Source organism: Chenopodium album, chromosome 15 (assembly GCF_948465745.1).
Source record: "Chenopodium album chromosome 15, dcCheAlbu1.1, whole genome shotgun sequence".
Lineage (NCBI taxonomy): Eukaryota > Viridiplantae > Streptophyta > Magnoliopsida > Caryophyllales > Amaranthaceae > Chenopodium > Chenopodium album.
In genome coordinates, this window is record NC_137848.1 from 39,313,419 (window position 1) to 39,385,507 (window position 72,089).

Below are 72,089 nucleotides of genomic sequence, written 5' to 3' on the forward strand. Positions count from 1 at the left end.
AACCAACTTACACAAACTAGTGTGTAAGATAACAACTTTACTAACAAACTTACACAAAATAATGTATAAACTATTAGGCTATCTAACAAACTCACACTACTATTGGTGTAAAATTCAACTTTGGTAATAAACTTACACATCCTAGTGTGTAAGACAATCAAACTAAATAACAAAATTAGTATAAAACTGACCGAAAAAGCACTTAATAAAATGCCAAAATTAAGGGAAAAGCGCGTAATTCTATCGCACTCTACCCCCCTTAAAGAAAACGAGTTACGCCCCCATGACTCCACTTATCTCAACTCTAGAATTATGTTTTTCTCTCTCTCATTCCATCCTTGGTAAAATCATGATACTTCTTTATACTCATTCCTTGTTGTGAGTACCAATAATATTGTCAATCCTTAACTCATCATACTAAAATAATTACATTATCTTTTACCAATCCTTTAGTAAAAGTATGAAGCACTTTGCTATTCAAAACCTTGATTTTGTCTAGCTTTTTCATGATCAATTTGGCTAGACTCAGTAGTTCCCTTTGCAACTCATCCCTTTAGTCAATGTTCTTTCACAATGACTTATGAAAAATGTCTTAACCCTTACCAAGGTCCAATAATATGCAAGTTATTCATCACTTTACCAATTCTATGCAAACTCATATATTTCCATACACTTTGGCTCTTCCTATCTTCTTACAAATTCATCCTTTGTTTCATTGATTACACTTTCAATAACAATTGTCCCTTGTTTAACTTGCACCACTCAAATCCATTCTTGGATACTTTTCACTTACATCACTTTATGTTTTAGTTCTTTAAACGGTCATCTCACTAATGTTCCTTGACATAGTGAACTTTCATGGTTCTTTCTATATCAGTCTTAAAATGTTGCCATGCCAAAGCTGGCTTGTATAGTGATCTTGTGTTTGTTTTCACTACAAGCTATATTTACATCTTTTCTGAAATCAAATACACATGTTCTCTGCATAACCTCCCATGTCATACATTCTTTTCTTCGTTTGTCCATTTACCAATTGGTGGATGTTGTAATTGCCTCAATGTATTACTAAAGTTCTCTTGTATACCTTCTAGGGTCTTGAAAGAAACATGGAATCTCTATCGGAAACGATATTCTTAGGAACTCCATGTAGTCTCACAACAAATTTGATGTAAGTCTTCGCAAGTTGCTCTATTCTCCAAGTCTCCTTCATTGGTGTTTAAACAATGCGGACTTAGTCAATCTATCCACCACAATCTAAATGAAACAATCACTCTAAACCATCAATACACCTTTATTAAAACCTTTTACAACTTGTCCTTTCCCATGTGTACTTCACTTTCCTTTCAACATATTTCTTTTCAACCTCTTACTCTCACAAAGTATATTCAAGCTTTTATCTTTATGAATATTAAAATCAATCATACTTTCACGATTTCAATCCAAATTTACATTCTCTTCTTGATTTTCCTTCATTTCCTCGAATATTGTTGGTCTCATACTCCAGATACCCCAACATTTTCTTTACTTTTCTTTTCCAACACTTTCGAGGAGGTTAATTTCCTTATTCTCCGGCCCATTAACTTTATCATTATTACCAATGTATCCATCCAATACATTGCTTCCCTTTCAATGATATTGAATGTCTCATCCATGGTCCTTTATCAACTCCAATCATTTCTTGTTACATATTTAAATCCCTTTATGTGAGAGTCTACCTCAAACTTTAAATTTCATTCCAATAATCATGTTTCCATACAAAATTATTTCACTCTTATTACCCCCCGTGAACTTTCAATTATTCTCCGCCAGGGCATTCATTTGTCAATAATCCTTTCAAATCCATCAAAAATCTTCTACACCATTATCCAACTTAAAAACCTCAACAACAATTAATTTATCACATAGTCCATAATTCGCCGCTTCCATCCTTGCTACCCACAATTACCTCTATACTTTATTACAAGGTCTCCCATAATGGTCCTTTCTTCAACACAACTTACTCTTAGGAAAACTTGTGTGCATTCACTTCTCTCTTAACATCAGCAAACTACATTACATGTGTTCTCATCGCCCTTCCTTTCCATACTTAGAATTCACCAAAACGCCTTCAATGAAAACACTGGATTCCATAAGTCCATAAAAGGTATAGGTGATTCATTGTCCCAAAAGGTAAAAAAAAATGAAAACTCGAATCATCCAAATCTTGTCATAAATGCCAATTTCGAAATCTCCTTTTTCGAATATTCTTTCTTCGTAGTTCCTATCTTCAAGTCTAACCTCGGAATTATATTTGCTCCTTTCATTTGATCAAACAAATCATCGCTTTAAATCAACAGATCATTATTCTTCATTGCCACGTTGATCAATCCCCCCATAAGCACTTTACATACACTTTCATCCTTCCTCTTTAACAATTACATGCGCTCTCCAAGTCGATGTAACCTTCTTTCAATGACTTACAGTAGTATCTTCCAAACCCTTTAAGCAATACAACCTTGATCCTTTCTCCACACACAAAGATGTCCTTATAATACTGCCAACTTCACTTAACCTTTATATCCTTTGCTTACATTTTCCTTGCTTACATTTCTCCTCCAATTCATCCATAATCTTTCTTCTAACATCCCTTAAATAAATCTCGTGACCCATAAATAATCTCAACTTCAAGCACCTCATAAACAATCCTCACTCAAATTATATCAACACATCTCAATCAAATTCACAAATCTTGTCATAAACTTTTCTCTTTATGACATTTTCATATCCATAGTTTGAAATTCTCGATGCCTTTAAGTATGTTATTTCTTCATAATTCAAACTTCCTTAACCTTCAAGAGTTACTTAAGCCACCTTCGTGCTTCTTCTTATTTCCAAAGTATTCCTTTAAAGCTTCTTTAGCCATTTTCTTGGCCTTTCACCTACCTTCTTTTTTTTGTTGTGATTCTTTAGCTTTATCCTTAGTCTCACTTTTTTTCAACAAATACATGAATCGATTATTCTTAATACAATTCAATCAAACTCCCAAAGACTTTAGATCTTGACAATTACCATTGGAACTCATAGTTCGTCATCCTTTAACTCATTCCCTTAAGCTTTAAGCAATGTCATTTCTTTTAATACCTAGAGCTTAACAACTTGGAGCATTACTCCAAAGCAGACAACTTTCCCAGTTTAACTACAAACTCCACTACCTTTTTCTTCTATCTGCATGAAAGACTCCTATCTCAAGTTTCTTGTCTCAAATCTCTCATATAAGAGTGTGTGTATTCACAACTTATTCATTCCCATTGACATGGTAAAATCAACTTTTTATATTTACTATAAACTTTTATGCACTCTTAAATTCTCAAGACACATTTTGCCTTTAAACAACTTACATAGTTCATTAACTCAACCCTCAAAACTTTGGGAATTGATCTCCCTTTGGTATATAGGCCGTTTTTCACAACTTTACACCATCTTGTTACACCTTTTTCCCACTACGGGATTATTGGTGGTTATATCATTCTTGGCAATCTATCAAGCTTGCCTTACTACCTTGCTCAAATCATTTCCATTACTGGAATTGTTTCTTGTCACCATACTTTCTTGATGATAAAACTGGTTGCTATATAGGTTGGGTTGAAACACTTAGCTTCATCTTATTCTAATCAATTAACACTAACCAATAAACTTAATCAAGAAACAATTATTGTTTAATTCGAATTAAGGTTTGAGGTAAAATATTTTTGTCCTCATTCCCAATAATTCAAATGCATAAAATCATGATTGATAAACAACCATAGTTCATATAATTAAACAAACAATCAAAAATAATAAAAAAAATATATCCCCATGAACTGCTACTCAAAAAGGAAAGAAATGAGTAGCACCTGGCAAAAAAATAGAAATCATAAAGGTTGTTGAACAACTCTAAGAGAGTAGGTGAATAAATTCAAGAACTCTCTCCAAAATGATAGCATTGCTACACATAATGACTCCTTGAAGTAACATAATTATCTTCATATCCCAAGGTGAAAGAATAAATACTCGTAACTCCTGAATAATATGTCAATATCCTCAAGGTTGAACATATGACAATGTTCTCAAGGTTCGACAAAACAAGAGTCCTCAATATTCCAACAAAATCGTGACTTCTCAAGACTCCAATCATATATTAAAATATATATACTCAATTATCCATCCCAAATTAAATAACTCTAATCATAAGAAATGATAAGTCACTAAGTTTACAATGTCAAACTTCAATTGGTTCGAATTGAGTATCCCTCAGCTCATATAATAACTTTCATCATTACTCATCTCTAATCAATTCCTATGCTCTTGGGCTCTTGTTCAATTTCGATTCCAATTCAAACTCGTTCTCAAAGACAAAACTTATTCCTCAAAATAGATAATATCCCAAACGATTTCATTTTTAAGCTCCTTGACCATATGCATTAAAATCAATCTTTTTAGGGTTCCGTGTGCTCCCTCTACTCATTTTCTCTATAAATACCCCCCTCCTTTCCACAGTTCGGGGCACCAAAAATCATTCTCTCTCCCTCTACACCAACAATCATTCTCTTCTCTCTTGCTTTAGCCTAAACCCTAGCCACCTTATTCTTCCATAATACTTCCCCTAAGAACTCCAAGGAGTCCATACTTAACCCGAGGTTCCGTCCTTAAATCAAGGCGTGAAAGGTATAATTAACTGAGGGTTTGGACCAAATCAACTCTACTTTTTAATTTAATTGTTTCAATTTAATTTATATTTTTATTGAAGTTACTAACAATTTATTCATGATGTAGCAATTTAAAGGAGCGCGCGAAATATGAGTAATTAATTAATTTAATTACTTTTTTTATTTTAATATTGCTAGTATCATGATTAGGTTTATTATTATTATTTGATTTGATTTGACTAACAATTTATTGTTGAATTGCTTCCAATATTAATGTTGATTTTATTATATTTTTTATGATCACCATATTGCATGTTAAAGGGAATATGTAGTTGAAAATCACGACTAATAAGATAATTTGGACGACCAATTTAGGTTCCTTTTTAATCTTGTTGTTTAATCAAGTGATCACGATATTTTAGAATTATGTGTTGCATTAATATTAAACCAATTTAGCCTAATAATAGTTTGGAGCGAATTGAATCTTTGTTTGCATGCCTTTGAGATCGCATGAATCATTTTTCACTATAAGAATCGAGTAGAGGCCAATACGGGCGAATGTGACTCCATGACTCACTTCGTACCATCATCCTCGATCCTCCTTTCGTGGTTCCAAACCATACGAAGTTAGTAATCTCATGGATTATGAATGGGGTGTAACCTTCACGGGTCAATCGTTGTTGCCTATCGTTGTCCCTTTATTCATGGTTGCCTTTTATGATCCGTGAACGGTTTACAAGTTCCTTAAAAACTTGTTGGCGGCTCCCTACTTTCCTTGTCCCTAATCGTATTATGTCAATTCCCACTTCCTATGAGTACCAAGCATATTCACCACATGCTTAACGTAGGCGCACTTCAAACGACGCCTACACTAAGGTTTCTATTTTGGTTGATTTAAGTGAACTTAATTAATCATCGCAACATTCGAAATCCTAAACATGCATCTAACATATAATTCATATATATATAATCATTAATATATATCGAAAACATAAATAAATGATGCATTTGGCAACTAGCATGACCCCTTGAGTCTTCAAGGGTCGTCATTTGCAACTTCATGGCTTCGTCTTCCAAGAACCTCCATCTTCAAGACATAACCAAAATAATGCAAATACTAGTATCTACGATTAGGACTAATCTAAATATTAAGGTACAAAAATACTTAACGGTTCACAGACCGTATTTAGATTTACAAAAATACAAGACGGAACGCAGTCCGTATTTTCTATCCTAATCGGGCCCCACTAGTTGCCATTTTTATAAAACCTCCAGGAGAATATACATTCCATTCATCCATTCACTATTTGTGAATTGTCTATGCATTTTACAACGATAAAAAAGTAACAATGCACAAACACGCGTAAAGTAGTAACTAATTTAGGTGATTAATCCGAGTAACGCGCCTAATTAAAACTAGTTAAAGTTATTTAACCGATTATGTAATTTAGCGTAATAAAAATTGAAGCTCCCACTAAATTATGCATCCATCTTAATTAATCCAATTAATTAAACCGGTAAACCAAAAATTTTGCCAAAATAAATTTTGCAAATGCCGCTCAAAACTGAGGCCTAACCTCCAAAATTTTAATTAAAATTAATAATCATAATTAAAATAATTAAAATAAATAAAATGGCCAAAACCGCAAAATTAAACATAGACTTAAAACCGGGGCTTACGTGCTTAGTGTAGGGTTGTGCACATCGTGCCGCAAGCACGCAACACCCCCACACGCATAGCCCGCAACTGCTGCACCAAGCAGGCACGCACACAGCCCGCACCAAGGCAGCAGCATGCGTGCACAGCCACAGCACGCTGCTGCCTGGCTTGTGTTGTTGCTCCTGTGGCGCGCACCAAGCGCACCAGCCCTTGGCAACCACATGTGGGCTGCTTAGCAACCCGGCTGGCCGAGGGTGGTGTGGCCTTGGTTTGCGTGCCACACTCTCGGGATTAAATCCGAATATTTGCGTAGCTTAATTAATTAATTCCAAATTAATTTTAGAATTAATTTAATGAGCAAAATGAAAATTGTAACAAATCCAACTTAAATATTCATCCAAGTGCACAAAACCAAAATTATTCCCAAGAACTATTCTTTAATGAAATTGGTTCAACTTGTTGCAATAAAATAAATAAGGCTATTCTCACTATTAATTTAATTAATTTAAATAAATAATGAGATTTGACAAAATTAAAGGGGAGTTAGAATTATGAACATAAAATTCAAATAAAGATTCAAACTTTAACTTGTAAATCCTTGAAAAATTATATCTTCCAATATGAAGATAAATGAAATTTCTATCACAAGATTGAAACTTTAAGATTCCAATCAACTTAATAAATGATTAAATCAAAAAGTTCAACAAAAAAATCATGGAATTTAGTAACTCAAAGTTCCAACCACTTAAAACAATTAAAGATTGGATCTTTAGTACTTAGAAGCCTCAAATAATAAATTTTTCACACTTAATGCAATGGATTTGCAGTTATGTGAAAATTTAACCAAACTTTTAAGCGCTAATTACTACAAAGTAACCATGCTTAAAGAGGTCAAAAAATGCAGAAATATTAAGGACAGAACCTGTTAGGTTTCGATGAGTCCGACTCACCGCGGAAGAAAACTCGAGCAAAGACCACACTCACAATAATTATAACCATAAAGCATAATTAACTTAAACAACAAGATTAAGAAAGAGATTAACACCTTTGGCGCTTGCTTCACTCACTAAAAGAGCTCTTACTTCGAAAGCTCTAAGCCTCGCTCGCACGAGGACCTCCAACAAAGTCCACCCGCAACCCGAGCCCCGAAAATGGTCCAATGCTTAGGGGTTAGCTAAGCCCGACCTAAACCCGAGTAATTAATTGTGTTCAAAGGTTTTCACAATGGTGATGCCTTTTTCAACACTTACTCAAGTGCTTTTCCCAATACCCCAACTTGGGTATTTATAGGGAAAAGTAAGAGTGAGATTTGTTCTTCCATCAACGTGGGAGAATTGATTTTTCCATTTTATTTTTAAATTAAAAATAAAATTAATTATCAAGCTACTAAAAAATCAACAAGTGGCATATTCATGAGAGAGGTTAGGTGAGGACCACTTGGAAAAAGGGGGGGACCAAACTTGTTCCCCAATCCTCTCCCATAGCCGGCCACCTCAAGCCTCAAGCATCCAATCCACGCACGCCACGGGGCACCCACACTTGGGCACCAAGGCACCCCAAGTGTGGGCTGCTTGTTGCTGCCGCACACTCGGCCTAGCAGGCCACGCACATATGTGCGGGCTGCTTGGCCGTGGCCTACTGCTAGCAAGGCGCAGCACAGCACGCCATGCTGCTGCGGGCTGACGCGCCATGCGTGCTGGCCCTTGTGGCTAGCTGCTGTGGCATGGCTGCTAGCAAGCATGCCCATGCGCGCTTGGTGCTAGCGAGCTGCGGCCAGCCTAGTTAGCCATGGTGCGCTAGCACGCACCAGCCAGCCTAGGCTCGGCTTGGTGCGCTTGCTAGCGACCTTGCTAGGCCATATGCCCCTAGCACTCAGTTTGCTCGGGGCATTTCGATGCTATAGATATTTTGGTAATTTTGTTAATTAATTAGTAATTTTCTCGTCTCGTCTTTTATTATTTTCGACTCGACTTCAGACGCTCGGTTTCGACACTCTAAGCTCGAATTTCCGACTTCTAAATATTAATTACTCGGGCGACTCATTAATTCCTTCCGAATTAATTCATCGCATCGGTTCATTAGTTGCTTGGGTGTGACTAGAGCTGTCAAAAGCTGACCCGACCCGAAATACCGACCCTAACCCGACCCTAACCCTAACCCGTCTGAACCCGAAAAAAATGGTGACCCGAACCCGACCTAACCCGACCTGAAGCCAACTCTAGACCGGAGTTTACCCGAGTATTTGAGACCCGAACCCGACCATGAACCGACCTAGAGAGGACCCGACCCGAATGTGACCCGTAAATTATTGACCTGAACCGAACCCGACTCGAACCCGAGAATGACCCAAACCCGATTTAACCCGTCAAAACCCGAATTCAACCCGACCTGTTACTAACCCGACCCGAGTTTAACCCGACCCGTTCCTAACCTGACTCGATTTTAAACCCGACCCGAAATAAACCCGACTTGTTATTGACCCGACCCAAATTCAACCCGACTTGTTATTGACCCGACCCGAATTTAAACTCGACCTATTACTAACCCGAATTTTAGGATTTAGGAATTTTTAGGATAAAAAGAGTACTCCGTATTGACTATTGAGTTTCAGGCTTTTTTTCAATTTATTAACATGGATTCCAATTATAAAACAAAAGTGGCCTTTCTCATCTTACTTGACTTATCTCTTACATAATCCTCGTCAAAGAAAAACTGAACTGGATAGCAACAAAAAAAAAAATTAAACAAAAAAATAAAAAATACACGGGACCCAGACAATAGCAAGTCTTTCTCATCTTACTTGACTTATCTTTTTTTTTTTATTATTATTTTTTTTAAGGGAATTCAAATTTTTGACTTGAACCACACCCGAGACCGACTTGGAAATGACCCGACGTGATTATACCTGCAAATTATTGACTTGCCAATTTGAACTCGAGAATGACCAGATAAGTTTAAATGACCCAACTTGATTGTAACCCGCAAATTATTAACTAAACCCGACTTGAACCAAAGAATGACCCGACTTGGAAATGACCCGATTATAACGCGCAAGTTTTTGACTTGAACCGAACCCGACCCGAACCCGAGAATGACCCGACTTGATTATGACCCGCAAATTATTGATTGAACCGACCCCGACTCAAACCCGATAATGACCCGACCTGATTATAACCCGAAAATAATTGACTTGAACCGAACCCGACTCGAACCCGAACATGACCCTAACTCATTTAAACCCGTAAAAACCCGAATTTAACCCGACTTGTTTTTCACCCGACCCGAATGTAACCCGACCTTTTATTGACCCGACCCGAACCCGAAAAGATGTATGACCCGACTCAAGCATGACCCAACCCAAACCCGACCCACATAGGTCTTGACATTAACCCATATTGACCCGACCCGAGATGACCCGACTCAAACCCGACCCATTTACCCGAATTGACAGCTCTAGGTGTGACCCGAAGAGTTCAGTCAAGATTAAGCTGTAATATTAATTATACATTAACATTACTGATCGAAAGAGGCTTCCACCCAGCCATTTCGATCACTTGACCTCACTGAATAATTAGCTTTCTAATAATTCCGAACCCTCTATCGGAATAATACACTTATTTGAAGGACACCATTCCTTTCAATCTCCCACTTGTCCTTCCGGACAAGTGCGCTTTTAGTGTATAACCTTTTTCCTATGTCACTTAATGTCTCTTCATGAACTATAAGGTAAGATTTATTCGTCATCCTTATTATGTCCAAAAGTGTTTCTCAATCCCGAGTCCGACTGTCAATAAACAGATGATTTCTAAAATCCATCCGAGCACGGCCATGCATTTCACAGTTTCACTCTTCGAGAGGCCTTGTAAACAACAAAGACATCTTCTTTATTTTAGTAGGGGGATATTCCCAGTCTTGTAAAGTAACTTCTCTTACTGAGAGGACCTAGCCGCCCGAGTATTGCCGTTATAATCCCCTTTTACGGCATAAGTTTGACAGCATCAAAGCGGACTAGTACTCAAACAAGAGAACTCACAGTACTCATGGTCGAGGAAAGAGGTTTCGATAGCCGTAATGAGAAGTATACTTATGACGATTTTTAATCTCTTAAATTATTCTCATAAGTCGATCCAGTATGGTTCTAAACCAATACCTGTGCAAATGATTTATGACAATCATCTCCTTGTAGCACAAGAAACGATTCTATAAATCAAACTACATAATAATCTCAAGTGGTCATTAATCGTCCATCGTTTAAATGACCTTGATTAGGGATAATTCGCGATTATAATATTCAATGTTCACTTAATAGGTGTTTTCTTACCAAGACTGGTCTTGATACCCTATTTTGAATATTCTCATAATCGAATGGACTCATTATTTAATCCTAAACCACAATTAAATAGCAAACGGAGTGATAAAATTGCATGATATTTAAATTACTCCAAAAACTTGAATGGTTTTTCTTAGTGCCTTACATTAATATGTTTAAAAATTAACTAAAACACTAAATAGGGAAATCAAAGCCAGTCTCCAACATGCCTGATTCCCATTGCCTCAACGTGCTTGTTGTGCTTCACTTGAGGCAAAGGTTTATTAAGTGGATCGGCTACATTGTCATCCGTTCCAACTTTACAAATTCTGATTTCACCTTCTGATTTCCATTCTCGAATCATGTGAAACAGCCCCTTGACATGTTTGACCTTCTGATGTTCCCTTGGCTCTCTAGCCTGAGCAATAGCTCCATTTTTATCACAATAGAGGACTATTGGACCCTTGATGGAGGGTACAACATCAAGTTCACCAACAAACTTACGAATCCAAACAGCCTCCTTAGCCGCTTCAACAGTTGCCAAGTATTCAGCTTCAGTTGTAGAATCTGCAGTTGTGCTCTGCTTGGCACTTTTCCAACTAAACACTCCTCCATTTAGACAGAACACATATCCAGATTGCAATTTGAAATTGTCTCTGTTTGTCTGGAAGCTTGCGTCGGTATAACCTTCAACAATTAATTCCTCTAAACCACCATACACCAGGAATTTATCCTTGTTCCTTTTCAGGTAGTTTAGGATATTCCTGGCCGCAGTCCAATGGGCCTCTCCTAGGTCTGATTAGTAACGGCTCGTAGCACTCAAGGCATGCGATACATCTGGCCTAGTACATATCATAGCATACATGATCAATCCAATTAGCGAAGCATATGGAATCTGATTCATCCTTTCCCGCTCATCAGGTGTCTGTGGACACTGCTTCTTGCTCAAGGTTATGCCATGTGACATGGGTAGGTGACCTCTCTTGGCCTCCTCCATACCGAATCGAGCCAGTACCTTATCAATATAAGTACTTTGGCTTAATCCAATCATCCTTTTCGATCTATCCCTATAGATCTTGATGCCTAATATGTACTAAGCTTCTCCTAAGTCTTTCATTGAAAAACACTTTCCAAGCCAGGCCTTTACAGACTCTAACAACGGAATGATGTTTCCAATGAGCAATATGTCATCGACATATATGACTAGGAAGGCGATGTCACTCCCACTGACCTTCTTGTAAACACAAGATTCATCTGGATTCTTGATAAAACCAAACTTACAGATGGCTTCATTGAATCGTAGATTCCAACTCCTGCTAGCTTGCTTCAGCCCATAAATGGACTTTTTAAGCTTACAAACTTTCCTAGCATTGTTTTGGTCGAAAAAACCTTCAGGCTGTGTCATATACGCAATTTCTTCCAAAATACCATTGAGGAAGGCGGTTTTCACGTCCATCTGCCATATTTCATAATTATAATATGCAGCAATCACTAGGCGAAAAAACTAATTGGCCACCGGTTCAAAACCCCCCTATGCCACCGGTTTTGAACCGGTGGTCAGTTGGGGGGTGGCAAATCCCAGAAGAAAGGCCACCGATTCAAAACCGGTGGCAAAAACAAGTATTGCCACCGGTTAACCGGTGGCAAAAATGCTTCCCGGGTTTTTTTTTTTTAGTATTTAAGATAAATGCCACCGGTTAACCGGTGGCAATAACATGTGATTTTATTTTTATTTTTATTTTTTTTTTTGCCTTTTGCTTTTTGCTGCAATTATAATAAAAATAATATAAAAACACCAAGTAAAATGCAAACCAAACATCACAGTATAGCATAAGCGCAAAAACAATGAAATGTAATCCCATTATATTCAACAAGTAAATTGTTATTGTACAATACAAAAAAAAAATTAAAAATTACAATGATTTATTATGAAATTCAACTCAGAAATTGTTGTTGTACAATATATATAAAAAAAATACATCAAAAAAATTATTCCAAAATCAAGTCTTGAATCCTTGTTTCCTTAATTAACACCTGCATCAATTAAAACACAGAAATTAATAAAACTTAAAAAAAAATGCGAAAAAAACCTTGAAAACTCATGCAGGACTAACACTTTCGAACCCAGAAAATCCCAACAAAATGTTTTTTTTTTCTCGTAAAAAAAAACACTTTCGAGACCCAGCAAATCTACAAACTCCAAAACTTTCGAAAACCAATCTAACCCAGCAAATCAATTAAAGTCAGCAAACCCAGAAAATCAATTAAACCCAGCAAATAATTAAACCCAGCAAATTAATTAACCCCAAAACTTTCGAGTTTAAGTGAAAAACCCAGAAAAAATTTCAGAAAAGCAAAGAAAAATGAGATTTTGAGTGAAAAACCCAGAAAAAATTCGATTTAAAAGCCCAAAAAAAAAACCCAGAACACTATGCATGTAAAAAAAAAACCCATAAAAAAGCAAATCCAGAACAAGATCGAATTAAAAATCGAATTAAAACCAATTTTAAAACTTAGAAAATTCGATTTAAAAACCCATAAAAATTCGATTGAAAAACTAGAAAAAAAACCCAGAAGAAATTGAATAACATCAATTAAAAACACATATAAAATCAGAAAATAAGCCCAAAAAAAAACCCAAAAGAAATCGAATAAAATCGAATTAAAATTGATTAAAATCAAACCCTAACCTCGAATAAAGTTGGTGTTGCTCATGCATGTGTTCGTGGTATTATAGTTGCGGTGGTGGTAAAATCGGTGGTGCTCATGCATGTCTTCGTGGTGGTTTTGATGCGGCGGTGGTCGATCTTGGTGGTGGTGGAAATGAAAAAGAAGATGGAGGCGAGAAGGAGATCGATGAGATCAAATGAGATGAGAAAGAGGAGGAGAACTGATGGAGGGGATATGATCGGAGTGCATGAGGTCAGAGAACGAGAAGGAAGGAGGAGGAGGAGAGAGAAAGGAGGAAGGAGGAGGAGAGAGAAAGGAGGAAGGAGGAAGGAGGAGGAGAGAGACGGCTGAGGGGCTAGGGTTTGGAAAAGGGGGTGGGTTTTATAAGAAAAGTTCGGTTTTTTTTTTTTTTTAAAATAGAAAAACCACCGGTTTGAACCGGTGGGTTAATATTTTCCCCACCGGTTTGAACCGGTGGGTTAATATTTTCCCCACCGGTTCGAACCGAACCGGTGGCAATACTAAACCCTCAAAATCCCGCCCATTTTTTCCCCTATTTTTGCCACCGGTTTTTGAAAACCGGTGGCCATTGAGCGATGCTTTTTTGCTTTTTTCTACTAGTGAATCGCTAGGAGGATCCGAACGGATTTAAGCATTGCAACAAGAGAAAAGGTTTCATCGTAATCAATACCATGAACTTGCCTGTAACCTTTTGCTAATCTAGCTTTGTAAATGAATACATTTCCAACTTTGTCGGTTTTCAACTTGAAAATCCACTTACATCCGATAGGTGTGTAACCCTCAGGTAAGTCAACTAAGTCCCAGACTTGATTTTCAAACATGGAATCCATTTCAGATCTCATGGCCTCTTGCCATTTAGCAGAGTCGGTGCTTGCCATCGCTTGCTTCTAGGTTGCCGGTTCATCTCCATCCATAATCAGGATGTCCTGATTCTCGATTAATATTATACCAAGATATCTATCAGGTTGAGATCTCGGCCTCTGAGACCTACGTAGGGTAACGGCTGAGCATTTGCATTGTCGGTTTGACTTTGCACATTTTGACCAGCGTCAACAGATGTTGTTTGAGCACTTTGACTGTCAATCTGATTTTGTTGCTCGTCCTCTTGAACTTCATCAAGTTCGATTTTCCTCCCACTTGTCATTTTGGAAAGGTGCTCCTTCTCCAAAAAGACACCATCACGAGCAACAAACACTTTGTTCTCGGATTTATTGTAAAAGTAATACCCTTTGGTTTCTTTTGGGTAGCCCACAAAGTAAACCTTGTCAGATTTGGGATGAAGTTTGTCAGAAATCAATTTCTTGACATATGCTTCGCATCCCCATATCTTTAGAAAAGATAACCTAGGAGGTTTCGTCATCCAAAATTCGTTTGGAGTCTTTTCTACAGCTTTTGATGGAGTACGATTCAGTGTTAGTGCCGCAGTTAGAAGTGCGTGTCCCCAGAAAATGATAGGAAGATCACTAAGACCCATTGTAGATCGTACCATGTCTAACAAGGTTTGATTTCTCCTTTCGGATACTCTGTTCCATTATGGAGTTCCTGGAGGTGTCAATTCTGAAAGTATACCCTTTTCCTTCAGATGGTCATCGAATTCTTAGCTCAAGTATTCACCACCTCGATCTAATCGAAGGGCTTTGATTTTCTTGCCAAGCTGATTTTCAACTTCATTTTGAAATTCTTTGAACTTTTTAAATGATTCGGATTTGTGCGACATGAGGTAGACATAGCCATATATACTATAGTCGTATGTGAAGGTGACAAAATATCGATGTTCGTTCCTTGTGGCGGAGCTTATTGGTCCACATACATCGGTGTGTATTAGACCCAACAAGTCTCCTGCCCTTTCTCCCAGCTTGGAGAATGGCTGTTTAATCATCTTGCCTAATAAACATCCTTCGCAATTCTCAAATGATTCTAAATCGAAAGAGTCAAGAACACCTTCCTGTAGAAGTTTCCTGATGCGTTTGATGTTAATGTGGCCAAGACGACAATGCCACAAGTACGTCTGATTTGACTCCATAGTCTTAGCCCTTTTGGCGGTATTATTCACATTATAAACTTGTTTGTCTAAAGAAAGCACATAAAGACCATTTTCAGAATGTGCAATACCATATAAAACATTATCGAGATAAAACGAACATTCATTGTCCTTTACTCAAAATTCAAAACCCTTGGCATCCAACGCCGAAATTGAAATGATGTTTTTGGTAATGTTCAGAACATAATAACAGTTTTCAAGTTCCAAAACAAGCCCAGAGGGCAAAGACAAACTGAGAGTTCCTACACATACAGCTGCAATCCTGGCTCCATTGCCGACCCGGAGTTCAACCTCTCCCTTCGCTAGCTTTCTAACGTTCCTTAGTCCCTGAGAATTGGAACAAAGGTGTGAGCCACGTACATCCGGTATCTAATACCCATGTTGAGCTAGTGAAGTTTTAAGTTTATAACGAATATACCTGATCCAAAAGCAATGGTTCCGTTCTTCTTATCTTCCTTGAACTTGAGGCAATCTCTCTTCCAATGTCCCTTCTTCTTACAATAGAAGCATTCGGAATCAGATTTAGAAGATGCTACCTTCTTTTTCTTGTTATCCTTGGTAGCTTTTGACTTAGGCGAAAAGGTCTTCTTCTTACCCTTCCCCTTAAAGCCTTTCTTCTTCTTGCCTGAGAATTTGAACGGCTTGCCATTTTTTATCATGAGCATATCATGCTTCCCCTCATCCTTGAGCGTTTGCTCGGCTTGCTTCAACATACCATGAAGCTAGGTGAGGGTTTTCTCCATGCTGTGCATATTATAGTTCATCTTGAACTGATCATAGCCTTTGTGCAGCGAGTGGAGAATGATGTCAATTGTCATCTCGGTTGAATACCCCGCATCAAGCCTTCCCATGTTCTCAAACAATCCTATCATTTTGAGTACATGTAGGCTGACTGGCTCTCCTTTCTTGAGCTTGCTCTCAAGGATCTGCTTGTGGATTTCAAACCTCTCAGTTCGAGCCTGCTCTTGGAACATATTCTGCAGCTCAGAAATGATCTCAAAAGCTGTCTCCTTTTCAAAGAAAGTCTTTTGAAGCTTGGGAGACATTGTGGCCAACATGATGCATTTGAAATCCCGATTGGCAATTTGCCATCGGTTTAGGGCAGCCTGAGTCACCTCCTCATTGGGAGTCTCGGGCATTTCCTCATCAAGGACATATTCCTTTTGCTCTTGCATGAGAACTATACACAAATTCCTTTGCCAATCAAGAAAATTTGGCCCACTCAACTTCTCCTTGTCGAGAATTGAGCGTAACGAGAATTGGTTGTTTGAGTTATTTGAAGACATGATTCTACAATTGAAAGAATTTGAAATGAAAAACCATTCATAATATTTAAATAAGATTGAAATCATGCATTTTAATCAAACTTATTTAAACGTCTTATTCACACATTAAAATTGTCCCCGTTTTGGTGAGAATAAGTTGATTCCAAGATCCAAAGAAACAAAGAGTAGTTAAGCATGCTTTGGCTTGGCTTAACACTCAATCTCCTAAGGTAAGCAACGCTTAGCTAATGGCTCCAAGCCACTCTTGGTTGGATAAATCGTCGCATCTAATGCTCTCTCAACAACTTATTTACTTTGCCACGACATGTTAGGACTCCATCACTCATATCGTTGAGTATAACCAAAACCAACATGTATACAATGTCTTGCTTTGGCAAACCCATCATCATACCTTATGTATCCTAGGGAGTAATAGTGATGCCTCGCTTTGGCGTAGCCAATCACTACTCTCAATAGGTCAATAAGTGTTGTTTTGGAATGGCAATTTCACTCAATATTTTAGGGACCTAGGGTTTCTATGTTGGTTGATTTAAGTGAACTTAATTAATCATCACAACATTTGAAATCCTAAACATGCATATAACATGTAATTCAGATATAAATACTCATGAATATATATATCAAAAACATAAATAAAGGTGCATTTGGCAACTAACATGACCCCTTGAGTCTTCAAGTCTTCAAGGGACGGCTTTTGCAACTTCATGGCTTCGTCTTCCAAGAACCTCCGTCTTCAAGACATGACCATAATTATGCAAATACTAGTATCTACGATTAGGACTAATCTAAATATTAAGGTACAAAAATACTCAACGGTATTCGCAGACCGTATTTAGATTTCAAAAATACATCACGGATCGCAGTCAGTATTTCTATCCTAATTGGGCCCCACTAGTTGCCATTTTATAAAACATGTGAGAGAGTATACATTCCATTCATCCATTCACTATTTGTGAATGGCCCATGCATTTTACAACGATAAAACAAGTAACAATGCATAGAACACGCGTAAACTAGTAACTACTTTAGGTCGTTAATCCAATTAACATACCTAATTAAAACTAGTCAAAGTTGTTTAATTGATTATGTAATTTAGCGCAATTAATAATTGAAGCTCCCACTAAATTCCGCATTCTTCTTAACTAATCCAATTAATTAAGCCAGTAAACCCAAATATTTGCCAAAATTAAATTTTGCCAATGCCGCTCATAACCGAGGCCTAGCCTCATAATTTAATTAAAATTAATTAAAACCAAAATAATTAATTAAAATAATTAAAACGGAAAAATAAGCAAACATGAAGCCAACCGCATTCAAGTGGTTCACGCACTAAGTACGTGCCATATGCAAGCTAAGGTCGTCTAGCAACCCTGGACTATACGGCTTGGTGCATGTGCCTCCACCACCCCACATAGCACTAGCTAGGCCGAGCCTAGTAGCGTTTGCTACGGGTTACCTAGTGTTAGGCATATGCACTAAGGCTGCTTGCCCCTTCGCACCAAGCACCAAGCAATGCACACACCCGCTCAATGTTGCACCAGCCACGGCTAGCCACACAACTGCATGCACGGTGCGCGCGCACAACACTATGCTGCTGCTCCTAGCTGGCTGGCGCGCCATGATGCCGGCAGCAAGCAGCATCCACGCACATGAGGTCGCACGCAAGCTCAGGGCAGCCTACTTGGTAGCCACATGCGGGCTGCTATGCAGCCCGGCTAGCCAAGTGAGGCTCTTGCCTCGATTTATGTGCCATAGCCTCGGGTTTCCAACCCGAATTTTGCGTGACATATAATTAATTCTAAATTAATTTTAGAACTAATTCAATGAGCAAAATGAAAAAATTAAACAAGTCGAACTTAATTTAAAAATTCATTAATGTGCATATAACCAAAATTATTTCCAAGAACCATTCTTTGATAAAATTGGTTTAACTTGGTGCAATAAAATAAATAAGGGCAATAACTCACTATTAATTTAATTAATTTAAATTAATCATGAGATTTTGACAAAATAAAAGGGTGTTGGAAATATGAACACAAAAGTTCAATTAAAAGATTCCAACTTTTACACTTGTGAATCCTTGAAAAATTATATCTTCCAATATGAAGATAAATGAAATTTCTATCACAAGATTCAAACTTTATGATTCCAATCAACTTAATACATGATTAAATCAAAAGTTCAACCAAAAAATCATGGAATTTAGTAACTCAAAGTTTCAATCACTTAAACAATTAAAGGTTGAATCTTTAGTACTTAGAAGCAACAAAGAACAAATTTTTCACACTTTAATGCAATGGATTTGCAATTATGTGAAAATAAAATCCAAACTTTCAAGCACCAATTACTACCAAGTAACCATGCTTAAAGAGGTTTAAAATTGCATATAAATTAAGGAAAGAACCAAATACATAACCACCATAAATATGCCATTAAGATTCAAGGTTAGAAAGATTTAAAATTTTTCGTCAAAACGAAAAATCCCTCGAAAAAGGCTTGAAATTATTCGTCAAAACGAAAAATCCCTCGAAAAGGCATTTCTGGTCGTTTTTTGGCTAAAAACACAGATCTGAAAGGGTAAAACCATTTCCAGAACACCTTTTCCACCCAAAATTCACTATTTTTGGGCGAAAATCTGGGTTCTGGGCTAAAGACCGCTATAATACGAGCTTAAAATTAATAAAATTGAGCTACTAATCTAATTAGCAACATAAAACTAGAAAAATTAAGCCATAAAAACACCTTGAAAAATATGATTATAAAAATAAATAAGTAAGGCTCCGATACCGCTGTTGGGTTTCGATGAGTCCAACTCACTGCGGAAGAAAACCCGAGCCAAGACCACACTTACAATAATTATAACCATAAAGCATAATTAACTTAAACAATAAGATTAAGAAAGTGTTTAATACCTTTGGCGCGTGCTTCGCTCACTAAAAGAGCTCTTACTTCGAAAGCTCTAAGCCTCGCTCGCACGAGGACCTCCAACGAGTCCACCTGCAACCCGAGCCCCGAAAATGGTCCAATGCTTAGGAGTTAGCTAAGCCCGACCTAAACCCGAGTAATTAATTGTGTTCAAAGGTTTTCACAATGGTGATGCCTTTTTCAACACTTACTCAAGTGCTTTTCCCAATGCCCCAACTTGGGTATTTATAAGGAAAAGTAAGAGTGAGATTTGCTCTTCCATCAATGTGGGAGAATTGATTTTTCCATTTTATTTTTAAATCAAAAATAAAATTAATTATCAAGCTACTAATAAATCAACAAGTGGCATATTCATGAGAGAGGTTAGGTGAGGACCACTTGGAAAATGGGGGGACCAAACTTGCTCCCCATTCCTCTCCCATAGCCGGCCACCTCAAGCCTCAAGTATCCAATCCACGCACGCCACGTGGCACCCACACTTGGGCACCAAGGCACCCCAAGTGTGGGCTGCTTGCTACTACCGCACGCTCGGCCCAGTAGGCCACGCACATATGTGCGGGCTGCTTGGCCGTAGCCTGCTGCTAGCAAGGCGCAGCACAGCACGCTATGTTGCTGCTAGCTGTTACGGGCTGGCGCGCCATGCGTGTTGGCCCTTGTGGCTAGCTGCTGCAGCATGGCTGCTAGCAAGCACGCCCATGCGCGCTTGGTGCTAGCGAGCTGCGGCCAGCCTAGCTAGCTATGGTGCGCTAGCACGCACCAGTTAGCCTGGCTCGGCTTGGTGTGCTTGCTAGCCACCTTGCTAGGCCATATGCCCCTAGCACTCGGTTTGCTCAGGGCATTCCGATGCTAGGGGTATTTTGGTAATTTTGTTGATTAATTAATAATTTTCTCGTCTCGTCTTTTATTATTTTTGACTCGACTTCCGACGCTCCAAGCTCGAATTTCCAACGTCTAAATATTAATTACTCGGGCGACTCATTAATTCCTTCCGAATTAATTCATCGCATCGGTTCGTTAGTTGCTTGGGTGTGACCCGAAGGATTCAGTCAAGATTAAGCTGTAATATTAATGTGTAATTAATATTACTGATCGAAAACGGCCTCCACCCAGCCATTCCGATCACTTAACCTCACTGAATAATTAGCTTTCTAATAATTTCGAACCCTCTATCGGAATAATACACTTGTTCGAAGGACACCATTCCTTTCAGAACCAAATGCATAATCCCCATAAATATGCCATTAAGATTCAAGGTTAAAAGATTTAAAAAATTTCGTCAAAAACGAAAAACCCTCGAAAAAGGAATTTCTGGTCGGATTTTGGCCTTTTTTACAGTCCTAAAAGGGTTTAAACATTTCCAAAACGTTGTTTCCACCCAAAATTCACTTTTTTTGGGCGAAAATTAGATTTGGGGCCAAAAATCAGATTTAAAACGGGTTTAAAATTTATAAAACCGAGCTACTAATCTAATTAGTAACATAAACCAGAAAAATAAATCATTAAAAAACACCTTGAAAATATGTGTTATAAAAATAAATGAGCAAGGCTCCGATACCGCTATTGCGTTTCGATGAGTCCGACTCACCGTGGAAAATAAAACCCGAGCCCAAGAACAAACTCACAATTAATATAACAAAATGCATAAATAACAAGAATAGAGAAAAGACTAAATTACCCTTGTAGCATGCTTCGTTTAACCGGATGGAGCTCTTACTTGAGAAAGCCGAGCCTCACAAAGGGCGAGGACCTCCGATGAAGTCCACCCACAATGCGACCCGACCGGTCTACTACTTGGAGGTTAGCCAAGTCCGACCAAAAAGACTGCCCGAGTAATTAATGAGCTTATAGGTTTTCTCTCAAGTGGAGATGCCTAATTAAGCTTTACTCAAGTGAGTTTTCCCAATTCCCAAGTGAGATATTTATAGGGAAACTCAATTGAGAAATCCACTCTCCCATCAATGTGGGAGAGTTGGTAAAATCAATTTTCTCCTTTTATTTTTAAATCAAAAACAAAAGAAAATAGCCAACAACTAATTAATCAACAAGTGGCATTCTAAGAGCAGGGGTTAGGTAAGGACCACAAGGGAAAGGGGGGGGGACCAAAACTTGATACCCAAGGCTTCCCAAAAACCGGCTAAACACTCCCACATGCCCCAATCAACATGCGCCAGCTGGCGCTGCCAGCCTTGGGCGCCAAGGCTGCCCAGCTGGCTACGTGGCCCCTTGGCTAGGCACGCCAGCTGCTCGCACAGCCCCAGCAACATGCGCCAACACGCCATGCATTGATGCGGGCTGTTGTGCGCTGTTGCCTGCCTTCCCCGCACCAGCCAGCAAGCACAGCTAGCAGTGCCAGCACGCTAGCGCGCTGCTTGCTCGCACATGCCAGCGATGGTGCGCTAGCATGCCGCACCACCTAGCCAACCATGCTAGGCTTGGCTTAGTGCGTATGCTAGCCACCTTGGCTATACCAAATGCCCCTAGCACTCGGTTTGCTTGGGGCATTCCGATGCTAGGGGTATTTTGGTAAATTGTTGATTAATTAGTGATTTTATCGTCTCGTCTTTAATTAATTCGACTCGACTTGCGATGCTCGGTTTCGACGCTCCTAGCTCGATTTCCGACGTCTAAATATTTATTACTCGAGCGACTCATTAATTCCTTCCGAATTAATTTGTCGTCTCGGATCGTTAGTTGCTTGGGTATGACCCGAAGGGTTTAGTCAAGATGAAGCTATAATATTAATTATGATTAATATTACTGATTGGAAGTGGCCTCCACCTAGGCATTCCGATCACTTGAACTTACTGAACAAATAGCTTTTTAATAGCTTCGAACCCTCTATCGGAATAATACACTTGTTCGAAGGACCCCATTCCTATCACTCTAACCTCTAACACTAACTAAGTAACATCTATCGATAATATTGATTGATTAACCACTATATAACACTTAGCAAGTAACCCTTATAGCACTAACAGACTTTGATTTTGTAATAGTTGGTGACACGGTTTGGCCAGCTAAGTATAAAAGTTTGTAATTAAATATATATTATAGATAAATCTTATTTTAAAAAAATTTTAAAACAAATTTGATGATGGAAATAAAACTAAGTTATAGGATATTTATAAAAAGTTAGGATTAATATTGTATATATAAAATAGTAAAGCTGTATCGATAATAAAACTCTATACAACAATTTTGTCTAATAAATATATCCAAAAATCGCTTACTTAGCATCATATGTGTCATAATAATACCTATTTTTTGTCTACCTGCATGACACGACACTTGGCGAAAAACTGGAATGCCAAGTGTCGCGTGGCCTGGTTGCGAGACCGACTTTTTATATTAGTGACTAGTTTTGTGCCCGGGCGATGCTCATATGGTTGATAAAATTTTGAGTTAACATTTTTACTTGAATGTTAAATACGGTCAAATACTTCATTATGATAATGTAGGATATTTAGACATACAATATCATATGGAGTGTACTTTATATAGTTTTGTTTGTTAATAGATATATATGTTATTATTGACTTGAAATTATTTTATTGAACTTAAATTATTTCACTGAACTGAAAGCATTTTTACCAAGCTAAAATTATTTTTACTGACTAAAACTTATTTTACTGACTTTTTAATATTTTTTTAAATGAATTAAATAATAATGCATTTTGTATGCGACCAACCACACCATTTGGCTGGACAAAGTAACCCCTATAAAGCTGATCAAGTAACCTCTGTAATACTAACTGAGTAATCTCTAACACAGACTAAATAACCCTTATGTATAACACTGATTGAGTAACCATATAACACTGACCATGTAACCCATATAGCACTAATAAAGCAAGTAACTCTGATCTTGTAATAGTTGATGACACGGTTTGGCTAGCTACATATAAAAGTTTGTGATTAAATATATTATAAGTGGATCTTATTTTAAAGAACTTTTTAATACATATTTGATATGGAAATAGAATTGAGTTATAGGATATTTATTAAAAGTTATTATTAATTTTATACATAAGAAATATTAGAATTTTATCAATAATGAAACTCTATGCAACAAAGACAACAATTTTATCTTCAGAAATCTATCCAAAAATCATTTATTTAGCATTATATGTGTCACAATAATACCTATTTATCTCCTACGTGGCGAAAAACTGAAATGACAAGTGTTGCTGTCTCATGGCCTGACTGCGAGACAAACTTTATTTATTAGTGATACTATTTGATATTAGATTTTCTTAACGCGTCATGGAGGATTATAAATTTTAGTGATAGCCAATCAAATAAGAAATTTGTAAATTTTTAAAATTAAATAATTCAAATGCTACATAAACAAAATTAAGAATGACATTTTAAAGTTGAAATTAATTAAATATCAAATATTATCTTTTGAGATTAAAAGTTTTATATAAATATATAACCAATGAGAGAAAATTCACAATTTATTTTAAAATAAAAATATTAAATAATATACAACGTACAACAAATAAAATAATAAATTTTGACACATAATAATATTATTAGGGGGGGCAAACTTAATAATATATGTCTTTATTTTTATTTTTTTGAATGGATTTAATAGTGAGGTATTTCTTTATAAAATGTAGAAATGTGAAAAAAACAATAAGATAAAGTATTATTAAAAATAATGAAAATATTAAAAAAAAAAATAATATCTAAAAAAATTTTAGGGGCAAGCTTTAAACCTAAGACCTCCAAAATCAATTCTTTACTCTATAACCAACTCAACCATTGTACATTTAACATAAATATTGCTACCAATTAGTTGTTGGTGTAATGGTGATTGAAACTACACTTGGTAAGGAGGACCCATATTCGATCCCCCGCAAAAACAATCGGGAGGGGACTGGAACCTAACTATCCAAAACTGATCCCCGAATCCGAATTAGCCCATAGGCCATGCTAGCCCCCTTAATTCTGCCGCTGGATTATTACTAAATAATCAGATTGAATTATTTGTACACATTCCGTGTATACAGACCAGTTTATGTAAAAAGATATTAAATGTAGTTAAAGGGGAGGGTATTAGATCTTTCCAACTCCTTCCGGGCACCGGATCCAAAACCGAGCCGAGCGGGCATGCTGGCAGCACCATCATCTCTCATTCTCCTCTCGGACATTCAACTTTTACACTTTTTGGCGCAAACACTCTCTTTCAAGTTTTTCTTAACTAAAGGAATAAAATAAACCTCACTCTTGTTTTTTGACCGTTACGCTAATCAATTTTGTGGCTCTCACTCTCTCACCTCCATTGTCAGCCATGACTGCTGCTTCCTTACACCTCCGTTTCCTTCACTATCCATTTTCTCTCTCCTTCAAACTCCAACGCAATCGATCGATCTCAGTTTCTAAACTTCCTCGATTTCAACTTCAGCCTCTTTTTCCTTCTACTAAAATTAGGGTTTTTGGTTCCGATTTTGGGAATTTTAGAGCGCGAAATTGCACTCTGTATTGTTCTTGCAAATCGAATTTGCACGTTGACAAGGTCGAGATTGTGGAGGAAATTGAGCGTCCTGCGTTTGATATTAATCTTGCGGTCATATTAGCCGGTTTCGCTTTCGAAGCTTATACTTCTCCTTCTGTAATTTTCTTCCATTTATATCATTATATTTGTTTGTTACATCATTTTTGATTAGGAATTTTGCAGTTATACGAAGTACAATATTTGTTAAGTTGAGTAAGTTTGATTAGGTAGTTTTGGATAAGATGCATTTGAAATTCCAATTTTGGAGAGGAATGTTTAATTTGATTGAACATTTTTATGTTGTGTAGGATAATGTTGGACGACGGGAAACAGATGGTGCTGGTTGTACGACGGTTTATCTTTCCGAGTGCGTGATCATTTTCTCGAGTTTATTATTGTGTGATTGTTTTATAAGAGATTAATTGCTTGAATGATTGCTCATATTAGGTTCCGTTCTCTTCACCTTATAAAAATAATATTAAGTAAAAATTAAGTAAAAATAATTTCAGTTCAATAAAAATAAGTTCACTTCAGTAAAATTAATTTCAGTTCAATAAAAATAATTTCAGTTCAATAAATTTCAGTTTTCTTAAAGAAGACTTATAATAGAAAATCAGTAAAAATAATTCAGTTCAGCAAAAATAATTTCACTTCAGTAAAATTAATTTAAGTTCAGTAAAATAATTTAAGTTCAGCAAATATAATTTTGTTTCAGTGAAAATAATCCCCTTTCATCAAAAATAAGGTGAAGAGAACGGGGCCTTAGTCAATTGTTAACTCTATCCTCAAGGAGATGATATTTCCTATTGTTTTAATGTTAATTTATGCCCAATTTTCTTCACCCTAATTTTTGCCTAAGTAAAATAATTTTTGTTGAAGTTAAATTATTTTTAGTGAATTGAAATTATTTTTACTGAATTGAAATTATTTTTACCGATTTCCTATTATATTTTCTCTTTAAAGTTACTTTATTGATTAAATATTATGACTTCGTATTATTATACTGAACTAAAAACTGAATATTATTATTATTTTTTTTTAAATTGAAGAGAACAGGGCCTTAGACTAGTCCGCTACTCTCTTTGTTTTTACTTATGGTCTTATTGTCGGTGTCATTTATATTGTTATTGTTACCATTCTCAATCTCTCTTGTGACTTTAGCGTCGGTTTCATTCATTTATTGTCTAGTATCTATCTCACTAATTCATGATTGTTGCACAGTGGTTTCATTCTCAACTTTTGTAGGATTTCTTGTTGTTTTAACAAGGTTTTGGTGTTAGAAAACTATTGTAGTAATGTTTTTTTTTTTTTTTTTTTTTGAAGCACCATTGCGTTGAGAATGGCTTAAATATTATGAATTGAAGGCACAAATAGACTTGTTGAGTGAGGAAGTATATTGGTGAATTAAAGTACTTTTCTGATTACTTAAAAGCAGTTTTCTCCATGTTACCATTTTATTTTGGTGTAGTACTGTATATGGGTTCAAACTGCATATGAAAGAGCCAATTATCTTCACTTTTTTTAGGATAATACCCTTGCAACAATTTATGCATTATAAATGAACAACTCACAAGAAATAGGAAAAAGATTTACTTTGGTTAAATAACTGAAATGTAAGAAATTTCATAATTGCAGATCATTTGTTCGGGAAATATATGATGGGCAGTTGTTCATAAAGTTGAAGAAAGGTTGTACTCTACCAGCCATGGATCCATGGGTTTGTAATCTTCTGATCACTTCTGCTTTAATTTGTGACTTTGGCTAATCTGTGAATTATTAATATGTATTACAAATTCCATGTTTAATTTTTTTTAATGTACTATGTGCCTTTTCCGTTAGCTTTATGTTTCTTTTTTGGTTTTTGGATAATATTTTCTTCATACTTCATTCCCCGCCTCTTTCAACACATTTGTTTTATGCCAGGGAACTAGCGATCCATATGTTGTCATGGAGTTTGACGGTCAAGTGCTCAAGAGCAAAACAAAATGGGGGTAGGTCAATTCCTTTCCAAATGATCTCTTTTATTCTGCAGCGCAAATTTCTAATAGCGTCATCTTTTCAGATATGGGAGTTGGTGAACTGTTGCTATTGATTTAATGCTTCTTTTAGAATGCAACACCTGGATTGATATGTATGAAAGAACATATACCACTAATACTACAAATATTAATGATTAATGGCCTTTATATATGACTACTTGTTTGAGAACTTTAATTTTATTCTGCTTTTTGATGTTTTCAGCACAAAAGATCCAACATGGAACGAGGAATTTGTTGTAAATATCAAGCTTTCACCCAATGCATTTCTCCAGGTAAAATTACACTGAAGATCAATTTACTGTGTTTGATACTTGAAGCTGCCTTAATAAAAATATGTAGGGATAATGTTGAACAACCTTGCTGGAATCATTGCAATCTGGCTAAATAATTGATATTAACTACTCTTTTAAGATGTTTGTAGATAAATATTATCTACTTGAGTGTCCAGCATCAGGTTTTCTCAAACTTATATAAAGTTATAATTTAGGTGACTTCTTTTGCTGCTTGCACCTCTTACTCCAGCAGAATGCATCAAACTTTTGATAGCCGTGTAAAGTATACAAATTTGTCTACTTTAACCCATGTGGGTCAACCCTTTAGCTTCTTCTCATATAGCATTACATCTTATCAACTTTATTCTCTTCTCATGGAAATGAATAAGTTCTATGATGATCAATGGATATCACCTGGTTGTTTGCCAGTGAAGTATCCGAGGAGTTGTATGAGGGACTAGTTTAGTTCATAAATTGGTAGATCGTTAAAGTGGCTGCATGCGTCTCTTAGAAACATATATCTATTATCTATAAATTCCCCAACACACCAAACAAGGGATTAACTATATTTTTATGAATCCCAAATTTAATCCCCATCCCACTCTCTAACCCCGAATTCCCATTCCCACATTCCAAACACTATGATTTTGCATTCTGAGCAGTGATCACCAAAAAGTGGATAAATAAAACAATAAGTAAGATTTAGAAAGCTGTGCAAGTTTGTGGAAAGCTTTAGTATAATTCACTTATTTGCCTGTAACATTTGTTGTGAACTCTCTAGGTGGCAGCTTGGGATGCAAATCTTGTCACTCCACACAAGCGTATGGGAAACGCAGGCGTTGATCTAGAAGCCTTATGTGATGGTAAGAATATAACTCTAATTTGTTGTTCTTCTTTCCACAAGTTGGCTTTTATAATGCATTCATTTAAACTGTAGCTTGTCTGGCTCCACTTAAACTCTACATTGATTAGCATCATAGATTTTGAATTTTTTTCGAAAAGAAAATGTTTTCTGGCCGTAATATGCTATGTTTTGTTTGTTTGGAATTGCTTTTGTTTAATTTATTTGAATATAATGTTTGGGATTAAGGCTTTGTTGTTGAAAAAATTTGTCCAATTAGATCTGTCCCCATTACTAATGAACATTTAAGCATTAAAGGAATAACTCTCTCTTCTTTTCAACTACCAGTATGAAGTATCTGAGTGATTTTAAAGTGGTGTTGGAGGCAAATCTTTTTAATAGAAGAACCAATTTGAGAGTAAAGGATTGAGATTTACTTCATTTAGTGATGAGATGATAATAGTATATTTTGATAGGAAATTCACATGAGTTGCTGTTGGAATTGGAAGGCATAGGAGGTGGTGGAAAGATACAATTAGAGGTAAGTTTTAATTTTAGGAAGCAATTAAACAATGTGGTTGTAGAAAAAAATATACAGTAACGACTAGTTTTTGGCCACTGATATGAAAAGATTTACACCTTTTATTCAGTGTCTTAGTCATCATATCTATGTTCAACAATTCCAATCTTTTTTATTACCATTGTTGCTGTTAAATTATATATCAGGTTTAAATAATTCTGTACTGATGTAGTGAAATTTTACTTTATTGAATAGGAAAATGTCATATAGAAAAAGCCATAAAAATTGGACCTGATATTAAGAGCTTCTTTATTGCACTTGTGTGTACTGTGTTTTGCGTCATTTGCAAATTCAATGGTGGCCATTGTAGATGCCCTCTTTTATGAGATATTTCATTGTATACGCTGGTGGTAGGATACCCGTGCCTTAGATTGGAAAGCAGTGAAGCTGGTGGCTTTGGTGAAAACAAATATGCTTTCTCTGTGTTTCTTAGTTGTAATCTTGTCGCATAGCTTTACTTGCTAATAAAATTTAAGACTTTCACACTGAAATCATTTCATGTCTAGGATTTCCTGATCTCTATTGCTTCGATTTTGATGTTCATTGTTGTATGGATCACTTTAGGATAATCTTAATATGCCTGGTTTCCATGAACTTTTTTGTCTGTTAGAGTAGCTCTTGTAGAGTTTTAGTAGTTAATCAATTTAGGAGAGTAAGTAGAAATGATATCTAAAGGGGGAAGAACAGACATACTATGGGAAGAAGAAATATAAATTTTAATACGTAGCATTGAAAATATTTTAGAATGAAAGATTATCATTTCTGAAGCTTTTGCTTTTGGGTGTAATTAATTTTATGAAGGAATAACCTTTGGCTACTGTTTTACATGACTCTATAAATTTTTTCACCAACACTTTCCATAAGAGTCATATATGGACAAGATTTGAGTAGGATCAGTCCATTCAAGAACTTATTTTCACATGTCATTCTTTTCAGGTCAAATATAGGAGTTTTGGTGAAGTTGATGAAGATAAAAAGTGGTGGCAGATACCTTTTGTTTCTGAATTTCTTAGTCAAAAAGGTGTTGATTCAGCTATAAAAATGCTTGCTGGATCTGAAAGTGTGCCAGTACGCCAGTTTGTGCAATTTGCTTTTGGTCAGTTAAAATCTTTGAATGATTCATACTTGCATAAAGATTGGTTTTCAAGTATTGTTAAGCATGAGGCAGCTGAAGGGTCAAGTGAATCTTCTGGTAAGTCTGATGCACCATCATCATCAAACAGCCTCTCTGAAGGATCTTTGGAAAGTCCAAATTTCAGTGATGCAAACTATGCAGAGGATTTCTCATCAAATGATACTAGTGACACTACACAATCAAACATAGATTTTTGGAGAAGCTTTGCTGATGTTATCAATCAAAATGTGATTCAGAAAGTAGGGATCCCTGTTCCTGATAAAATGAAATGGGATGCTTTTGACTTAATAAAAAGTATGGGCTTTCAGTCACAGCAAGTGGCAGAAGCGGGCTATATTGAATCAGGGCTTGCAATTCCAGAAAAGGACTCTAGTGATGATTCTGGTGCGGATTTGAGCCCACTTAACATTGGCAAGATCCAGTCTTCACTTCCTGATATTAGGAAGGCAACTGAGGACATATTGAAGCAAACTGATTCTATTTTCAGTGCACTCATGCTTTTGTCTGCTGCTAGCCCTCAATTAGAGAAGGAATCACTGAATGGGGAGCATTCTGAAGATAAAAAAGACAGTTTACCAAAACAGAATGATGATGTCTCAGCTTCTTTGAAGAATGAAGGGCTTGCAGGTTTGGATGAAAAGAGAGCTGAAGAGACAAGGGCCCTTTTTTCAACTGCTGAAACTGCCATGGAAGCTTGGGCTATGCTCGCCACTGCATTAGGAAAGCCAAGTTTAATTAAATCAGATTTTGAGAAGCTCTGTTTTTTGGATAATTCAACTACAGATACACAGGTAATTTTTTGGCTCAAGCTTGCCAAGTAAATAGATTAGCACTCAGTATTGTATGATTTCCTGTGGATTTATAATCTTGAGAGGCTGCAGGTAGCAATTTGGCGGGATTGTACCAGGAAAAGATTAGTTGTTGCATTCAGGGGTACTGAACAAGTAGGTTGTTTACTAATAATTGCTCATGTTGAAGTGCATTGTATTTCTTGATTGAAATAATCTAACTGCTGAACTTTTAGGCAAGATGGAAGGACTTGCGGACTGATCTAATGCTAGCTCCTGCTGGGTAAAGTTTTTGATTAACATATTAGTGCCATTCTTCGAAGCGGTGCAGTGAAGTGGGGTTTTGTGTGTGTCTCTGTTTGATATTTAGCTGTTCATGTCCTCTCATCTTGTGAATTGATGGTGTTTTTTCATGGAGGGTTTGTGACTGTCAGTATGAATGCATTTGAGATGATTAATTTCAAAATGCTGTTCTTACAGGTTAAATCCTGAAAGAATTGGTGGAGATTTTAAGGAAGAAGTTCAAGTATGACTCATTTTTAATTTCTTGCTGTTAGATGGTTGCCTGATCTTCTGATCATTCCATATTTTGCTATTGTTGAATGGTCAATTCAGGTTCATAGCGGATTTCTGAGTGCATATGATTCAGTTAGAACCAGAATTATGGCTCTGATCAAGAAAGCTGTTGGTATCATGTAAGTCATTCAAAAACGTCTTCATCTTAATGTCTAATTGCTAAAAGGGGAATTAAAATTATTTATTCATCTTCTTAGTCAGTTGCTTGTTTCTGTCTGTGGTACACATGCGACTCATAGCTATGTAAGCAAGATTGCAGTGATGTTCCTCAGGTTTATACGATTATTCAATGTGATGCAGGGATGATGATGAACAACCACAAAATAAATGGCATATTTATTGCACTGGTCATAGTCTTGGTGGTGCTTTAGCAACTTTACTTTCTCTCGAGCTTTCATCAACTCAATTGGCAAAGTGAGTTCACTCTTTTTATGCTATATGCTTTGTGAAGGCCATGTATCCATGGTATCATAGATGCCGGTATTTCACAAGATGGCATGCTGGAAGATTTTTATTGAATTTGATGATAGATCATATGGTGTTTGAGTGGTTTGTTAATACATAATGGCAATTCTGATCACCGGATATTAACTACTAGTAACTTAGACTTGTCTCAATTTTCATAAAAATAATGTGGACACATTCTTCTTACTTTGGATAGTGCTTCTAACTGAAAAACTAATTTAGAGGATGACCATCTCATTTGGATGCTAGCTTGTATTATTTTAAGGATGTTGAAGTGCTCTTGCTGATGTTACTTAAAATCTTGAGTAATAACTCCTTTCAACTAATTGCCATAGAGAACTAGCATTTTACCTGTTGAATATCTTCATAATCTAGTATGTTAAAATTTCACTATTATTTTTTTGCTCTAGAAATGGGGCTATATCTGTTACTATGTACAACTTTGGATCTCCTAGAGTCGGAAATAAAAGATTTGCAGAAGCTTACAATGAGGTATACTTTTTTGTTTCTTCCCTTTGTTCACTATAATATTCATATATTATTCCGCTGTATACTTTAATTACTTTCATGTTTGGATGTTCCAATATGATTTTTTATTTTTTACATCTTATTACCTTTTTAGTTATTTACAGTTCTATATTATCTCTTCTCCTTCTTCTTTAACAATGTAGATTGTTGCTATATGGTGTAATCAGATTTTATCTTTTTCTTCTTTGTTAACTTGTTATGTTCATTAGCTCTCTCTTGCAAGGTTTTTTTGTGAGAGCTAGAACTGTTAAGAAGAGTTATGCTAGTAATGGTAATGGGAAAAAGAACAAGGGTAAGTCTACCACCGAACCCTAATCGTATAAGACTTGTAATTAAGTTGCATCAAGGACTACTTTAAATCGGACTGTTAGAAGTGGCAAAATAAACAATTGGGAGATGGTGTTAGTAAACACTTTTAGGGGAAGGAACCTCAAACTACCATTGAATCCACTTTTATTGACACCAATAATGATAGTGGTGCATTGGTTGCCAACTTGCCACTCATGGGAAAGTCAAGGGTAAAGATGAATGGATTTTGGATTCAGGTTGCTCCAACAAGTATCTTTATAGTTCCTAGAGGAGTATAATGAGGTAATGTCACCATAGGAATTTATGCTTAATGAGCTTGTAAATCGATCATCGGATAATTAAACACTGTGAAAGACTTGTACTACTGAACAAGAAGTATATGGAAAAAAAAGGATCATATCCGTAGGGAATGACAACACAAATTTGCAAAACAATTACAAGCTAACTCGATCATAAGACTGGCTACAAGACAACTAAATTAAACTAAGGGAATTACTATGGGAAACAAATGCTAGGGATATATTGGATATGAATTTACCAAGCCAATGAAATAACAAATTGGGTAAAACATAATTACAAATGGGTGATCGGATGGGAAACTCAATAATGCCTTCTTTCAAAGCTACAAATTAAGCAATTCCTAAACCAACTAACAAGGTTAGGTAGCAAGGTCCAAACAATTAGGAGTGAGTTTCTAATTCGATTTTATCATAAAGCATGATTCACAAATAAGGCCTTATTTACTTCACCTTAGTTTTGTTGAACTTAAATTATTTTTACGAAATTGAAATTATTTATGCTGAACGAAAATTATTTTTACTGAATTGAAATTAATTTTTTTTTAACTAAACTGAAATTATTTATGCTGAAATGAATTAAAATAGAGTTGGCAATCTTTATCATATAATAAAATAGAATTTTAATTATATAAAAACTATAATTTTAAATATTAATAAAATCATATATTACATAGTGCTGGTGCCTTTTCTCTCCATTCTTTTTTGGTCCCCTAAACATCAACTTTATTGTTGGCTCGACCATTGTACTCCTCTAGTGTATCTTCTTTGGTATCTCTGCTACTTGTTCGAGCATTGTTGATATGTCGTGTTGTGGCGAGGGTGGATGTAGGGGTGGCAATATCATCCAAACCCGATGGATAATCGTCCACACGATCCAAATATATAGATGAAAACCTGAACTCAAGCGGGTGACGGATGGATGATGGATGGATCGGGTGACGAATCGGGTCAGATTCGGATGATGATACATCCAACCCATCACCCTACCCATCCATCCACCCGTTAAATTTATATATAAAAAGAATATTTTTTTTAATAATTTAATGTCTATTGTAATGTTAGGAATTGGCATTTGTTTTTAATTTAGTAAAAAGGAACAAGTATTAAAAAGATGTATCAAAGTTTAAATAAATTGATCACTTTTTTTTTTTCAAATCTTGATTTTAATTATGAAAGTGCAAAGTTGTATTTATATATTTATTTCACCCGATCCACCCGATTCATCCATGGACGATCCACCCGATTCATCCATGGATGACGGATGGATTGGATGTGGATGAAGGAAAATTAGGTGATGGATGGGTGAATGGGTCACATGATGGATGGATTGTTGGTGGATGGAGGCGGATGAAGCATCACCTAACCCACCTCTGACCCATTGGCATCTTTACTTTGATGTTGCCAGCTCATTGGGTTTTATCACCTGCTTCTCTAGTGCGAGCTTGTTTCTTTGATGTTACCTTCTTCTATCGTTTCATCACTTGCATTGCCGACACATGTTGGACCTCTAGTTATTCAGCGACTACTAATCTCATAGCGCCTATTTGATAGACGACAAGTAGGTTTGCACGTTATCGTTGCTAGTCTCTTTGCTCCTCCCTTTCTCATTTGGGGCCTCCTTTACGGACATGGATGACAATTTCATTTGAAACTTGTGAATCTCTTCTTTATGCTTGCACTCCTACCATTTGTGTGAGTCTCGCCAAAGTCTGCAGTTAAGAGACCTTGTGTTTCCCGAAGGCCTTGGAGGTTCCGGAGTTATGGGAGGGGTCGATGTGGAGCATCACCTCATCCACTTCTTTGGTACCTCTCAAACTTTTTGGACGATACTCGGTAGCCTAACTTTGGAGCCGGGCTATTGTAGCACATGGACATTTCACTTGAATCATTCTCGGATCGGCTCGACTTCCCGACAGAGTAGTCCATCAATCTCTCAGCACACATGGCAGCGGTGAGGGTATCAACTTTCTGCCTCATAATCTCTCGTTATGCCCATCCTTTCAACCCATTGACAAAGTTAAATATACGATCTTTCTCATTCATGTTAATGATGTCCAACAACATTATTGATAAGTACTCCTTTACATCGTTGGGAAGAGAGAAAAGGTTGTAAGGGTGAATCGAAGAGAAAAGAGGGAGAGCAAGATTTGCTACTTCAAGTAAGCCACAAGTATCCATTAAATCCGAGCATTCTAGTTATAGTGACTTTAGTGGAGACTCACTCCACTAGAATCACCAAGGGCTTGTGAAAAAAAGAAGAAGAAAAAACCAAGGAAATTATAGGAATGAAATCAAGATTGAAGGATTGAAGAAGAAGCTAAGTATTTTCATACTTTAGTCGGTATAATTTCCCACTCTACTTCACTTTCCCTCTTAAACCTTAGGGTTTTTCTTCGAATGTCCCTAATTTTTGTTTATTTCATATAAATTGTGTGATTAATTGCATGGTTTGTTGAAGAGAAACAATTATTGTTGATTATTGAGAATTGTGAGTGAAATTTTGTGAATGTTTTTTGGAATAGGTGTTGTGATTGAAAATTGCTTATGGTGAACTTGTGAACTTGATTTGTGAAAATTGGTGAAATTGATATTATTTGTGAAATAGTGTGTTGGGAGAAATTGTTTGGTTGTGTTGTATATATATTGTGAAAAAGGGGGTTTGAAGTTAAGGGGGTGTGTGGTGATGTTGGTTGTTGTTAAGTGAGTTTCTTGAGTAACAATCCCCTAATTAAAAAATTGAAAAAGCTTTTTGGAGGAGGTAAAAAGAGAAACCCAAATGAACCTAAACCATCCCCAACTCCTTCACAACAAGACAATCCTAACCCACCACCACCCATAAGACCCCATGACCGAAATAAAAAACCACATAGTAACCTTTTTAAGAGAAAAATTCTTCCAACTCGTATCCATCACAAAGAATCAATGGAGCTACTAGGGATCGATGAAGGAATAAGAAGAGTAGCCAACAATTTCGGGTGGCTAAACTTCTTGAATCTTAAAGGAAGAAATGTATGCTTCCTTAACTCTTGAATTCCTTTCATCGGTCACTATGAAGCGCATAAATATTGAGGGTGAGCCATTAAAATGTGAAATAAAGTTTTGGATGTTCAGGGAAGGTCCTAACTTTTACTAGGTTGAATGAAATCTTCACATCGCCCACCTCAAACCAAGTGTATGACTTCAATGGTACTTACTTTTCTTGCTACAAGGAGCAAGTGTGGTGGAAAACCAATACGGGTTATCCCAATTTCACGACTCGATCTAACCATGCTAGCCACATTATCCATCTTGTGCTTCGAATCTTCATGAGAATCATGGGCTATGCTTGTTTCTCTAAGTAAGACTTAGGGAAACTAAAAAAAGAGGAGATCTAATGCCTCTTCATAGCCTCAAGATTCGAAGACAAAGTGGAAGGAAACGTGAGCATGGGATACATGTTCGTTTAGAGATGTATAGACATGAGGTTGAAAGGATAGATGAATGGCGAGATTAAATGTGGGGGAATGATTTCAATTATAACGGGGAACTTAGGATTTGGTACCTTTCTAGACCAAATGGTCCTGGTCCATGGCTCCAACTTGCTTGACATCAAAGGGATTTTATGATATGAAGTTCCTTGTTGAAATCCCGAGCTAGGTACCTCGCTTTAGTTGGAAGGTCAATGGGAGGGATTATTGCACACTCCCAAATGTTGCGGTCATTAACTCTGTGGGAGACACGTGGCACGTGCCACGTGATCAACTCCCACAAGTGATGACCACCTTAACAAGGATGTACCTATACCTCGTCATTTCGTACATCCTCCATTCCACGATCTAGGGGAGATGGTTCATCCTCCTCTTCCACATGTCTCCTACGGAGTTAATGACCGCGAAATTTGGGAGTGTGCAATAATCCCTCCCATTGACCTTCCAACTAAAGCGACGGACCTAGCTCGGAATTTCAAACAGAAACTTCATATCATAAAGTCCCTTGATGTAAAGCAAGTATGGATCAGGACCATTTGGTCTAGAAAGGCACCAAATCGTGAGTTCCTCGCTATAATTGAAATCATTCCCCCACTTTAATCTCACCGTTCATCTCTCCTTTCAACCTCATGTCTATACATCTCTTAACGAACATGTATCCTGTGTTTACGTTTCCTTCCACATTGCCTTCGAATCTTGAGGCTATGAAGAGGCATTGGATCTCCTCTTTTGTTAGTTTCCCTAAGTCTTGTTTAGAGAAATAAACATAGCCCATGATTCTCATGAAAATTCGAAGCACGGGGTGGATAATGTGGCTAGCATGGCTAGACCTTATCGTGAAACTGGGATACCCCGCATTGGTGTTCCACCACCCTTGCTCCTCATAGCTAGAAAAGTAAGTACCATTGAAGTCATACACTTGGTTTGTGGTGGGCCATGTTAAGATTTCAGTCAATCTAGTTAAAGTTAGAACCTTTTCAGTTCTCGATATTAAACATCCTAAACGTTAATTCTCATTCTAATGGCTCACCCTCAATATTTATGCGCTTCATTGTGACCGATGAAAGAAATTCAAGAGTTAAGGAAGCATACGTTTCTTCCTTAAGATTTAAGAAGTTTAGCCAACTGAAATTGTTGACTACTCTTCTTATTTCTTCATCGATCCCTAGTAACTCCATTGATTCTTTATGATAGATACATGTTGGAAGAATTTTTTGCTTTAAAAGGTCACTGTGTGCTTTTTTCTTTCAGTCATGGATCCTTATAGGTGGTGGTGGGTCAGAATTGTCTTGTTGTGAAGAAGTTGGGGATGGTTGAGGTTCATTTGGGTTTCTCTTTTTACCTCCTCTAAAAAGCTTTTTCATTTTTTTAATTAGGGGATGGTTACTAAAGATACTCACTTAACATTGCACACACCCTTAACTTCAAACTCCCGTAAAATCCAAATACTTGTTTCACAATATAATACAACAGAACCAAACAATTTCTCCTTACACAGAATTTCACAAATAATATTAATTTCACCCAATTTTCACACAAATCACAACACCACTATTCACAACTTCCTTTGAATCCATCGTCTTCTTCATTTTTCTCTTTGCCTTTCCTTTCCTCTTCTTCTTGGAAGCTTTAGTGTCATCCCTTCATCCTTATGAGCCTCGGGCTCACCTTCTTCAGTCAATGTCTCGAGTCAAGCAAGAATGGCAATCACCTCATCAAACCTATTCACTACTTGTTTTGACTCATGAACATAAAAAAAGGGTTAGTGGCACAAAGCATTCTCAAGTCATGCAAATCATTATCACTAAAAGAGCATTTAAGGTCATGCAATCTTTCATAGGGGGTGGGGTCAATGGTAAGGCAAAATTCATCATCACCCACGTTTAATGTGAGCTTTCCTTCCCTTACATCTATAATTGTACCACTCGTTGCCAAGGAAGGTCGTACTGGGATGATAGGGGTGAGGGCATCTTCATTGTCTACCTTAAGTGGGACATCTTAAACTTTACCCTTAGGGAATTTGGTAGATCAATTGGCAAGTTGAAGAGTGACATTGGTGGGTACCAAACCACCTATGCCAAGCTTCTCATAAACCGAAAGAGGCATCAAACTCACACTAGCTCCTAGATCACATAGGCCATTTTCAAAAGAAATGTTCTTTATAGAGCAAGGAATAGAGAAACTTTCGGGGTCTTTTAGTTTAGTGGGTGAGTTCGGTTAAGCTCACCGTGGTGGACTCACTCATGACAACCATTTCATCCTCTCTGACTTAGACACCTCCAAAATTATTTCTCTTCCTTAACCTCCTCATTCTCATTCTCTTTTTGCAAACTCGTGGGTGGAGTCTCTTCTATGGTAGTCCCACATCTAGTCATAATTGCATTACAATGTTCTCTAGGATCAATGGCTTGACTAGGCAAAAAAGTGCTAGAAGTGTTACTCTTAAGCGCACTAACTACTTGAGTTAACTGGGTTTGTTGCATCTTGTTATGGATTTGCATTTGCTTGATACTCTCCTAGTCTCCTCTAAGTCATTGGTTTTCTTTGTTTGCATGTTAACAAATTTTTCCATGGTGGTTTCTAGACTCAACTTAAGAGGGGAAGCTTGAATTTGGAGAGGTAGTTGAGGGATAGGAGCAAGGGGTGGTCTATTTCCTCCATTAAAACCGGGTGGGTTATTTTTAGAAGAATATTGACCCCTTTGATGTTACTTATTGTCATTTTGATAGTTTGCTTGGTTATTTGACACATAGTTACCAATCTTGGTTTTTATAATTTTCTTGGTTGTTATTTTAAACAATCCTTTGGCCACTGTATTGACCTTGACCATTTCCTTAGGTTTGACACCCTTTCCAACCAAAGTTTAGGTGATGTTTCCATCCCTCATTATAAGTGTTGGAATAAGGGTCATATCTAGGATTGGTTTGACCATTATTGATTGTATTAACTTGTTCCATAGGAGGAGATGGGAAGCATAAATTATTTAGTAAATAACACTTGGAAGTCACATGATCATCACCTCCACACATATCACAAGACATCATTTGTATTGAAACATTTTCATTAGATGAACTAGATATATGTGAATTTTGACGTGGGAAGTGGAAAGGGAAGAGGATTGCAATTGATTAAACTTAGAAGACAAGGCATCTAATTTTGAATTAATCATATTAATAGTCTTTACCTCCTACCTTCCTCCCTTCTTGGAAATGCTTCTCTCGTTGGGAATCCAATCGATGTAGTTTTAAACTACATCTACTATGATTTTGAGCGCTTCCGTTAGTGGTTTGTTCATGATTGGTCTTTCCGATGCCCCATCCAATAATGTGCGATCTGCTCTCAAGAAAAATCAAGAGACCCCTAGAGAACCCATGGAGTAAAAGCTATGTTACTCGGATATGGCATTTTTGCCGTTATACCCGGGTCAATACGACCCGATTATGAAATCCGGTCCGGACACGTCACTTGGCTCTCGGGTACAGCAAGGTTGTCTTGAAAAGGTTTTCCATGGCAGAGAGGAAGTCAGGAAGATACACCATGAAGAAGGGAAGCTTATAGAGAGAAGCAGAAAACACTAATTGAAGCCCTTGGATGAAGATGAAGGATTTTCTTTTTATTTTTTAACCTTTATTTGAAAAACTATGTGGTTTCCCAAGAGTGTACAGTACATTTATTATTTTAAAAATAAACTTTGTGGTTTCGCAAGAGTGTACTGTACATTTAATTTTTTTAAAAAACTGTGGTTTCCAAGGTAAACTTTTTTGTACTGTACAAAGATGGTAAAATTTTTTTTTTTTAAGGATAAAATGGCTTTGTGTACTCATTCCTATTTGTTTTACTCCGTAATTATTAACAAGCTTCCTCAAGATTTTAAACTTAGTTAAACAATAAGGTGTATGTTGTATGTATCAGTTTATGTAATCAATTTTAATGATTATGTTTAACTTTGTTGTACTAATTATCCGATTTTTTTTTCTTAAAATAATTATTGCCGTATCCATACCCGAGTCCAAAGTTAAGACGGTGTTCCCGTGTCCTAAACTTTTGAAAATGACGTATCGGACACTCGAATCCGTACCAATATCGGATACCCGTACCCGTGTTAATGTAACATAGAGTAAAAGCCAATCCTCCATGCGATGGTGTTGGCATTGTTGTTAGTAGTGCTTAAATCTCTCTTAAGCATCATAAAGGGACTCGTTGGGATCTTGTTGGAAGTTTGATATTTTAGTCCTTAATAAAGCCGTTTTCCCGAGAGGGATGAACCTCCCAAGAAACGTTGAAGTTACCTCATTTCATGTGTTCAATGACTTTGGAGACAACCTATCAATCACTTGCCTTGCCCGTAAGAGGAAACTTGAACATGCTCAACAAAAAGTACTTCGGAGTCACCCCATTTACCTTTACGGTACTACAATATCGTGTGAATGGCTTGAGATGCGCAATGGGATCCTCATGTATTGCCTCGAAGAATTGGTGACCCTCTATCAAGGTGATAAGGGCGGGTCTTATCTCAAAATTATTTGCTTCGGTGGTGGGAGTAGCAATCCCACTTACTTCTTTATAAGGTGGAGGAACACCAAACTCTCTTAAGATTTTATTTGGAAGAGCCATTTAAAATTGATGGAGAGGTAAAGAAGTTAGAAAATTAACCCTTGGTGATCCTAGTGGAGTGGTGTCTCTACTAAAGTCACTAGAACTAGAATGCTAGCCAGATTCGATGAATACTTGTTGTTCACTTGAAGTAGCAATACATGCGCTCTCCCTCTTTTCTCTTCGATTTGCCCTTAAGATTCAACGGCACAAGAGGTAGTGCTCTAAAGCTGCGTTTGGGCATAAAACAAAGAGAATTTGATAGGAGATTAGTAGGTTAGTCAAAGAATAAAGAAAAATAAAGCTATAAAATTGAACTAGTCTCACATATTCCATAAGTAACTAAATGCTCAACGCCATTCCCCGACAACGGCACCGATTTGATAGATTGTAATCGGTCATTGGACAAACACCCTAAAGCCAAACACTATTTCTATCAAAACCAACCGAAGACAAGTTTAGGGTAAGTAAAGGATTGTATCCACAAGGAATGGGTATGAGTACACTAAGAATATGAAACGATTGTAATCTAATTTGGTCATAAATTGGGGTTTTGAATACTAGAGGGAAATGGGAATTGACACCAACTAAACCAATAGATCAATACAATAGGCAAACATGAACACAAATTGGGTGATAGAAAGGGCACTCGACATTGTCTTCTTTCGAAACCACAACACTAAGCATTCTTAAACCAAACTCAACTAACATGATAGGCCAACCAAGATTCAACGATGGGAAGTAGACTACTAACTTGGGTTTGTATTTCGATCTGTTCGAGAAAGCAATAAGGCATATGTAATTGGGGATTTATCATCTAATTTTTGCAACTAAGACTACAACATCATCTAAGCAAGGAGTCGTAATGAAGATAGAAATTCGGTACAATCATACAAGAAAAGGGTCACAACTAGACCTCATCTTTCAATGCAAGCATAGAAGTGAAAACATGAGCAATAAGTGGCCATCCAATTACACACAATTCTTTAATAATCAATCAACAACCCGAAGTGAACATGTAAGAACAAATATCAATCAACCCATGGCCTTGTTGGTTCTTCACCTAACCTCTAGCTAAGAAACTATTTACTAATAACAATTTCTAAATTCAACATTAATCTAACAATTTGAGAGAAGTACTAAGAATAAAGTAGATTGAACATGCAACAACAAATAATCAAGATTAGAGAAGAAATTAACAACTCTAAGTAATTAAAAACAGAAAATAAAGAGTAAGAGATAGAGGAAAGAGATAACTAATGAAGCTTCAAAATTCAGGAATTGTTGAAATTAAGAACATAAACTTCAATTAATCTACTACAATGGTTGAGTTTTGAGAGAAACTAAGCTAATTAAATAGAGTTCTAAGAAATTAAGGGCCTAAGAAGTCTAAAAGGGAATAAGATCCCAAAAAATGAAGCCGAGGGGGGTATTTATATTCCCAAGAATTACATTGTAAAATTTGTCAAAAAACAGGTTTCAGAGCGCCCGCTCCTCAATAGCACAACAGGCAGAAGTTGAAGAAATAGAGAGGAGTGCCTGCTCGTCATACAGTGTGCGCCCGCCCATCTCTAAATTCTTTGATGGCAGGAAGGAGGAGGGCCCTCTCCTCGGGGGTTGCATGCCCACTCTTGTTGTTCATTGCTTGCACTAAGGTTCTTTATTACCTTGGCTTAATCCTCAATTTGTCTTTGCACCTACAAAACATGAGAGAACACACAAAGAGGGACGGAAATACCAAAAGCTATAATTATAAACAAAAGGAGTTAGAAAGGGATTAAAGTATGGGAAAAGACTACAAAATCGTGTTAAAAAGGTCACGATAAGTGGATAAATAAATACTAGGAACTCTTGCAACTTCTTAGCATCAAAGTTTGTGTTGTTTCTTAGAGTTCATTCCTGAACTCTGCCCATGTTTGTATCTTAACTCTTCTTGCTTTGATGTCTACGTGCTTGGTGCGCCACCGAAGCTTAGCATCTTTAGACATTTACATGATCGCAGTATCTACCTTCTAGTCGTCACCCAATTGACATATGCAAAAATACTGCTCCATGTCGAAGTGGAAGTTATCAACTTTTTGCCATCTCTAGCGCCGCACCAATACCATTGACATCTTTGCCTACAATGCGCATCAGGGTATCACATTTTTTTAGTGCTTCATCGGCTTGTCCTTGAGCAAAGTTCAATTGCTCGCGGCGCGCAACTCAGTCCTCCATCAAATTCATAATTTGTTCGGGGCATAATTACTTCAAGTTGGGACCATCGATCTGCCTGGGCCTTGAGCCACAAAAGTCTTTCTTCTAAATCCATCTTGGTGTAGACCTCTTTGGTGCCTATACGGGTGTTTTACTACGAGGTTTGGACCTATGATACCAACTGTCACGGTCTGGGATTCGGCGCGCTCTTGCCTTTTGGCGGCAAGGGCGCAAGCCATGTGTGGAAATGGGGCTTTTGAGCACAAAGAAACACAAGTGAGCAATTAAATCTTAAGGGCGCTAGCGTCCATTCGCACTTCTTAACTTTCATTGTTTGGATATATGCAGACTGCCCATGCTAGTGCGGGTGGTGTGACAACCGATAATTCAAAGCGGGCACAAGCGGGTCCGAACCATGAGTTCTTAGTGCATCAAGTTAGTGGGGAGGGAAGCTAATAAGCAAGTAAGACACGATATCTATAAAATTCTAATAACAAACAAAGCAAAGCAACATCAGAAGGCTTTTTTATTTCATTCAATCATTCACCTTCTAAAGAGCTTTATTTAGCATTTACATAGAATCCCTAGTAAACACTACAACGGCAGTAACATAATAAATGCATTTAAAACCTAGAAAACTTAAAGTAAACTCTAAGAAAGCATTAAAAGGGCACCTAATACATAAAAAGGAGGTTGGATCCTAACACTTTGGCTTGTAATGCGGATATAAAGAAGGCAAACGGTTACAAATGGGGGGTAACAATGCCAAACTAAACAACAGTCTTATATACAACAACAAAAAAAACCAACTCCTATGAAGATAAAATGAAAAATTTCCTTAATTAATTTAAACAAACTGTTTAAGTCACTTTCTAAGATTCACAATGCAAGTTCTTGATGCAGATGGCTTCGACGAGAAATAGTAAATCACACATGAATTGTGTAGAGGCGAGGCCTCAATCAGTAGACGTTAGCACATCACTAGGGAAAGCTACACCATCCTATCCCAATCCTCCAACCCAAAATTATGCATTTTCTAAGAGGTTTTCCCTTACTAGCTACAATAAATTGGCTTCTAAGCTCAACCAAAGACACCCATCCATTCTCAAACTTTCATAGTTAAGGAATAAAACTAAATCTAATCATCCATTCATTAATATCATCATAGGGGAGCAATTAAAACAAAGAACTATACTAACAAAAACTACATGAAAAGGTAAATATGTTTAGATTTTATTATTTGTATAGGGCTTTAGATTTTGAAGAAAGCAATTTAAATTTTTGGGGTTTGGATTAAAAGGGAGCATAATTCATCAAATCATCAACCAATCAAACTCATCAATGTCATCAAATCAAACGATCAACCAGATCAAATCAACTCACACAAGGCAACTAACTTAACCAAAGCATCTTAATTAATCAAGCCATGCGGAAAAATAATTTCTGTAATGCACATGTATAAGGGTGAGAAGTAAGGTTATCTGCATCATAATGCAATAGTTTTAGGCTAAGTAGGCCATAAAATCAGGAAAAAGACCAAACACCAACCTAAAGTAGGCAAACTTTAGCTTGATTAAACGGCAAATCAAAACCAATGAACCACTTTCAAAAGACTCATCAAAGCCTTCATATCCAACATTCCACATTCAATCAAAAGACTCATCAAAGCCTTCATATCCAACATTCCACATTCAATCAAAAGACTCATCAAAGCCTTCATATCCAACATTCCACATTCAATCATAACAAAACTCATGAAAAACTTGCAAAAGGAGTAAAACAATGAACTACAAATATATTACGAGGCACACATAATAATGTATAAAAATGAAGTTATTCGAGGTAAGAGAATGCTAGTGAGACTGAAATGAGCTTTCTAGTCACTTTGTGTGACTTGTGGAACTACCTTTTGTTATTTGAAAGATAACTAACAAAAAAAATAAGAAAATTCTATGACCATTGACTAAGTACCCCAATTCTAACATGTAACGCAATCCGGGGAATAGATCTCTAATTAGTTACAAAGATGACAAAAATTATAATTTCAATAAGTATAACATATGAGCAAAAGGTGCAAGGAAAAACCTACCATGTGTTATTATGTTTCCTCACAAAAGCAGGAAAATCAAATTACTATTTTATTTTAGTTATTTCTTTCATATTCTCAAAGTCAATCATTAAAGACGTCCAACCTTTCTGTATTATTTGCTAATACATGCTTCTCTTAATTTATAATATTTCAAAACTCAATATTATCAAAGGACACTAAGTTGCCCGGAGGTCATTATATCACTATGGGATAAAAGCAAGCTCCACAACAACAACAACAACTACAACAACAACAAAGCCTTAGTCCTAAAAGGATAAAAGCAAGCTTCATAACATAAACTTTATAATCCATATCTGTTTTAAGCAAAAATTTAACCTTCTGTTCCACTTTTATACGCCACAGGTTTTAGAGTACTATAAATGATGATTTGATTCTTAGTATCTTAACTAGGGGCTTGTTGTCAACATTTGTATAAATTATAAAGGATGATTATTAATATTCTTATTTTTTTTTTAGTGAAGTGCTTAAACAGACTACTAGCTTGATGTGGCCTATAACGAGGACATTAAATATGTTTTTAATGGTATCATTTTGGCTGGATAGAAGTTCAGACTGTATATATCTCTATCTTGCACTATAAAGGCATTGTATGTTACGCATAACTAGCCTATTAACTAATTCAAGCAGTCTGATGTATCTTATTATTACTTGCTGATGATGAATTCATGGTGATTATTAGTTAGCAGCATCCTCTCATTTTCTAGTCTGTTCCTTTTCTCTACTCTGAAACTCCTGGTGTCTGCTAACAAAACATTGACTTCAGCTGGATATAATTTCTCTCCCTCAAATTAAAAAAATAAAAAAAGTGAATACATTTCATACAAGTTTTTTCAATACTATAAATAATACTTCCTCCGTTATTTTTTTTTAGTTGACACTGTTTGACTTTTACGCTATTCACACAACACGCTTTGATTTGCTTTTGTGGTTTATAGATATGATAAAACATATTCATGTGAGATCTTGTTTGAATCGTTTCAATATATGTTTTATTAATATCCACTTTTTATAATTTTACAATGTTGATAATTAGAGATATTAATTGTTAAAAATATGCGTTGGCAAGCGTGGCAAGCGTGATAATGGAAAGGTGTCAACTAAAAAAAAACAGAGGAAGTATATGTTTAGAGTTTTACATTATAAATTGTTAGTCTGCTGCCATCTGAGTTCCGACTGATGTTCTTGTACATTGTTGACATTATCTTTGTAGAGAGTGAAAGATAGCTGGAGGGTGGTGAACCACAGAGACATTATACCAACTGTCCCTCGCTTGATGGGTTATTGTCATGTGGCTCAGCCTATATATTTGACTGCTGGAAATCAGGAGAATGCTCCAGTACGTTCATATACTGTTTAAGTTCTACAGATTTTTTTTGTAGGCAGGAGATGCTTTCCTTTTACACACTTCACACCATTTTACATGTAAAATATGACTGCTAGCGTTCAGGCATCATTATTGGTTATATGATTGTTCATATGTATGCAACATTTCAGGAACATGTCAAGCTTTCTGGAGATGGCTATCAAGGGGATGTGATTGGGGAAGCAACACCTGATGTTTTAGTCAGTGAATTTGTATGTTCTGTTTTATCTCTCGCCTTTACTTAATTTTTACTTTTTCAAATTTTGTTTGTTTATTTGTATTTACTAGATAAATAAAAATTTCAATGCATGGGGTTATACTGTAATAAATTGTAGAATAATCATACTAACTTCATAAAAAGTGTGAAACCGAAGGTATTTTTTGTTCATTTGCCCAATTTTCGCTCATTTGGAGATCTGATGAGTAAAACATATCAAATTAGTAAGGGAAAAAAAAAAAAAAAAAAAAAACCTCAGGTGCACCTAAATTTTTCATGATATAATTATTCCTCTTCTTAATCCCCTAAAATTCTGTAGATTGCATAAGTATATGAATAATGGATCTTATTTTTAGTTTGAGCTATCAATGGTATGAATATTGTAAATCTTCAAAATATGTAGAAAAATTTATACTTGGACACCGTGATATAATTCATGCTATTCATTTATGGAAAACCTTTTGGTTTATCTTGATGTACTCCATGTTATTCATTTATGGAAAAGCTTTCTAAACTCTATCTATTTATATAAAATTAATATCTACAACATTTTATTTCCCAGAAACTCTACATGTCCCATATTTTCCTGATGCTCTTAAAAAGCGTTTAGGATGGTTCAAACTTCAAAGATAAGGTTTATGTAGCAATCGCAGTGCTGCAGGAAAGGAAGTGATGTGTCAATCACAGAACATGCCATGATGCAAATTTGATTTTAATAAAGTCATTTAGGATCTATAATAATTATATGCTATTAGTGTAGACTATAAGAGGCTTAGGTCATGTATCTCTGTTTAGATATTAACTTTAAAGTGAAATACGGAATGTAATATTCAATCGAGGGTATTTTGGGGTCGGGATGTTTGACTTGGATGAGGTCTTTTTATTTTTATTTTTAATACACATGAACCAGATTATTTTTGGTTTGTCAATTTAAAATACTTTACAAAACAACCCATTTGAAACAACGTGGTCACATTTTGGCATGTGAGTGGTGAGTCTTAGTCTTATGTGACACTCTCAATGTTCCCATTACCACCATTCCTAAATTTTTTTAACACTTTCCCCACTAGTCTGTTCCTTAAAGCTCTTTACGCTTTTGCTTTATCTGTTTTTTGCAAACCCATTTACTACCTTACTTCCCTTTGCACTTTTTCATTCACTCTCTCTTTTCATCCACCCACCTTTTTTTTTATCCATCCATTCACCATGTCAACTACATTATCTCCAGGCCAATTGCCTAAATTCTTGTGAGAATAGTAAATGTCGAAATAAAATAGGAATGGAGGTAGTACATATTCGAATCTTTGGTGTTAAATATGAAATATGTTGAAATATATATGGTACTATTTTTCATAAGAATGATGATAAATGCAGAAATCAGAATTTGAGTAATAAAGTTACTAAAAGCTATAAAAAAAATTAAAAAAAAAAAATAAAAAAGAAATTTGAAGTTGAAGTTGAAGGATAAAAGAGGAAAGTTGTAGACGCCTATTAAAGTTTAGGATGCATCCCCCATCCTTTCTTTGCAAATATATGGTGAATGTGAAGTTTTATAGAAGCTAAACTGCTCCCTTTAATAATTCATTAGATGCTGGATCTGGATTGATTCCCAGGTCTGCAGTGCCTACTCTCATTTCCCCCCTTTGAAGCATCAGGTCACACAGGTGGAAACTAACAAAAATTGTCATCTTGCAATAGTCATAAAAGTTAAGGTGTCACCCAACAACTAACAGATTAAGGTGGGGTCTTGGTTGGATATTGGATGCAAAGCTTGGTCTATTTCCTAGTTTCATGTTAGTAATATCTCAGGGATGAAACAAACACATGACAAGATCAGATCAGACTTCAGGTAGCCCTTTTGCCTACTCTACAATATTAATCCGATAACAATTAGTTATTAGCCCTTTAGCCTACATACGACAAGGTTGTATTATGGGTACAAACTCCATTTCCTCTGGCAATCTGGCATGGAATTGAAATAAGCTGGAGTTATTACACAAGAGAAATCAAATTCTTTGGTTCCAGCTCATCTAGGGCACAGAATTGAACTACTTAGTGACTAGAATCAGAAGCAAACCCAATGGGCTACTTTTTTATTTTATTTTTTATTTTTAACTGATCTATCTTTTCGTCCATTCTCCAGCACCCAAATGGCTCTCGGTTCTTGAGAATGGTTGGGAGATGAAGCAATAGTTTAAAGAGCTTCTTGAAACTTTTTAAGCATCCTATAAAGGCAATGAGAAGGAATTTGGAGGACAGGGAAAGGAAAATCAGGGAGAATTAGGGGTCTCTTGTATTTCCTGTTTGGCTATGGAATGGGAAGAGATTAGGGAAGAGATCTGAAGGATCAATATTCCTTTTGTTATTTAAATTAACCATATCCTTCTATTATTGGAAAGGTTTGTAAGTAAAAATGCAAATTCTCCCCTTCCCTTCCTTCATCTCACTTACCCTTCCCCTCCCCTTTCCACCGTAACTGCTATCCAAACATGGCATTAGTTGAGACATGGGAAATCTTAGTATATGATTATGTTTATGCAGTTCAATATTTCTCAAAAATACATACCTAAACAATTAATGTTTTTTCTGAAAAAAAATGCGTCTAACATAACATGACAATGAATGCCAGTGATTGCTCCAGACACTTGCTTAGGTCATTCCACAAGTTATGTACCAGTCTTGTGGCATCTTTTGTTTCTACTAATTATAATCAGAACACTTTGTAACTAGAGTAGGAAACTACAAAAGTTAGAATCAGCTGTTTTGGTTCTGCAAACTATTATTTACTGCACTCAATTTTTTGCATTGCTTCTGTGTATGCCAGTATATGCCCAGTACCCTTTACAACTGGATTCTATGTGTATTAACTTTAAAACCATTCTGTTATTTCATTGTTGACTTTAGATTGTAAACATTTGTCCAGTATTTTAGGTACATCTCAGATAGTTGGTATGATTTATGTGGATCAGCACAAGCAGATTGCCAACTTGCCAAGTACCATTTATGTTAGCAACATGGAATCTGAACTTATATTTAATTTACTAGTATTACTTATATTTAATTTACTAGTATTCTTCTTCAGCAATTTAGTAAACATATCTCTGATTTGTATAGCATTTAATTCATTTATTTTTAATTTTTTACGGTATATATTGATTGCAGTTATTATTACAAAATCCATCTTAACCCAATATTCTTTTGTTTGTATATTGATCAATTTCTTTTATTCCCACCCCCCCCCCCCCCCCTCCCTCTTTTTTTTTTTTTTTTTTTTTTTTTTTTGCATATTATGCAGATGAAAGGTGAGAAAGAATTAGTGGACAGGATACTGCAGACGGAGATAAATATTTTCCGGGCCATTAGAGATGGAAGCGCATTGATGCAACATATGGAGGATTTCTACTATATCTCATTGCTGGAGGTAGTTTCTTTGCTGAGCACTTTAATTGTTGTAGATTAGTCTACTATGGATCTATACTCAAGTTGTGTCACTTGTGTGAGTTCAACTGAAAGGGAGGTTATATTTGGTGTGTGTAATGTGTTAGTTGCTTAGAGGTTTTGATTGTTCATACCAGAAGAGCTAGAATAAAGATAAAACCTTAGCTGAAAGCTAAAACATGTATAGCTTTAAAGGTAAAGGTTGATACTGTTTTTTTTTTTTTTTTTTTCCCTTTTTCTTTGAAAGAGTAAAGGTTTATACTTGATAGATATTAACCTAGCTAATCGTATTTATAGGGAATGATATAATCAGGAGTTGACCTAGGTGAAACCTGTTACGTGGTAATAAAGGATGTCTTTCATTATGTTTTATATAAATATAAGAATCATTATTGTTAAATGCAAGTGACCTGTAATATTCATAAAAAATAAAGTTTATGCAGTCAGTAATTTTAAGATAAAGAAGTTCTTTTTTTCGTAATCAGATTGAAAGATGAAAGGCAGTACTTGGATGTAAGTAAGTACAAACATGCATCATATATTTTTATTCTTTTGGCCCTACCTTAGATAAATCTTAATTGCATGATAGAAATACATGTATTCGTGTTTGTAACTATGTAGAATACAATTGGTCCTTAATTTGTATGTTAATAAGCCAAAATTAAAAAAATTTCTGAAAATATATGCAATTATCAAGCCAAAATTATATAAGCCTGATTTTTTTGTTATGGATATGGTTAAGTGTTGATTGTCTTTCTTGTTAAAATTCTTTAGTAAAAGGAAATTATTTTACCTTCATGACTAAAATAATGTGCAAAATCAGAAGTAGAAACAAATTTAAGACATTGCTTGATCATAAATCATATCGTTCATAGACAGGGCCATGAAACGAGTTGTCCATAAAAAGAAAATTCTGGATAAACATAAAAGGTGGAACGCACAAAGCTCCCCCCCCCCAACACACACACACACACTTTGAATCACTCCCTTTTATCTTTATCATTTTCCAATGCAGCTAGATTACTCGAGTACTAAATTATGTATTCTGTCAATTGTGGCTTCCACCCATGTTTTATACTTTTATGTGAAATGGCTTTCAACAGTCCTAATTGTATGACTATAGACTACTACTTTCCTGTCACAGTTATGACAATGATTAACATTGCTTGTATTACATTTTCGAATATGATCCAAGCTTCCCCTTGGCAAAAAGCTTAAGGAATTCCCTAAACCCTATGACTTTAAGAGCTACGTCCATAAGAAGGCTAAAATTGGGCTATAAACCAAATTTTTTTAGGAAATCGCCAACAAATGGGTGGCATAAGGCCAGCAAAAATGTTTATATACTGCTACAAAAAGCTCAATTCAATATTGTACCTAACAAACTCCCTTTAAGTGTAACCATTGAACTTCCACTTAAGTGGAATGAAAAGATTAAATTTATTGATTGAAAGGTAATTCGTGTGAACTAAAGATATGAGGAAATTGTCAATAGATGGGCTTTGGTAGCACAAGCCCATTAATACTAGAGGCTATCCATTGTTCGAAATTACCATCAGCTAAAATATTACTTAGAGATATGGTCCACTAATAGTGGTACTAGGGACTTTCTTTTCGTGTAAAACCTTTCTTTCAAATAAAAAACAAAAAAAAAAAAAAAGTAAAAACTTGAAGTCGTAAAACCTTGAAGTCGTAAAACACATCTTCTTCTTCTTAAACGCCTTAATCCATGCCTTAATCCCATAAGTGGGGTTGGCTACATAAACCAACATGAGGACTTCCCAGGAGGTCACCCATCCTAGTACTACTCTCAATCATTGTGGCGCAAGTCAAGCGATGTGACAAAGTTTTACACTGGCTATCACTGGCCTACCATAATCCTCCTCCTTTATCTAGGCTTGGGGTTGGCGGACTGGCAGAGTTAGTAGAAACCTTGAAATGGAGGTAAGAAATTCATAGATGAACGAGCACTGTAATGCATCAACTTTCCCCACCCAACCGTAGTTTGAGGATGGCCTATGCTAGATATAGTTATATAGGAAGAGTATTTGGGGAATGCAGCTTAAATGTATCGGTAAGGTTCGTATGAAGTGAAATTCTGGCTTATAAGAGGAATTTGTTAGAGTTAGAATGATTAAAAGGGAGGCAATTATTCCGTTATTCCATTTCTTTCTATCTAATCCATCATTGATGATTTATTAGCATGAACTAGTACAACTATAATCGATCTTGGTCTTATTTTTGCATGTTTGAATAATCAAATAAAAGTAAAATACCTCCACCTATTACTATTTGTTCTACTCGCTTTCATTTTTGTCCCTTTCTTTTTCTACTCACATTGTTTTATACTTCGTATTATTTTAGGCATGCCTCATTTTCCATCTTTTTCCTCTTATTACACAATACTTAAACCATTCCACACAATCTTTTATTCAATTTTTCTTACAACCACCCATCTTTTCTTGCATTTACATGCAATCACTTTTTATATGAATTTTTTTTAATTGAGATACCTACAATTGTGTTAAACATAAAAGAATAGATTGAGTACAATACTCTTCAATTTAATATTGGTACCCGGATGATTTTATGGTATCTATTAGATAGTTTAGATTTTAGGGTTTAACAAACCCATGCGAGCTATTTTTACCTGTGTTCCTTTTAGTCCTCAGATATGTACTATTGTGATGCTCTTTTCTCAAAATTTTATTCTTTGAGAAATATCCTCCCTGCCTGCTCCCAATTATTGCTTATTGGACCAGGGTTTCTTATGAGTTATTAAAAGCCTCCCAGGATCATGGCCAATAGTGGGATCCATTCTGGATCATTATTTTTTGGTCTTTTCATCATTTTTGCTGTGATGGTAACGGTTGTGAAATATAATGCTGGTGTTTAATTCCTTATATGTGGCAGAGTGTTAAGTCAAATTATCAGACTGCTGCTGTGCCTGTGAAGAAGAAAGGAGACGGTTTATCTGTCAGCTAAAACAGCACATTGTTTGATGGTTAGTTGCTAACTGTCAAGTTTCAAATTAGCTTACTTTCATGAATCATTGTATCAAATACTCCAAAACTATGGTGTCTGCAGGAACCTCATAAATTGAGATTGGATTTTCCACTTTGCTATCTAGAATATTGGTATTTAGAATTTATTCTAAAATACACCAGGGCAGCAAGAGCAGCAGGGGTCATATCTATGCTATTTTATAGAACAACAAAAGGTTGTGTATATGTGCTGTTTGGCTGTACATGGTTCTTGGCTATCCAAATATCAGAATATGGTCCTGTTAGCAGCAGCTACCCAGTAAATGCTTTTTCACTGGAGCTGCTCTCTTACTATCTGATTCTGGATGTTGTTCCTCCTTTGTCTCGCATCTCAACTTTCTCAAGCATTTCACACGTCTGCTCTGTAAATATGCTTCTTGATGTATAATTGTTCAACTTAAGATTTTGTATATATCAATTGAAAGTGGTAAATATCATGTATCTTTAAGAAATGTAAGTGACTTTTTTTTATTGTGGAATAATTATGCAACAGTCTGTGTCTCTGCTCTCAACTCTTTCAGCCAACTTCTTGCGAGGTGTCTTGTCCTTATGCTACGTATATTGCTTACTATGATGTATTAATCCTCCTGCTGTTGGTCTATGTTTTGAATGTAAATTGCAGCTCAGATGCTATGCCACACTTTAAAGAAAAATAGTTTAAGCAACTGCTTTCAGAAGGAATGTGGCTACTACTTCAGACTGCATGATACAAATGGTGTTATTCTTTGAAGTTTGAACACTATTTCCATTCAGTATTCCTCTTTTCTTGTTGTATACTAATTATAATCAAACCATTCTATTTCACTCATCTAAAAAATATGTTACTCGAACTCTTCATTACCTTAAGTACCTGTGTGAATCCTTGACATTCGGACATGGATAGGACATTTGACTGTTTATATTTTTTTTCACTCACATTACAAAATAGCCGAGTTGGACACTTGAACACATATCCGATACTGTCAGAGTGTCATATATGGATAACCGACCAATTCCGAGCAACAAAGTCTAAAAGTGAATACCACCTTGACATTAAGTTATTTGTCATTTAGTAATCTCCCTCCAATAATAGTAGTAACAAAAAAAAGTAAGCGAAACAAATAGATTAATAAATAAATTCAAACAGCATAATTTAGGTAAGATGGATCAGAGTTGCTTTCGGCACTGCATTGCTTCAGTGGTTTTCTGACCTGCACTTCCTAGTGTTCATATAACCTCAGTGAATGTCCATCTGGCATAGAAATAGTTAAGACCAAAACCAGGCATTTCTTATATTATTCTCTTTTTTAAAGGCCTTGTACTTTTTTTTACTTTGTCATATTATTTTTTTCTTGAGTTCTGATTAAGCAAATCTATCACCCTGTTCCTTCCCACTTTTAATTTTGTTTTCTTACAATTTCTCTCTTGGGAATCGACGCTCTAACATGGCAACACAAATATGAATACTTGAACTTCCATACTTTAATAAAAATAGTTGCACCATTTTGACTTTCACATTACACTACTCTGACCATTAATTTTCTAGATACCATACATTTTATATGTATTCAGGAGCTTGAAAGGTAGCAAAGCAAACAGCAACAAAGATTTACAGATGAAAAAACCGAAAAATGAGTAAAGTTTAGTATTAACAGAAACATTATCGCTTTGATTGGATACAATCTAAGACATTCCATTCCAAAATTCATATAATGTTCTAGTTTACAAGTGCAAGCTTAGCAAAGCGAATTGAGGGCTTAGAGAGGTTTTTGACATGAGCAGAAGAATTTGCTACCTTATTATTACTATTGGTGCTCATTATTCTCAAACTTTGTCTTAGAATGTCCACTTCCCTTTTCCTCTTATATTCTTCATCTTCCATTGAAGCTAATTGTGCTTTTAACACTTGAATCGTTTCGTCCCTCGCCTTTAACTCCCGTTGAAGATCTTCCATCAATTCTTCTTCGTCTGCTCTCCAGTTTAGTGTCCCTGCTTCACAATTTAATAACTGTCAATTCACTAGTCTGATAAAACCAAAATAAATTGTAACAGGTAAAATTGTAACTTCTTATTTTCAAAATAAATTGTAACAGGTTAAATTGGAGTTTAGAGTTGGACATGATCTTCACATTTATCATGTAAACAGAACAATTCATTGAAACAATTATCAATTTTATCATTGCATTGGATGTTATTGGTAAAGCCTTGCGAGTTGGTACTCAAAACCCGAAATCAAATCTCATCATAATCGGGTATATAATAAATAAATAAATAATGATTGAGAGGGCTCATATTTTTGTCACAAATCAGGCTAATTTATTACTACTAATTTTGTTTTCATGAAGCCAACATTAACTAGGCTGCTGAATTTCACAGAATATGATGAGAAAGAATGCTTAGTTAAGGCGAAAAGTGTACCTTCATGTGTCTTTTGAATCAGATCATCAAGCTCATGCTTAATAGCAAGATACAACATCTTCCATTTTTCAACAGCTTCATCTCTTCTTGCTCTTTCTTCCCTCATCTGTTCCATCAACGACAAGCTCGTAGCAGCAGCCGCAGCAGCAGCAGCAATACTACTACTATTATTACGACAATCTGTTGACACTCCATCAGATGAAATTTCGCTCTTTCTTGCAATTCCAATACCCCCCTCGGCCTCCTCTTCCATCTGTCTGATCCTCTCTTCGCGCTCCTCCAAGCTCTTCTTTAGCCCCTTCACCTCTTCCTTGAGCTTCTTTCGCTCTTTCTTCCACTCCGCTTCCCTGAAGGCAAACACCATCAGTTCCTTCTCGTAAACCTCGGTCTCCTCCTCCCTCTGCTTCAATATTGCATTGATCTCCTGCTGCAGTAGCCTCATTTTATGTATAAACATTCTTGGATCATTCTCCCATGCATAGTTCCCTCTTTTCGGCCTGCTCGAACACACCCCCATCTACTGTTAATATGGTCTCCTTGTTTTCGGGTTGGTTTTTCGGGGTTTTCGGATCAGTGTCTGTCTGACAACTGTGCGCTGCGCGCTCTGAGTCTACGATAGAGGCCTCTAGCACATAAGTATTGTCAACATGTGCACCCCATGGTGGAGGATGGAGAGAGTAAGAGTGAGATATGTGGTTGAGTTATAGTTGTGTTTTGGATGAGCAAAGACAGAGGGCGGTTTAAATGACATAAATTCTTAGCAGGAGAAAGGGGGGGCTTCTGTCACTGAATGAAAAGAGTCTTTATATACTTTGTCCGGTTCGTTTTCGGGTTTTTTTTTCCGAATTTATGTGAGATTTTGTTAAATTCACTCTAGACGGGTTATAAAGTTTACAAAAAAAATTTATCTATATGTACTCCCTCTGTCCCTAAATTACATTCCTGTTTGGAAATTTACATGGGAATTAAGGAGGAAAGAATAAGACAAATAACAATAATTAGATAATGCAATGAGAAGTACAAAACATTAAATAATATTTTTGAATAAAACAAAGATAGATTAGTGATTACTCATGACATGTCATCAATCCTTTGCAAAAAAAAAGGACCAATCACATGTTCTTAATTGAAAATTTTTAACCAATCATATTCATTGTAATTTGGCACAAGGATTCTGAAAAATTAAAGGCTGAAAAAGTACATTATCCAACCAAACATTAAAAGTGGAATGTAAATACATTAATTATACATTAAAAGTACAACTGAAAAAGAGAGTGTATTTGGGATATTTAGAAAAAAAAAAAAAAACTTACTACCCAAAATAGAAAGGAAGAATGTAATTTAGGGACGAGGGGAGTATAATAAGATTTAAAATAAACATGATTATTTTACTGCCTATAACATTAACAACTAATATGGTTTAAACATTAAAATTTTAACCTCTTTCGGATTAAAAGTACACACGATGTATATGAAATAAAAGGGATTTGATCATAAGAATATAAATTAGCCTGGTATACTTGCAATCAGCTCGTCTTGTGTGCGGTTGACCATACCATGTGGCTGGTTGTACAAGAACAAATTAATCCTTATTACACTCTTCGGGAAACTCTTGTAATATTGACCTAATAACCCCTAAAAAACTCATCGAGTAAACTCATATAACACTGAACCAGGTAATCCCTACAACACTAACCGAGTAATTTCTATAATACTAACAAAGTAACCCCTATTGGTTGGGCACATGGTGTGATCAGACACATATAAGAATTTATAAATTATACTCCCTTCGTCTCTTTTTTACATTCCTGCTTTTCTTTTTGGTATTTCAAAATTGCATTCCTATTTTCCTTTTTTAATAAGTAAATTTTACCAAATATCTAAAATTATCCTTATTTTTCTGTTTTGTAATTAATGCTTTCTCTATTTTCTCACTCTTATTTTCTAATCCTCACTCTTATTTTCAGAATCCATGTGCATCAATTTAGATGAATATGATTGGTCCTTTTTTTTCCACCAAAAAATGTTATTGGTCCTTTTTCTTTTCAAAGGATTGATGACATGTGCAGCGTTAAATATTATTCATCTTTGTTTTACTCAAAGACATCAATTAATGTTTTGTAATTCTCATTGTAGTTTGTTTTATTATTCTTTGTTTTATTTCAAGTTCCTTAATTCCCGTGTAATTTTACAAATAGAAATGTAAAACAGGGACGGAGAGAGTAGCAATTAAGAATATCGCTCAAGTCCAAAAGTTAGTTTTTATATATAAACTTAAAAATTAATAGTGATATTGTACGAAACACTTAATTGTGAGATTTTGTTATGTTAAAATTAAGATGGATCTTAACAGAGTTATTTGGTAGTTAGTGAGTTAAATTAATGGGTGTGCAATTATTACTTAATAGAAGGCCCGTGAAAGAGGAGTGTCCCATGTTTAGAGAATTTGTCAAATAATATTGGATGGAAGGATTTGTCACATGCATTTCAACATGTACACTTATTGATATAATGTACTGTAGTTCGTCGTGTATTCGATGCCAAATGTTTTACTTTTTTTTTTTTTTTTTTTTTTCTCCTTTATATTTTTTTGGTTTATTATTACATCATTGAACTAGACTATTATATATTTGACTAACACTAAAGTAGGCTAATAAATAATTATGAAGAAGCAACTATTAAGGAGTAATAAGTGAAGGTGTGGAGCTACAACATACAGAGTAATTCCTAAGAGATTTCATTTTAGGTATTATTTATATATACTTTTGTGGGTTTTTTTTTTTTTTTTTTTAAGGTAAGGAGAAAGACCACCCTCACGGTTTTCTTGGTTCGGTATTTACAGATCAGACACTTTGAAAGTGAGGGGGAAGGGTAAGGGATCTCCACCCTCAAGGTGTTTCTAGTGGGGATTGAACCCCTAACCTCAAGGTTGAAAGGTGACAATCTTACCACTAGACCAATAGCTCGGTATTTTTATGGGGTATTATGTGTCGGTTGTTTTCGGCTAAATTAATCTTGTTTTCTCATACTTATGGGGATAGGAGAACATCCAAGTTACTCAAAGGACACGTTTGTCATTTTGCTACGTAAAGTCGGCTAAATTTGTTGAGCCATGTAAAACTGAAGAAATCAGTGTTAATGAAGAGACTTTAATGGAGATAAATCCAAATTTTCAAAGTCTTTATGGAGAAACGGAGAGACTTCAATGGAGAAATCGAATTATGCAATCGGCTTCAATGGAGGAGGACAACACTCATAACTTTTGGGGTTAACCATGTCATTCTTTCCTCCATTTTTCTTAAGATTTCCGTTTAATTCGGTAGTGAAGCCACCAGAAAGACAACTGTGAAAAATTAAAATGGTGGCGCAAGAGAGAGTGAAGCTCGAGCTGCTTCAATGGTGTACCGAGAGTGAAATTGAAAATGGTGTGAAGATGTTAAGAGTGTTAAACATGTTATTAACAGTTAATAACATGTTTAACACAAGACTTATTTCACAAAATTTCACTTAGATCTAAGTCTTATTTAACAATATTTAACACAAGACTTATTTCACAAAATTTTATCAAGTCGTGACATCATTTTTGGTGGCCCCCATTAAAAATGATGATGTCATCAAATTCTAAAACCTTAATTGAGCAATTTTAACGCCTAAAGATAATGGCATGAAAATCGAGGCGTTTCTTCAGAATCATAATTACTTTCTATTTCTTTCTATTTGAGTTGAAATTAGGCCATGATTTTTACACCAAAACAATATGAAGGCCTTGTTAACTTCACCTTATTTTTGATGCACTGAAATTATTTTTACTGATCCGAAATTATTTTTGCTAAGGTGAAGTGAACATGACTTAAGTACTACGGTTTTTTTTTTTTTTTTTCTTTGCTATCTAAAAAGAAATTCTTATATATGAATAATTAAAGATTCTTTATCATCAGAAATTCATGTGAAATTCATTTCTTGTCTTTCCTGTTTCATACCCTACTCCCCTTTCACTTCGAGGTGACTGAAAAAAACGACTAATTAGAGAAAGAAAACAACTTTGAACTAAAATTATTGGTTGTATTATTGAATGTATTATTGTTTAGCTTGTAGTCTAGATTATCAAGTCTTTTTCTTCACGATGTCCTTTTGTTCAATATATATACCTTAGAATTATTGCTTGTAGACTAGATTATCATGTGTTGAGCGTTTTAGTCGGATTTCATTTTCAAGGTTTTTTCAATTATACATGTAATTAGTTTCCCAAATGAGTACGCAATTCTAATTAGACTAAGGCCTAAGGGTCTATCCTATTGTGTTAAGTATGGGTCTAGACGTCTAGGCGTTCTTAGGAATAACAACTAATAATTTATCAATAAATATGGTCATGTGAAATAATATTTATTTAATTCATCTTGATACATATTTCATTAAATAAGTCAAAAAGTTAATTAATTTAATAATGAGAGACGGCGTAAGATGAGAATGGGCTGGTGTATTAATTAACTACAAATGAGCTAACTTTCCACACTCGCCCACTTTCCATAAATAAAAGTCCTTAGGATTCCTTCACGAAAATGACTTGTATGTTATTTTGGACGTTGCCAAGAAAAATATGACTTCTCTAACTTTAATGCTCCCTTGTTTAATAATTGCTACCAAAATAAGAGGATATATCTATATTTCCACAGTTAGAATAAAGCTGACCCATACTAACAAAACAAAAAATAAACCCAAAAAAGTTTGAGAAAAGAAAGAAAACAGACATGAGTTTCTTACACAGCCTTATCGACTGGTATTGTGGACTAATGTCAAAATGCATCAACAATTACATTGACATAAAACCTACTTAATTTGTTCCTTTCGCTGGCAACACAGTATCGGGAGTTCGTGACATGCATTTTGAATGATATTCGACACTCCTATTTTAAAATAAATGTCGTGTTTCAACTAAACATGTATGTCATTGTAAAACTTTAATTAATAATATGATTAATATCTTTAATTATTAATAAATATAATAAAAATAGAGATACTTGCAGAGGAAAGAGAAAGTGTTGTAGAGAGACAAAGGACTGATAGAGATAGTCATAGAGGAGACATATACCACCTTGATACAAAATAAGTCACTGTTTTTTTTTCTTTTCTTTTTTTTTTTTTTTTTTTTTTGGGTCTGAGGAAGTTTCTCTTTATAAAGTAACTTATAAAAAATATTTTTAATAATTGGTGACCATATTACCCTTCAAATGTCTTACCATTGAAAGAACTTGCCCCTTAAAAATCACTTCCTAATGCACAAAGATAATCAATACTTCCTCAGTTCTTTTATTATTGCACCACTTGTATTTTTAGAAAGTTTCACAAATATTGTACCATTTCCTCTTTAGGAAAAAAATTATTTGTGTTCACACTACATATACCCAACATACCCTTACTTTTTCACACTTACTTTTTAGTTTATCAATGTCACATGAGCAATTTGTATTTTTACCTTTCTCTCTCTTGCTTTTTTCCACCACTAAAATATTTATACCCAACCCTTATGGTGCAATAATAAAAAAAACGGAGGAAGTACAAGTTACATGGAAAAAGCATCTACCAAGGCAATATTCCAAAATTCAACCAAACAAGCACTTAAGTAGCTACAAAACACTGAAATGAGATAGATTATAATGACGATTAAGAATGTACGTATTAACTTGGGGATGTTATTGATTAAAAATTGTGTAACTATTCAATCCAATATCAAAACTGATAAAAATTAATATCTGACCAACACAACTCCACAAGATGGGGGCAACAAATTCTATAATAAAAAAATTTCGTAATTTACCACTTGAGTGCCAACAAATTTTAAAACTACTACCCAATAGAAATTGTTTTATACACCCGGGTGCACGGTGCACCCAAGAGTACTTTTTGCTCATTTCGATGATTATTGCTCATTTTATCATCAAATGAACAAACAAATACCCTTGGGTATACCGCAAACCCGGGTATATATAACAATCTCTCACTACCCAAATATACCTGCTTCTATCTGAAAATAATTACCATTAAGAACTATCATCACCTCATTTGAAACGAAACAAGGTTAGAAAGTATAAAGGCATCATCGTACAGCTACATCAAATCGAATTCCAAACAGCAATTACTTGTCCATGTCAACTGACATTCTCACCAACTTCTCGTACAGTATACGGTCATCCCGTCCTGTATTGCTTTCCAACAAAGCACTTTGCACAAGTTCCTAGAAGATAAGACAATCAGCAGACATGATCCTCAATTACAAATTACAGAGCAACATCGAGAGAGAAAACAAAATAATGTCTGCATATTCTAACCTTCACATCCCGGTGGGAGAAAAATTTTCCAAGATTGTGGATTAGCATTCTCAGATCTTCCACCTGAAAACAGGAACACATTTCCAAGTCAATGATTAAAGTTAACCTTACATTGCTATGATAGACGGACAATAAATTTACATGCTTACCCTGAGGTAGCCAACTCTATTTCGATCAAAGAACCTAAATGCCTGATAATATGAACCACCACTATCAGCAAAAATATTGTGACCAATTCAATAGAGAACTAAACTCTAAGTTGTTGTAAAGTTACCTGTAATAGTTCTTTGTCCACTGGTGCTTTCTCAGCTGAAGCTTTCTTAGCAATCTCAGCTCTTGATTCCTTTGGTTTACTGGCCTCTGCATCACTACCAGCTTTTTTCTCACCAGATGAGGCGTTATCTTCTGCAACTTGCTTTTTTGCATCTTGTTCATCATCCTGTTTCTGATCCTGCTCAGCATCAATATTTCCCGACTCAATATTCTACAAAAGAAAACACATGACAAGTCAATGGCGAAAGCAAGTGAGCAAATAGTTGTACAAAGCTCCTAAACTGAACTTCAGATAAAATTCTAAAACATTATACGTAAAAGTATTATAAACATTCACCTCCTTGGGGGAGTCTTTCTGAAGGCTTGCATCATGCATATCTTCATCATCTTCATCATCTTCCTCAGGATCTTCCTCTGGATCCTCCTCTTCTATCATTTCTTCATCATCTTCTACTATATCCTTTTCAGCATCATCAGTTTTTTCTAATTCATCACCCTTTACAACCTTGTCATCCTCCTCAGGCATCAGCTTCTCATCACTAGAAATAGTTTCATCTTTCTGCTGGGGTTTACTAGACTTCTCTTCAGTAGGAATATCTTCAGTTTTCACACGCTTTGTTGATGCCTTCTCCTTTCTTTTTCTCTCATCATTTTGCTCCCTCTCTCTTTTCCGTCTATTTCTTTTGGTGACAAATTTAACGCGCAATTTCTGTAAAAATAGCCATGTAAACATAATGTACTAAACTAGAAAGACAAATTCCAGTAGAAACTACACATCCATACCTGTAGAAATGTTAATACACGACAACTCATCTGATATTGAAGCATTTCATAGAAAGACTCCGCGAATACTGAGAGCTGTGAGCATGAAAAAACCATCATAAAAAAACTAGTAGATTAGACTGATACAACATACACAAGTCGAAGCCAGCACAGGAAAGGATTGTTTGAAGGAGAGGGGCAGGGTCAGGAGAATTAAACAGACCTCAAATGTCTCTTCTTCAACATCATTGTCAGAATAATCCAGCAATGAGTCCAGAGAAAGTGACAATGATCGCAGCTGCAGTAATTTTCCATAATCAGGCAATGGCATATTAGATACGCAATATTAATATAATACAGAAATGAAAAAACAAACACGAACTTTGGTCTCCTTGCCACTTTTTGTTTGCAAAATGAGCCCAGGATGCCGAGGAGGTTCATCTGATTTTTTTCGATCTGAATCTTTGCTTGATTTGCTTCTTAGTTCATCTTTTTTATCCTTCTCCTTCCTCTCCTTCCCATCCGCTACCTTAGCCTTAACCTTTGATGTTTCCTTGCAGTCAGCTTGGATGTCTTTCACAGCATCATTTTTAGTCTCAGAAACTTTCTTCTCATCAAGAATATCTTCTTCCTTTACTTTGACCTGTTCAGCACTCTTCCCAACTTTACTAGATGACACCGTATCATCATGCTTTTGAGAGCTCTCTACTCCAGGTTGTGTTGTAGAAGCACATTTTACCAAGTTTCCACCCTCACTTGTCTTGTCTCCATCAACCTTAGCATCACTTACATTACCACTTAACTTTCCAGCATCCTGGCTAGTCACAGTCTTGGCTACTACACCAGTGGCCTTCTTTTTTGGCACCCTCTTAATGATTTTCCTTTTCACTACTCTTTTTACAGGACCATCCCGCACCACAGTGATACCAGTTGCATCTGTCTTCTCCTCTGATTTATTTACAGAAGAATCTGGTGATATTTCACTTTTTACACCAGATTCTTTGTCCACTTCTTTCATGGCAGCATCAGCTTCTGATAGCTTCTTTGCTACTTTCTTTCTTGTAAAAGTTTTAACACCAGTGGCATTTGCAGGTGATGTGTCCTGCTGACCAGTTTCTGAGTTAATACCCATAGGTTCAACAAGCTTATCCTCCAACTTACTATTATCATTACCTCCATTTTCACCAGTGACTACTTTGTCAGTAACCTTCTGCTTGACAATTTTTCTAACAATTTTTTTCTTAGCAGGCTTCACACCCTTCTGAGCACTAGTGTTAGCCCCTGTCCCTTTCTTTTCTACATTATTAGCTTCTTCAGTCAGTTCATCCACTTTTTTCTTCTCAGCACTTTTGATACTTTTCTCTCCATCTTTATCAATCTTGCTAGCCTTCTTTAAGTCTCCATCTTTTTCTTTATGAACATTGGATGCCTGTTCTGTGTTCACAACTTCCTTCTTTTTCTCAGCTTTTTTAGAATCCCGTGGAGAGCTGCTTTCTGCTACAAAATGAAAATATATTTAATGCATATGATAAGAAAATAACTACTGCGCATCACATTACAAAAAAGTCCAGTACCTTTAGAGGGGTCTCTTTTGTCCTTTGGTTTCTGCATCGAATAATGCAAAGAGCATCAATAAACAGAAAGCTTTCAGGAATTAATATAATTCAAGTAATACAACCATAACCTTGACCAATCATATGTTCAAAGAATTATCTTATAGCTTGTAGTGTAATAAGCAACATATAATAATGTCCAGAGCACACCACGATCAATTGGAGAAGCCAAAGGGATACTTTTTGAGAGACCGGGGGGGAGGGGGGCAATTCCTTTTATTATATTATTTTGCTTTCTACAGTAAACTTTTAGGTAAACAAGTTACTCCTATTAATTTCATAATGTAAAATCAATAGATCTAATAAATTAAATACGATTAATAAACATACAACATTAAAAATTGAATGTAAGAGGATATATTAAAAATAATTCTAATAGATAATACCAAGGCTCCGTGTCCTTTTAATATTTTTACACTGGTTACCTAGGTCCCTGAGTCTTATCCATACCCGAGTCAAGCATTCACCCATAAGTCCAAGCATTATAAAATAAAGTGCGTTTTTAGCATTCACCCATAAGTCCAAGCATTATAAAATAAAGTGCGTTTTTGAAGCTTAAAAAAATGACATACAAAAAATAAAGCATTGAGACTATGTAGATAATTTTGTTCACAAGACAAACCGCTTTTCCTAAAGAGAGTTGCTTCTCACGCTCTGCAACAGCTTTCTTGTGTGCCAACCACTGCTCTCGCCATACATTTAGTGAAGGAAGACAGTCTGAAAGATCTGGAACAAAAAGCACAGTAATCTCTCTATGACTAAACAGGCCATCCTTGCCAACTCTGTCATAGTGTATCTGCAGATCAGAGGACCATTTAAGACTTTAGCGAATTAGTAAAAGAGTACCTAATCTCATTGGTACAATTTACAAAGACCTTACTAGCTAAGCTAAGCTGACATATTGCTTAAGTGCTAACTATTTCAGTTGAAAGCCAGCAGAATTAAGGTACTACTACATCCATTCCTTTCTGTTCGTTTATAAGCTTCCCAATAACTCTGTTCCTTTTATTTCTTTACACTTCTACTTTATCAATATTTGGCAATGATGTATAACACTTTTACCCTCCCCTTACCCCACACAAAAAGATATATATTTGCCCATATACATACTTTTTCCACCAGCAAGTTCCAATCCCACTTTTTCACTCCAATTTTATTTGATCTTGTGCAATTAATAAGCATCAAGAACATTAAAGAACGGGGGTTGTATTAGCTAGTTGTTATGAGAACCCAAAACAAGATATAGTAAGATCAGATGTCAGCAAAAGGCCAAAGGTATTTAAAGATAGTACAAAAGTCATTACTGACAAATGACGTAAGTCACATAACAGGATGCAGCCTCAATATAGTACAGGTAGGCAAACAGAAGAATTCATAACAAGGATCCTAATCCAGTAAGGTTTTGATTAATATAATACACTACCTACAAATAATATGAAATGGAGGTTTTGTTTTTAGAACAAACGATTCATGCAATCAACCTTAAGTCCTTGAGAATGATGTACAAAAACATCTCATGTTTCTGTACTCAATTATTGAGCAATTCAGATCATTCTTTTCCCTTATACTTACTTGTCTGATAACCAAAGAGGATTTTCTATAATATAATCAAAATACTATTTATTAGTTAAAGGGCATCCATATCTATTTATCCATACAATATATATATATATATATATATATATATATATATATATATATATCATCAGCCTAACTTGAAGAGTCAAACGATAAAAAATTTAATATTATGATTTCTTCAACATCTATGGATAACAAAACTTCTTCATCCTAAATTCTTGCTTAATGTAATCACTGCACCATAGTACATAGATATATCGAAATTAACAATAATTAAACAAATTAATTATTAAGCCAGCACACACATCTATAAATTATCGTGAACAATTGTTACAATTACAACTGACTGCATTCATTAAGAAAATTAGCAAGTTGGGGGTGAAAGGCTGACATAACATATGTGAATAATAGGTTAAATTGACAATATTACTTTGATAAGTCATAATGCATAGTAAAAAGATTATAGATATTTGCGTAGCAACTAAATCCAACTATAACCCCAGTTCACGCAGTAATGATACATAGCAATACCAAAGTCAAAATTTCCCATTTACAATATTCAAAACAATCTACCTCTCAACTGTAGACAACATTCCATAGGCTTTACCTCAAGGAAACGATTCCAATGCTGACAATTCTGCAGATCAAGATGGCTCAAATCTTTTGCATATCTACAAGAAAGAAAAGGTCATATTCTTCACATTATGTGGACATCACACACAATATCCCACCAACAGGTCCAACACATACAGACACACAAAATTCACAAACCTGAGGATTGTATGAACTAATGAAGATTCATCAAGTGATGGATCTCCACCATCAACAGCATCCCAAGGGCCTCCAATTGCCATCAAAGAACGATCTTTTTTCAACACAGCAAACCTAAGTAAATTGCAAATATGTGGTATGCGATCATCTGAAAGCTTTTCAGAGCAGAGGTCTTCTGTAGCACCCCTGCTAAGCCCACTCATTAAAATCATCTGTAACAGAGTTAAATAAACAAATCTCTTAAACTTCATCCTGGATCTGTATCTTGTCATAAATAGAGCAAAAAGAATTATACGCCAAATAGATTAACCTAGCTTCAAAAGTTAACAAGTTAAAACATTCACTGATTGCATTGCCTCTTGCTATTTCACCATACAATGTATTTAAAGGCATTAAGTTTCAACTCGTCTCTACACTCCAATACTATATAAGTGAAACGTAACAATCCAATTCTGTAATCACCACCACCTCACTAAATATATTGTGGCCCACACAGTAACATTTTTAGTATTTAACATGCAGCCTTATCTTAGTCCAAGAAGCTGCAACTCCTACCACTCCTAAAGGAAAATGGAGCGAACTTTAAGGAATTGATGAGACTCCTCAGAGCCCAAATCATTTTGGGACTAAAGCTTTGTTTTTGAAGAGACTCCTCAAAGGGGCATACAGCCAGAATACAAGACAAGGAGATAAAGATGGTTTGGGTTTTATACTGAAAATTCTATGTATTAAAATAGATCCAGCAATTTGCTCAAAACACACACTACAGAGCCTCATGGTCTGAATAATATTGCCAAGTAGTACAAAAGCTATAACAAGAGCCAGAAAGATGAGGCTATATTCTCAAAAGTTAAGAAATCTCAGAAACATTGAAGATAAAAATATTATAATATAGCTTATTACTTATTAGACATTTGTTAAATGTTCAACATCTTGATACTCCCTCCTTTCAAAAAGTACTCATTGTAGACACGAATTGTTGCAAGAGAGAATAGCGTGTGAAAAATTGGGCCACACACTTTTTTCTAGTGCAATAGTATTTATAAAGAGAGATTTAAGGAAAAGAGAGAACACAGGGGATAGAGAAAGAGAGAGTGGCCAAGTACAAGTTATATTATACTTCACATATTCTACGCCAAAATAAGAATAAAGTTATTAGTTGTTTAGGAAATGAACAAAAACGGAAAGTGAGTGGTTCTTTGTGAAATAGAGGGTATATGTCAAAAAGTGTGTGTGTGGGTTTGGGCATGGACATATGTTTATTTTATAAGTAACAGATATTTTCTTAAGCAACCAAGGTTTTGATGCCTATAGCCTCTTCAAACAACTGCTGGATCAATTTCTCCAATAACTTATACAGTCACCTTTACAGTCTCACTTATCCAGTTCACCTGCTAATCTGATTTCTCCTTTCAATGGGTTTTAAAAAGCCTTGACTCTTTATATATAAGGTAAAAAAAAAAACATTCTAAATATTTCATGGCTCTACGCCTCTACTCCAAAGCCCTCACACAGAGAACAATACAAGTCATGAGGATGGCAGGCACAAACATCTAAATAATCATGAAAAATCTTTTTTTTTAATCAAAAAGGGGCATAAATTTGCAAGTGCCTAATAACCCAGCAACATGCCATCCTTTGTGATCCTACATGATCAGTCAATTATGCCAGACAACAAATTCTACTACATGAAGTTTTTAAAATTAATTTAAATTTCTCTATATTCTCCATAAAGGACCGCTTTCAATCACACTCTGTCTGAGACAAGATATCAACTTACGGACTTGTAAGGAAAATTCCAAACCTATATCTTTTATACTTAGATATTTTATAAGCTGTTAGAGGAAAAGGGGTAAATGATTCACCTTTGCATTCCACACTGTGCCCCTACGCTCTGGATTAGCAGTATTTGTATCTGAATGCTTTGTAGAGAGCTCTTTCTGAACTGCGCCACTCGCATCCTCCGCAAAATCATGCTCAAAACTGTTTCCAAAATTATTTGGGAAACAAAATAGAAATTTTTTACTTCAAATTTAAGTTACGAAGGATGTACAAAACAAAGCAAAAACATAGGGCAATAAAAAAAAACACCAGATTCATCCACCTAAATAACTCTCACCAAAACCTGCTGTATTATATACCTTAGCTATTATAAATAGACAAACTCTACAAAATTGATATAACTAGGTACTACGCTGCACACCAAACAGTGGAAAACTGAATGGATGACATTTAGTGTTTGTACTAGATTTAATGCATGCATGGCATAATTTGGCAATACAAACTCTCAGTTATTTGGCCTATTTCTAATATTTACTTGTTATAAGGTATTGTTTCATATTCATAAAGTCCTAGAGGCATGTAATAGAAGAGGGGAGAGAGAGGAGGGAGTGGAGAAAAGATGCTAAATAGTACAGATACCTGACAGGAGTGTGCATCGGAAGTTTCAAATTCACCCTTGGCCAATTAACCACCACCTTGGGAACGGGATTCAATCAAATTAAGGAATAAGAATTTCACTAAGCAACCCTGGAATAAACCAAGTTCAAATAAATTTTTTTTATTTGCATCATGACAAACCTTTGAGAAATCAGGTGAGATATATAGCCTTGGGTAACATTTATCTAGTGATAGATAACCCCTCTCCACATCTACCAAAGAATAAGTGTAAACCTGATGACAAAAGATAATTATAAAGCAGAGTCAGGCAGAAGCTAATTTGTAGTACCCTTCCAGCTACGGTGTGAGCTAGGTAGATGTTACAATACATTCGAGGCATGCCCAATCAAAAAGAACACCAGTGGCAGACCATTTCATTCCTCATATATAAGCTAACAATAAAGATCAAATTGCTACAAATACAATAATAATCTGAGATATCAACTCCTACAGATAACTCATGCTAGTCATGTATGGGTACATGTTCTTAAAACTCTTGGGGGTATTCCATACATCCAAAGGCACTCAAAAACCACAAATACTCAAAAACTAGAATATATTAATGCACAGACATTGGAAGAGAGTTGTGAAATTTGCGGATGAGGAAAAGAAGAGCAACCCAGGTGACTAGGTGAGGTGAAGAAGGTACATGATTATAGAAGGAAAGAAAATAAAAAGATGAGCATATTCTGTCAGGCACAAAAGGAAGTATTCAGACTGTAAGATCTCATTCAAGAAAGTACCAAGAAGATGATCAAGAAAAAAGTTGGTGAAGGCAAGAGTCAAGAAGATTTGCCAGCAATTAAGTAACAACTCTCTAGAAGGAGTGGAAGGAGCCATGTGATAAAAAACTAAGCAGCATCCAATTTCAAATACCCATAGAGAGAGGCCAGATGATACAATTATAATAAAGAGAGGGTAGGCTCTTTTGATATATCTTTACCTTGCAAGTATATTCCCTCCTTTTTTCTCTAACAGGTGAATGAATCCTTCAGCGTAATAGAACAACAAGTTAGTAAAGAAGCTTCAGGATCTGCGAGAAACGATATATAGAGAACTACAGCATGATAAATTCAAACTATCATCATCCACCTATGAAGAGCTTCACGGCGAGGAGAGTCCCGTCTTGAGGGTTTTCCATCCTTCGTCAATGAGGAACCGCGGCGATCCTTAGATGATTTTGGTGGAGTTCGATCACGTCTACTTTCAAGTGCTCGTTTACGCTCACGTTCACGCTCCCTTTCTCGAAGCTCTAAAAGGCGCTTTCTTTCACGCTCCTTTTCTCGATCACGTTCGCGCTCCCGTTCTCGCTCCCTATCTCTTTCTCGTTCTTTATCACGCAATTGCTCCCTCCGACGCTCATCTTCTCTCAAATCAAGTACCCGGGGATATCTATCGTCTTTTAAATCATCCACTCTTGAAAGTCCACTACGTGATGAAAGGCTACCGGGAAAGTCGGAATCGAGAGCAGTTCCATGTAGCCCTTTCCCCATGCCATAGTCCCTACCCGGAGGAAGGCTCACTCCATAACCAGGATTTGATGAAGTTTGCGCATACACAAGATCATCTACATTCCTCTGAGGAGCAGCTCCCAAGATCGAAGGAGCTGGTTGTCCACCATATGGTGAATTCCCAACAGCTGATACACGAGGATCAGCCTCAAGTCTTCCTCCATAAGACACAAGCTCTTGGGCTGGATGACGAAATGTACCACTTCTTACAGCAAGATAATCAGCTTGTCTGCCAGAAACGTGTTGCTATTTAGTGTAAAGAGGAATAATAAATAGTGATTGGTAATGCTGCATACAAGCACCACAATATCATAATCATGGCGGTGGTTGACAACCGGAGCAATATTTATTGATAATTAGACAATACTATTCATGCAGAAAAGTCTCAGAGCAACAGCTTATAGGATGCTATCCACAAAACAAAACTTCAAGGAGTCTGCATACTCAGTAAAGTTGACATCAATAAAAAAGTACCTGGAAGCCTCATGAGAAGCAGATTGCAGTGACTGAGATTTCAACATATGCTCTTGTCGAAGAATTGAAGCCTGATCCAGACGATCATACATCTCAGACTGCTGAAGAAACAAAATTAATTAAAATCGGGTTGCCAGACATGGACCACAAAAGTTGGACAACAGGAACCACAACAAGCACCTCAATCAAGCAAATTCTACAATCTAGAGAGAGAACAGTATAATACTTAGCCTGTCAAAGTAGATAGCAATCTCCGACAGGGGTACTAAAGAGAGTTAATCTGAGAAAATAACATAGTAACAGCTGGTCTATATCATTAGTCATTACAGACATGAAGCTGAAATGTGTTGTGACAATATCACTGAAAGCTGACATCAATTTTAATACTCCCTCATTTTTATTGTAAGTGTTACACTTTGACCGGCACATAGTTTTAGTCAGTCAAATGGACTTTAATATGATAAGAGGTAAGTAGGGTAGTTGGGATTTAGAATAAGATAGTGGAGCTTATATTTTATTGAAAAGTATAGGATGTGAGGGGGATTTTTTTTTTAAAAAAGTAGTAGTGAGTTTGAGTGGGGACCATGGGAGGAGAGATATAATATTAAA

General features: G+C 35.9%; 3 protein-coding genes across 10 annotated transcripts in view; 1 reads left to right on the forward strand and 2 right to left on the reverse strand.

Annotated features, from left to right (window-relative positions):
- The first annotated feature begins 24,766 nt into the window (after positions 1 to 24,766).
- On the forward strand, positions 24,767 to 53,879 carry LOC145583138 (uncharacterized). 5 transcript variants are annotated; one of them, XM_081640294.1, is made up of 19 exons: positions 24,768 to 25,193; positions 25,385 to 25,443; positions 26,712 to 26,793; positions 27,000 to 27,067; positions 27,318 to 27,387; positions 28,169 to 28,250; positions 28,705 to 28,769; positions 29,745 to 30,734; positions 30,825 to 30,887; positions 30,968 to 31,014; positions 31,212 to 31,257; positions 31,347 to 31,426; positions 31,608 to 31,721; positions 32,183 to 32,264; positions 46,485 to 46,610; positions 46,769 to 46,849; positions 50,150 to 50,275; positions 53,206 to 53,296; positions 53,380 to 53,879. In XM_081640294.1, the coding sequence occupies exons 1-18, from the start codon at positions 24,873 to 24,875 to the stop codon at positions 53,275 to 53,277; spliced, it is 2,574 nt and encodes an 857-aa protein (XP_081496420.1). In that variant the 5' UTR covers positions 24,768 to 24,872; the 3' UTR covers positions 53,278 to 53,296; positions 53,380 to 53,879. The 5 variants fall into 5 exon arrangements, with proteins under 5 accessions (XP_081496421.1, XP_081496420.1, XP_081496423.1 ...); XM_081640297.1 differs by lacking the exon at positions 24,768 to 25,193 and adding an exon at positions 26,400 to 26,485 and having other exon boundaries at positions 25,387 to 25,443; positions 26,712 to 26,797; positions 53,380 to 53,877; XM_081640296.1 differs by lacking the exon at positions 24,768 to 25,193 and adding an exon at positions 26,400 to 26,485 and having other exon boundaries at positions 25,387 to 25,443; positions 53,380 to 53,877.
- Positions 53,880 to 54,937: 1,058 nt separating this feature from the next.
- Positions 54,938 to 56,510, reverse strand: LOC145582204 (uncharacterized). The gene is made up of 2 exons (XM_081639206.1): positions 55,734 to 56,510; positions 54,938 to 55,304 (listed from the first exon to the last, which is right to left on the reverse strand). The coding sequence occupies exons 1-2, from the start codon at positions 56,248 to 56,250 to the stop codon at positions 55,033 to 55,035; spliced, it is 789 nt and encodes a 262-aa protein (XP_081495332.1). The 5' UTR covers positions 56,251 to 56,510; the 3' UTR covers positions 54,938 to 55,032.
- Positions 56,511 to 61,506: 4,996 nt separating this feature from the next.
- Positions 61,507 to 72,089, reverse strand: part of LOC145583139 (protein SHORT ROOT IN SALT MEDIUM 1-like) — a 13,699-nt gene continuing 3,116 nt past the window's right edge. Inside the window, exons 5-22 of one of the 4 annotated variants that reach the window (XM_081640302.1) lie at positions 71,481 to 71,578; positions 70,588 to 71,235; positions 70,439 to 70,484; positions 69,637 to 69,729; positions 69,478 to 69,533; positions 68,922 to 69,039; positions 67,057 to 67,268; positions 66,893 to 66,956; positions 65,330 to 65,503; positions 64,669 to 64,699; positions 63,477 to 64,588; positions 63,318 to 63,392; positions 63,116 to 63,190; positions 62,670 to 63,041; positions 62,334 to 62,543; positions 62,209 to 62,250; positions 62,060 to 62,122; positions 61,507 to 61,965 (exon numbers count right to left, since the gene is read on the reverse strand). In XM_081640302.1, coding sequence (XP_081496428.1) covers positions 61,867 to 61,965; positions 62,060 to 62,122; positions 62,209 to 62,250; positions 62,334 to 62,543; positions 62,670 to 63,041; positions 63,116 to 63,190; positions 63,318 to 63,392; positions 63,477 to 64,588; positions 64,669 to 64,699; positions 65,330 to 65,503; positions 66,893 to 66,956; positions 67,057 to 67,268; positions 68,922 to 69,039; positions 69,478 to 69,533; positions 69,637 to 69,729; positions 70,439 to 70,484; positions 70,588 to 71,235; positions 71,481 to 71,578 — 3,588 coding nt within the window. In that variant the 3' untranslated portion in view covers positions 61,507 to 61,866. Of the gene's footprint in view, positions 61,966 to 62,059; positions 62,123 to 62,208; positions 62,251 to 62,333; positions 62,544 to 62,669; positions 63,042 to 63,115; positions 63,191 to 63,317; positions 63,393 to 63,476; positions 64,592 to 64,668; positions 64,700 to 65,329; positions 65,504 to 66,892; positions 66,957 to 67,056; positions 67,269 to 68,921; positions 69,040 to 69,477; positions 69,534 to 69,636; positions 69,730 to 70,438; positions 70,485 to 70,587; positions 71,236 to 71,480; positions 71,582 to 72,089 lie in introns of all 4 variants that reach the window. The other 3 variants (XM_081640300.1, XM_081640301.1, XM_081640299.1) reach the window with 3 other exon arrangements.

What these genes read in the sequence shown, in the direction of transcription:
- LOC145583138 (XM_081640294.1), top strand. Translation starts at nt 24,873, where the DNA reads ATGACTGCTGCTTCCTTACACCTCCGTTTCCTTCACTATCCATTTTCT. An exon ending in TACCAGCCATGGATCCATGG is followed by an intron (nt 26,794 to 26,999) that starts GTTTGTAATCTT and finishes GTTTTATGCCAG; the next exon opens with GGAACTAGCGATCCATATGT. An exon ending in ATGTTTTAGTCAGTGAATTT is followed by an intron (nt 46,850 to 50,149) that starts GTATGTTCTGTT and finishes CATATTATGCAG; the next exon opens with ATGAAAGGTGAGAAAGAATT.
- LOC145582204 (XM_081639206.1), bottom strand. Translation starts at nt 56,250, where the DNA reads ATGGGGGTGTGTTCGAGCAGGCCGAAAAGAGGGAACTATGCATGGGAG. An exon ending in GATTCAAAAGACACATGAAG is followed by an intron (nt 55,305 to 55,733) that starts GTACACTTTTCG and finishes ATTGTGAAGCAG; the next exon opens with GGACACTAAACTGGAGAGCA.